This window comes from Balaenoptera ricei, chromosome 3, assembly GCF_028023285.1.
Source record: "Balaenoptera ricei isolate mBalRic1 chromosome 3, mBalRic1.hap2, whole genome shotgun sequence".
NCBI classification, from domain to species: Eukaryota; Metazoa; Chordata; class Mammalia; order Artiodactyla; family Balaenopteridae; genus Balaenoptera; species Balaenoptera ricei.
The window spans coordinates 45,904,672-45,976,760 of NC_082641.1; the positions used below are offsets into that span (position 1 = coordinate 45,904,672).

General features: G+C 38.3%; 1 protein-coding gene and 1 long non-coding RNA gene across 2 annotated transcripts in view; one reads left to right on the top strand and one right to left on the bottom strand.

Moving 5' to 3' along the window:
* Window positions 1-21,585: 21,585 nt before the first annotated feature.
* Window positions 21,586-27,582, bottom strand: PLK2 (polo like kinase 2). Its single transcript, XM_059916408.1, has 14 exons — window positions 27,197-27,582; window positions 26,497-26,604; window positions 26,240-26,356; window positions 25,909-26,038; window positions 25,593-25,680; window positions 25,022-25,117; window positions 24,714-24,912; window positions 24,466-24,613; window positions 24,010-24,107; window positions 23,580-23,709; window positions 23,107-23,347; window positions 22,856-22,985; window positions 22,486-22,596; window positions 21,586-22,350 (listed from the first exon to the last, which is right to left on the bottom strand). Exons 1-14 carry the CDS (start codon window positions 27,464-27,466, stop codon window positions 22,159-22,161), a joined length of 2,058 nt encoding a protein of 685 aa, XP_059772391.1. The 5' UTR covers window positions 27,467-27,582; the 3' UTR covers window positions 21,586-22,158.
* A 43,309-nt stretch (window positions 27,583-70,891) lies between these two features.
* The window catches only part of LOC132363622 (uncharacterized), a 3,220-nt gene continuing 2,022 nt past the window's right edge, over window positions 70,892-72,089 (top strand). The window contains exon 1 of the long non-coding RNA XR_009502623.1: window positions 70,892-71,012. This is a non-coding gene — a long non-coding RNA (uncharacterized LOC132363622). The remainder of the gene's footprint in view (window positions 71,013-72,089) is intronic.

Genomic DNA, 72,089 nt, shown 5'->3' on the forward strand with positions numbered 1-72,089 from the left:
TACATTTTGGGTAAGAGTCTGCCAGTGATAGGCACTTACATAAAAATGTGTAGGTAAAAGAGACACAAAGCCATATTATTGTTCCTTTGACAGTAACAAGTCAATGTGTGAACTACAGTATAGTTGAGGGATTTTTTTTAGTGATTTTTGGCATTTTCCTAAGAGTTACCTACTTTCATGCTCCAGGCAGCTGTTAACAGTAATGGTAATTTCCTGTGGTTTTTTGAACTTCCTGATTCTCTGAATGTTAGCGGCAAACCTAAGAACTAGCCATAGCCTTCCCTGACCTTTATTTCCTGTAGTTCTTCAAGCACTTACATCCTTATGTTAAATCCTTGCTTACATAAATTTCCTACATATGGCACTCTAGCTGAACCTATACCAGTCAGGAGGGTTTGGGTATGGTTGGCAGAGTGGCAGGTGGTCAGGAGCCAGGATTGTCTAGAGATCAGGACGAGGGCAAGTACATCATCTTATCACCATTAGCATCACCATCATCGTTACCAGCATTTACTGTGCTTACTATGTGCCAGGTACTGTTCTAGGCACATATTTACTCAATCCTCAAAATGACTAATATAGGTGCTATTATTGTAAAAATGAGAAAATAAGTGCCAAGAGGGGTTAATTAAACCTGTGTAAGGTCACAGAACTACCAAGTGGTGAAACCAGAATTCATCATGTTTGGAAAATGAAGGGTACACGTTAAACAAAATTGAAGATAGACCCAGAGAAATTGAGCCAAAACATCAATGAGTGGTCTTAATATTGTTGGTAAATTACTAGCTTTGTTAAAACGTTAAACGTATTGACAGACTTACAGAAAGTTGCAAAAAAGCAACAGTGAGATCCTGTATACCCGTCTCCCAGTTTCCTCCAAATGATTACATCTTTCATAATTATAGTACAATATCAAAAGCAGGAAATTGACATCGGTACAATGCCATTAACTAAGCTACAGATCTTATTCAGATTTCACCAGTTTATACATACACTTGTATATGTGTGGTCCATGTGTGTTATACATAATGTTATCGAATAAATTACTGTTTTTAAACTCAAAAACTTAACTCCACAATTTTAATATGTCTTAATATATTTTCAAGACAAACAATCTTTACTTGATATAAACTCAGTGTGAGTGCATAATACTCAGTCTCAGGCTGCCTTGATAGAAACACCGTGCCCAGCCTCTTGGTGGTAAGAGCTCTATTATAGTATACACTGATTAGACACACCCAGTTGTGTTCACCCACACCCGGAGAGACAAGACAAACTGGAGGACTTCCAGAGAAAGGAAAATGGATGTTGAAGGGTGATGATCAAGGGTCTGAAATCCCTGCCATACAAAGAAGGGTTGAGAGAATAGGCACTGTTTATCCATGAGAAGAGGTGATCTATGAGGATGTGATATCAAGCTGCTCATCCAACCCAGGGTCTCAATTTTACACATGACACTTAGTTAAGCCAAGCACCCACTCATGCATGAACATCCATACTTTTCTCACTTGGAAAGCCCTATTTTCAGAAAGACTTTCATGATTCTTATTAATTAATCCTTTCTTGAATGTATATATAAATGTAAGTGTATATATATACACACACATACAGCCTTTACCAAATGACCCACATATTTTAGCCTAGTGATTCTCAAAGTGTGATCCAGGATCAGTAGCCTCAGTAAACTTGGAGATTTGTTAGAAATGTAAATTATTGAGCCCCACCTCAGATTTACTGAATCAGAAACTCTGGGGTGAAATCTGTATTGTAACAGGCCATCAAGTAAGCTAATGGATGTTAAGGTTCCAAATCTATGATGTAGTCCTTAACTACCTGGGGTGTTGTTGTGTTGAATATGGATATCCTCTTTCCCCAGCTACTGCTCTGTGAGGGAAGGTTCTATGTCCTTTTCTGTGTCTCCCTAATTGTGCCCAGAACAGAGCTAAGCAGTTTACTGATTGATTTAGAAGACTTATTCTATTTTGTTTGGAAAATTGTGTCTGTTTCAACATATATCTGGAGTTGGTTTCTATCCTAGACTAACAGCTTTCTCTGACTTCCTAGCATTTGATATAGTTCACTATCAAAGCCAAGACGATTAAAACTATAATATTCATCAGCAACTGTCAGTGTTATTAATGCATTTTTGACACCAAACTGAGAACATAAACTTCTACTTTCCATTAAAGCTGTCCTATCATACAGATTTGGCATCTGTACACCCTTGGCTGACCAACAGGGCTAAAATCACAGCTAAAAGAAAGCTAATGTGCCCTTAGCATGCAGCTCTATTAGCTGGCTTCCATATCAAAGCTCAGGTCAGAGAGCCTGGAATGTGTCCTTTTATCCTAGTCTATCCTGTTCTCTGAGAACACTGGAGCTAAATGCTTCCATCATTTCCACAGAAGCATCACATAATCAAGAAGTAAATATTCTTAAGGGACAGAAGACATGGATCCTGCTCTTTTAAGAATCATTTATAGGGTCACCAGAGGGCTTCTGAGATTAGCTCAAGAGGCAATCCTTCTGCCTCCCATCTCTTCCCTGAGTCCACAGGCTATACGGAGTGAGGGCCAGGCACCCAGGATGGGAGACCCTTCGGGGTCTGGTCCCAGGTTTCCTAGAGGAGTTCCTGGACTCCTTCACTGGCTGAGGGGGCGAGGGCTGTGGTTCTCAAACTTCTGTGTATTTGAGAATCACCTGGGAACACATTTAAAATGTACCTGGGTCCCTCTGCAGAAATTCTGACTCATTAGTCTGAAGGGAAGCTGGATAATCTAAGTTTTTAGCAAGTGCTCATGGAGACTCTGATTTAGGAGGTCTGTAGTTTACACTTAAACAAATTACGAGGAGAACAGCCCTACTTAAGAGTATTTAGCATCGCCTCATACACCAGGGAGATGGCACAAAGCAGAGGTCTGTTCACCACCTCTTCGCAGTCAGTTGTTAGAACAGCATTAGTGAGAGAGCATGTGCTGCATTTTCATATATATGAATACATGTCACTCAAATATTATTTGTTCATTCAACAAACGTTATCCCATATACTATGTCCAGGTCCTGTGCTAGATACTGGGGGAATGAGAGTCAGTTTCTCCATTCAGAGGAAGACAAATATTAACCGTGTCAATATCAAGGAGTCAAGTACTACAAAGAGAGTACAGCGATCTGAAGAAACAGAATAGAACTAAACTAGTGGCCAGGGCTGAGGGGGTAGGAATGGCTGATGAGGACAAGAGTTTATTCCCTTAAATTAAAATCTCACCTTCAATGAGGCTCATTTTAAGGATATGCAGAAAATCATATCACTATTGGTCTCATCATTTGGAAATAGAGTCTGAAGCAATATAAAGTCTTCTCAATCAACTGGCTAACTAAAATATCTCAAATTTTATAAAACAACCATTTAAAAATGTGTGTGGACATATATATATATATATATATATATATATATATATATATATATATATATGAATGACTATGCATAGAAAAAAACCTGGAAATGCACACTGAAACTGTTTTGATCTCTGAATTCTGTGATTACTGGTTATTTCTGTTTTTTCTTTGCCCTTGTCTGTATTTTCCAAATTGTCTATAATAAACTGGTATTATTTTTGTAATCAGAAAAAATATTATTAGAAACAAAACTAAGGCAGATTCTACAATAAAAATGAAAAGCATTCCTATAAGGAAATTATGAAGAAATGTTTTGAGCCAACATACATTTATTAAGCATCTCTTATATAGATACTAAAATTCCTAGAACCACAGCTTGTAGATCTTCCACTTCCCAGTGGTGTAATGTTTGTTAGACAAATTACTCTCTCTGTCCCTCAGTTTGTTTATCTGGAAAAGCAGTTCAGTCATTGCGAGAATTAAATTAATTAATGCATGTTATGTGCTTAGAGCAGAATTTGACATTTGAGAGCCCTCAATAAATGTTAGTTATTACTGTTGCTCCTGCTACTCTAAAGCGCTACTGTCTCCCCCATTTGTGAGTCACCAGGCTCTGCTGGAATATGATCAGAGATCAGTATCTCGTTACTTCCTAAGATGGCCTTTTAGATTTCTGAATAGCTCTACTTATTGAAAAGGTCTGCTTTATGCTGAGCCAAAATATGCTTTCCTGGAATTTCCACCTACTGGACACTCTTCTTTCCATTACTGCACTGTGTAAAAAGATCACTTCTCCTCTACATGATATTCCTTCATATACGCAGGTTACTGCCATTTCTTCTCTGAGGCTTCTCTTTCTGCTTGGTAAACAGTTCCTCAAATGACATAACAAGAGCAGTAACACCTGCCTTAATATTTTATAAAACTCTATTACATATCTTATGTGAACATCTCAGCACATAGAATAAATATTACCACCATCACCTTTTTATAGGTCAATAAATTCAGGCTTGGAGAAGTAATTGACTCATGCAAGATCACAGCTAGTAGGTGGTGGTAGTGAGAATTAAACACAGGATGCCTCTTAAAAACAAGATGTCCAAGCCTCTCTTCTACATCACGTCTATTTTAAAATGCCATACTTTAAGTATAATGCTCCAATTGTACACAGAAGGATTCTCCTGTGTCTTCAAGTACATCTTTTATTACTGTAGCTTGAGTTTGTTATCAGCCAGAATTCAGCCAGGAAACAAGAAACCAGTCTACAACTTCCAAACACAGAGAACTCTAATAGAAGGAATTGGATTCACATATGGTAGAAGAGTTGTGAAGCCAAACAGAGGACATGAAGACATCCAAGAGATTCGCCAAAGGAGGAAGCCATTACCACCCCTAGAAGTGGTGTCCAGAGCCAGCTCTGCACAATAGAAGCTGGGAATCAAGATCTAGCATGATTTGAGGGAATGAGAGCCACAAGACACTGGGAATGGGGGAAAAGAAATACTCTGGCTCCTCTCTTTTCATCCTCTAGTTGTCAGTCAGGGCCCAGCATCAGCTGAACGTACCCAGAAGCTAGGGTCCAGGGGAGCTCAGGAAATATAGATCCTGAATTACAGAGCAGAGGTGGGGAAGGGTGAGGACCGGGTCTGAGAACAACCTGGCTATTAGAGGCACACATCGCACTTCGAGTTCATTCTGAGCTTACTGTCAAGGTAAAATCCAGTCATTTTTCACATGAAGCCTTAGTACACTAGTTCTTTTTTGTTTGTTTGTTTGCCTTTGGCAATTGACTTTTTTTTTTAACATATTTATTGGAGTATAATTGCTTTACAATGGTGTGTTAGTTTCTGCTTTATAACAAAGTGAATCAGCTATACCTATACATATATCCCCATATCTCCTCCCTCTTGGGTCTCCCTCCCACCCTCCCTATCCCACCCCTCTAGGTGGTCACAAAGCACCAAGCTGATCTCCCTGTGCTATGCGGTTGCTTCCCACTAGCTATTTTACATTTGGTAGTGTATACATGTCCATGCCACTCTCTCACTTCGTCCCAGCTTACCCTTCCCCCTCCCCGTGTCCTCAAGTCCATTCTCTACGTCTGCATCTTTATTCCTGGCAATTGACTTATTGAATTTAAGTAAGGTCTTTATTTTTATCTTGCTTAATTTCATCTTCTGACTTTTGGTCAGCCTTTTAGATGCTGTAAACCTCTCGTCCCCGCTAGCCTTCTGTAATCTGGAAATCAATAAATATGATTCAATACCTATATTCAAATTATTATTAAATATTTTGAATGCGGCAGGGCTAAGGCTCGAGATCAACAACTAAGAGCGACCACAGTGGAGCACGTGAGGTACCCACCTTGGGCACAAAATTGGGGCAGGGGGAGTGCCAAAAAACTCAGTAATCAAGATGAACAATATTTTAATGTGATATATTAAAAAATCAAAATTAATGCAAAGTTCCAGGGTAAACAAAATATCAAAACTATAAATAAAAACAGACCTCACAGTGATTAACATTGATCAATTTCTCAGCCACCTGTAAATTCTCCTTTTTATGCTCTAACCTCTCCCACCCTTTTCATCTATTACTGAAGGATAAAATAAAGTATGCTGTTAAGCATCTTTCAAATGCTTTGATACATTATGTTCTTGAATCTAGAACACTAATTTACTAACTGTGTAGAGAAAGAGAAAAAATTCAAGATCAGATCTGAAGCTGATATAAATTAATGGAACATCACTCTCTAAAGCCATTTTATACTAAATGTATTACCAATTTGATATCACTTCATACCAAATTCCAAAAATGTGGCCACTCCAACGTTACTTGACAAGAGGTAAAGTGTGGAAAGTGGACGTGGAAAGAGACTGCGTGGTCTTAACTGATCGTGGTTAGACTATTTTGCAAACTTTACAAAATGCATGTTCTTGTGAACACACTGTGCTGCTTCCCAGGCTGTAGAAGGGGCCTTTGCAAGCAAAGTTTTATTAATTTTGTAGTAAATCCAACTCTAAATTTAGACAAAACTCCTAGTAAAATTTCACGCCCGGACAATAAATCACAGTAGACCCTTCCATTGTGCACTGTTACACAGATCTGATTTCTCGCTAGATAGAATCATGTCTTCTGAACAAAATCTCTCCTCGATAGATGAGTAGATTGGAGCATATGGTTTTGAAGATGCTTTCTAATTTGAAAAACTTACTCCATTTCATAAAATAAAAACTGGCTATTTCAGAAATAGTCCAGAACAAAAGAGACAGTCAATTTCCCCAGCATAGGTTTTATAAAAGGAAGTCTGAATATAAAGTACCTTTCTTTTATAAAATGTCTCATTTACAAAAATGTGGTCTCAATTAGGAAGAAGAGCAGTCAGTTTTTTGTTTTTTTGTTTTTGTTTTCACTAAAAAAGACAAATATCCTGGTGTTGTTTAATCAAGAAACCAGAAAAGAGAAAAGTCGCTGTGCACTAAAACTCCAAAAGGTGGCCTAGATTTTGGTACTTGCTAAAGAGGAGCTTGTCTAAAAATAAGCCCAAGTGTCTGGATAAGCTTGAGGATTTTAGAGAAATGATTCCAAAATGCTAATATGAATGCTAAAAACTCAAATCCATAAATGGCTTTGTTAATAGTTTAAAATTAATTGCCTTCTGAAAATAGTATCATTGCTTTTCAAATAAGCAGAGAATGGCAAATCCCCACAATGAACATCATAGTCAATGTGTTCAGAGGTATGAGAGAGTGGTAGGAAAATCTGAACAAAATGATTGATGGGTAAGGAAGAGATATTTTGGGCCTTTAATCTTGGAGATGGTAAATACCCATTTTAGAACAAGGCACAGTCTGACTCAGCTAATCTAAGTACATTTTTTAATCACTCTGTTAAAACCACCCACAAACAAGAGACAGGTCTTCATCACTCACATCATAATAACTTCTCAAATCTCTTCAAATTTGTAAAACTGCCAGTTGACTCTAATAAAATACAATCAGCATAATACCCTATGGCTTGATACTTAAACGCTGAATTTGATTATTTAATTGATGTGGATTTTTTAACCTCAACGTTTAAAAGACAATTTGAAATATTAAGATTCGATAGTTTAGAAGCATGTATTTCACCTAAAACCCACAGAAAAAAAATAAAATAATGTAAAACCTACGTCATATTATCAAGAGTGTGGTGTTATTTTGACAATGATCTAATTTTTTGGGTAGCTTATAAACAATAGTTCTTTAGTTGTTGTTTATTCTAATGAATGTTATCTATTTTAGATACATTGCACAGTTTTTGATTTGCCAATATTATGTCCATTAGTCAATCTTAATTGTTTTCAGGAACATCTTTAAATCTTATCAGATTCAGTATAAATAAAATTGGATTTCATCCCTTCTCTATGGAATTGTACCTTTCAACCAGTAAATCAGTAATTGTTTTGTAGCTAATGACTTCCTATCTTTAAATCCTAGAACCACCACTGTAGCAAAAGATGGGAAAAATATAAAATATACTGAGTTCTGGCGTTAGAAAATACCATCTGATGGTTTGAGTTGACCCAAATGAAGGGAAAATAGATGTTGTACAAATTTATTTGTAGCAACTTGATTCCATGTGCTCTTGTTTATGCAAAAGAGGTCAAGAAAACCCCTAACAACCCACTCAGTTCAGCTTTCACATTGTGATCAGGAACCAGTTCTTGTCTGTAAGATATTCAATCATTTGTGGATAGAACAAAATTTATATTAGCATATTCATCTTTATACTTTGAAATAAGTTTTGGCACTCATTGCTCATGAATAGAAAAAAAATGTTATGCAGTGAAATCCTCTAAGGCAATTAGCATAACACAGGGTTTATTTCTTCAACCAAAACCTTCTACTACTAAGGGCTTTTTTGGAAATCGAACTTAATGCTTCAAAGTACCTATGTGAAAAGAAGATGAAATTTAATTTTTGAAGCTTGTTTTTTTTTTTATTTCACAGGTTGCCCCTAGAGACAATGTAGCAGATACAATTCAGAAAATATAAAATAATTCTCTGCTTTATTTATGCTGGTAGAAATGTCTAGATTCTCATTCTGACCACAATTCATCTTTTCTCCTGTGTTCATGATAAAGGATTAGGAATCTAACCTGACTTCAACATATGGTCATTTTCCATCTCCTGTGATGTTAATTAATTTAATGGAAATGCTTGATTTTAGAGATAAAATAGGGTCCTCAATGTTGTACCTACAATGTATCATTATTATTTATAGAGCACTTTGCTTTTCAGAGCATTTTCAGGAGTTTTACTAGTCAGTTTTCATTGTATCGCTTACAGTTGTATGATTATTCTCATTTGACACATAGAGAAAATCACAAATAGAGACATGAAAGCTATGGTTTACACTATGCCCAAACTATGCATTTCATTCCATCAGTGCAGCTAATCCAGTCATGAAGGAAAAAAGAGCAGCTCAGTCAAGATACTTAGCACTATCTGGACAAAAAAGAAAATCAAACAAAAATAAATACACACATCTGGAGCGATGTCCTAAATGACATGGTCAGCTAAGATATAAGTTTGTTACATAACTTTTGACCTAGCTCCTATCCACCCTATGAATTAACTCATGGTGATGAGATAAGAGGAGAAGGTGACATTTTTCCTCCTGAAGAGAGAAGTAGTTTCCATTCTAGGCATACAAAAAGCTCCTAAAAAGGAGTTTTTCCTATGTTTATTTGAAATTCGTTTATCTCATTTTTTTCACATTAAGAATTAGATTTCCCCAAACTGTGAATATTTTGAAAAAAAAGTGATATCTGATATTTATCGAGTCTTGACTCTGTGCCGGCCACTATTGTGGATTATTTTAACAATCCTTGGAGGGTTCATATTTCTATGACATGGATTTTATGCCTGATTTACAGTGGATGTGATAAAAGTCCAGACAGAGAAGTCAAGGAACTTACCCACAGTCACAGAACTAGTTTTGATAGACCTGGGACTTGGACTCAGGTCTGACCTTAGAACCTGTATGCTTTGCCACTCCATCAGTTGAGAGAAAGAAAATCCAGGGCTCAACATGACGTCCATCACTATGATTTGTCGTCACTCTTGATTCCATAGACCCCAGATAGAGGAGATACTGTGAATGTAACCTGAAATCGTTGTTTTCACTAAAACCTCCCAGAAAAGCAATACTTCGATACCCACAGGACAGAGTGCCATACAAAACAGGAGTGTGTGGGCTTTCTCCCCTCTTCTGCATACAACATGCCGTGTGCTCCATGTCTTCAGCCATTGAAGTTCCCGGAATCTGTACTCTCATTTTGGCATCTGGAAGGTTTCAGCATAAGAGCAGGATATTGCTTAAAATGATACCTAGGAGCACTGAGTGGATGGGCCTCCTATGCATTTCTTACAGGGGCTCCAAGAGCAAAAGGAACAAAATGGCCTGTGACTAAAGCAGCTAGAAGAACCCATAGGAGAATGCCAGTGACATAGCGCCAGCAGACACCATAAATAAGTGGTTAGAAAAGTGTTTTACTGGAAGTCGCAGGTTCTGCAATAACAAGGGGGAGTGAAAGCCCAGAAAACTTTCATAACTGTTCATCTCACTCCATTTTTCACCTCTCCACCCTCCACGTCCCTCAAGGCTGGGGCAGCCTAAGAAAATACAAACTGTGAATTTAATCCCTTGACAATGTTCTTTGTACACTAACTCTCTGATAAATAACGTTTTAAACATGTCTCACTCCACTTCGGATGTCTTCAAGTCTCATGTTTTCATTATACGTGGGATCACTGCCCATTATGAGTAGTATTGTGTACTGTGATTAGCAAGGCCTGAGTTTATCTCCTTAATACAGCATATAATTGTCTCTGGCTAAAAAAGAAAATTGACATTGTAATTATATTCAAAGTTAACACATAAGTTTAGGACATAATCCAAAGAAACAGGTCAACAAAATAGCAGCCATGTAGGTGCCAGAACAGGGCTAGACAGGGCTGTTACCCAAGCCTAATCATTGGTTTTTGTTTGTTTGTTTTGTTTCATGCTTCTGATATTTTTAAGGACCTACAGATGAGTAACATTTATTATTGCTTTTCATGGCTATGACCATTCTCAGAGATTCCTAATAGAAGAAAATACAGGTATGGTCTAAAAGATTTTATATTCAAAGACAAACTAGTAGGCATATTATGGCAGGACATTTTGAAGAGAATGATTATAGCATACATGCACACATGCATATGAGAGCGTGGTTACAGTCATCCTTGATAATCTTCAGGGCCTTTGTTCCAGGACCCCCAGGGATACCCAAATCTGCAGATGCTCAAGTTTCATATGAAGTGGCGATCCACCGTTGCTTGAATCCGTGGACGCAAAACCTGTGGATACAAAGGGCCCACTGTATACGTCTCTTGGAAGAGGGATGGGCAGCTCAGTGCTGCCGGTATCAGAGTGGCAGGCTGGCCTTGGTAGACAGCTGAAACAAAGACATCAAAAAAAATAAAAAAGAAGAGAGCCATCTGAGTTTCCAGGAAAGGTTAGGTTAAAATCCAAAGGTTAGGACTCCTCTAACAGGTGTGGCAGTCAGGATCTGGGATTCACTCTAGTTACACACTGGCTGCCCAAGCATTTCCCTTGAATTTGGCTTGGGAAATAAAGAGTGACCTAGCCTTGCTTTGCCGCTAATGGAAGCATGAACTTTGGGTCCTGCATAACTCCACATAGATGTCCTCACAGTATCCTCCCGAGGTCCCTTAATAGAAGAGCTTCTGCCTATCATGGCTTTGCTTATGATACCCATAACGGCAATTAGTAATAATGCCTCATTTTGGTAGAGCACTTTGCATCCTGCTTTTGTCCATTTTACACCTGTTATTCAGTGTGATCCTTGCAGTAGCTCTGGTGTAGAGTGAGGGTGGTATCAGCCTTGATTTGCAGATGAGGACAGACTCAGGGAAGGACTTGGTCTAGGTCCAACAGCTAGTGAGTGGCAAAGCCAGTACTCCTGACTTCAGGCCACTTCCTTTGTCAGAGCCCTGGGCTGCCTCACCAGCTGTGGCCAAGCTTCTGAAAGAGTGAGCCCCAAAGCTGCTGGGAAGATTCATCTTTCAGTTCTGCTTCTCCCAATGGATTCAGGGGCGGTATGGCCTCTTTACAATGTTGGATGAAGTGAACAACGGGATGAACTTTATTTTATTTGCACTCTCTGTCTTCAGGTTCTATTTACCACTGACTCTGCAACAATGAACAATTTAACTTCTCTGATGATTGATCTCTCTGTCTTTAAAATGGCAAAGGTAATATTTGTCACCCACTGACATTGCTAGAATTAAGGAACCAGAGCTTCTAAAATACAGTGGAAGAGATTATTTCAAAGAGATGCTCTAGAAATATGATATTTACATTCAATACATTTAAATGTGATTTTTTAAACAGAAATTAAGGTTTCACCAAAGAGTCTTGCCACATTGAACTCATCATAATTTGTGTTTTTATTATTCTTATTATTATAATTTCTTTCTTTTTCAGTTTCAGTGACTAGGCAGTAAATGGACTTTCCAGTTTTACAGATTCTGCCATTTTATGGCCCACTGCTAAAGACGGAAATTTCATCATCTTATACACTCCACTCAAGACTTCATTTTACTCAGTTTGTTCTAGCTAAGGTGATAAATAAACATTGCTTTTTTTTTTTTGCTATACCGGAGTAACAACATGTTCTTTAAGCGCTGCCTCAGAAAAAAGCATAAGATGATGAATCAGGTTTTACTTCAACACTAAAAGTGTCATTTTGCACCATAATCTAGCAATGTCACAACAGTGTTGCTGGCCCTGGTGACCTGATGGATCACAGTGACAGCCTTCATTAGTCAGGCTGGCATGTCTCCCACTCGGGGAAACTATAGGATGTGTAATCTCTCCAAGGAGAGCTGAGGTATAGCAACCAGACAGCTGAAGGCTTCTTAATGAACAGTCCAGAGTTACTAGGAATAAAACTGTTAAGCCAGAGAGACATCTATGGCTTGCAAATTTAATATGGTGTGTTTGTTCTTGAGAAGCCATTTTTAGATAAGAAGTGCAAACTTTCACGCTGAATTGGATTGTCTAAAGCACCTGAACCAACAAAATGCTTTCCATAAAGTTGCTATTGGTTGTTGAAGTTGACCTTGAAATGATACAGAAGCGTTTTTCTGAAAGAACCTGAAATTCACAAATCAGGATTTTCATGAACGATATTATACATTATCTACTATTTCATAGGAACTAATTTTTTTCTAAATTGAGTTAGTGTCATTTAGCTTTTCTATCTGTCTCCTGTTTTCAGGAAGACAATGAATTAATATACTGCTAAAAGTCTTCTAAGAAATAAATACCTGTCTTTTAAAGACCTGTGTTTTAAACATCTAAGTGCTTCATTTAGTCTTGATAACCAGGGTCTGCTACCAAGAAAGCAAAAGGAAAACCAACAAAAAACAAGCAAACAAAATGGTTTATTTCTCAAAAGTTTTTATTTTCTTAAATACAGCTAACCCTAGCTCAAAGTGCTCAAAAATGTTCATCTTCCTCATGACATCTGCCTTATATTTTGGATACTTTGGTTAGGCTTGTGGATTTTGTGTTGTTTTGCTTTAATTTCTAAAGTGAGCAATGCCCTTCCATTTGCTTGTCAGGAAACTGGCCTTTCATTCTTCTCACACCCACTTAAAACAAGCACACAATGTTTGGAAAACAATCCACAGTACCTTTCACAGTGTCCGAAGATTGGAATATGACCAAACGTTGAGAGATTGGAATATGACCAAACGTTGAGATTCTGTCTGCTTTATTGACCTAAAATTTCCTTCATGTTGCCAAGAAACTGGCTCCTGTAGACACTTGTTACATTTTAATATCAGACTGGTACGGTGGCAATGATGCTAGGTAAATAACATCGATATGTCTAATACGTTTTCTGAACACCTCATGGTGCTTCACTGAAAAAAAGTCATCCAAACACATAGAGAACTCAATACCATGTTTGTGTAACTAAAATAAATGATATTTTTTTAAAAAATAAGTTACTTTGGCCAATTTGGTGCTGAACTAATAGAGTGCAAGAACAAGAGCTCGAATCAACTTTCTTTACAAGAATTTGGAGTATTGTGATGTGACCTGCAATATCTGTATTTTTTAAAACACAAATTTTTAGGTTTTCAATAAAAATATTGATATAACCCAAAGACTTTTAAAAAATGTTTCTTCTGACTGTTAATTCTTGAAATCTTTACATACATGTAATAAAACTTTCATATTTATTGTTGTTATTATGACTCTCAATCTTAATTCCTGTTTTTGTTCTTCTGCCCATTAAAGTAAAAGGATAACTTCAAGAAACCATATAATGTCACTCTTATACCATGAATGCTAAGAGAAAAGCCAATTAGAATCTGGGAAACCCTAATGAAAAATTTAAATTTGCTATGCAGTCCATTCAGTGTAGTATCTACGTCACTAAAGCAAACCAGCTGTTATATGCCTGATATAAAGTACATTCTTACTTTTAATTCCTAGCTAAGCCCATAAAATGTACCAATACAATCGCAATTCTAAATGCGTCACTAAATTGACAATGTTACTAAGTTCAAGGTGAAATTCTTTTGATGTATCTAGGAACTCAGAATACTATTATTTTATAACCTCCTTTCTTAGATAAACAATTATGACATCTTGGTATGTTTAGTTAGTATTGGCATTTCAGCTAATATTGACCAAAGAAGCTGGGGTGTCTATATTTAAATTCTTATTTCCGTAAGAGCTTCACCACACTCCAGAGAATATTTTAAATATTTTTAAATCGATGAGATCTATTATTTTCAGAGTACATTTCAAATTCATTCATTTTTCCTGTCAAATTATTTTTCCAGTCTATCCACCTGAATTGAAGGAAATCAATTTTATTTGAAACAAGAACTCCATATTTCTATTTCTGTCCTTCCTCTTTAAAGCCAGGATGAAATCATGTCACTGTTTAATTCAACCATATACCTCTAAGTTGAAATGACAGGTAATTGATTATGAGTCAGAGTCTGTAAAAGACTAGTGATTAGAGAAACCATATCTTTTCCAAATATGTTTCCTTCATTCTCATTTACCAGGTGGTACCTGTGTCATTGACTGTCATTAATATTTTTTACCATCATTGGCATACTGGTCTTAACAAGCAGATAAAGTAAAAAGGCATGTAATGTGTACCAGCATCTAAATAAATTTGTGTAGCCTGGATTCAGTTTTTCTGCTTCTCTGTTGAATGAGGCATAAAAATAAGGTCATAGACACAAACAGTACTGAAAAATTCTAACCTAACTTTCATAGGAAAAGGAATGGAAATCAAAGGTGCAGTAACTTGGGAGCGGGTCACGCTAGATGCATCTTAGCTCATGTGGGATAGCAATGAATATTTCATAGGGTAACCATATAATTCATCTTCCAAATCCAGACTCATTTGACTGGGACAAAGTCTGGGTAAGATTTTCCCAGGTAAACAGAGGTGTGTGGTCACCCTCCATGGGTACATGCATCACATCTTTGCAGTACCTGGCTGTTCAGTATTAATGAGAAAAAACCAAATTGGACAATTAATCAATAGCTAAAACAACATGTTCCAAACCATGTAGTGGACATTGAAAGACCCTCTTCATTTGGAATGGAGCTATAAAATTATGCTCCTGGTGCAGTGTGAGATTTATTCAATTAGGGTTCCCTGACTTTTTTTTTTTTTAACTGAACTGAGTTTCTATATCCCTTCTGAATATATAACTCCTTTCCTTATCATGCCATTAAAATAAGTCAATTAAATCTTGCCCTTCTACAATGATTTCACAATGAAGTTTAATTAATAAATCTTGCTCTAATGTATTCAGTATGATAGGTCCACATGCTCTGTTCAGTAGGTTCTTCACAGGAGGTGGCATATGAAGGAAGATGCTTTACATCTTTTACAACTGTGCTCTTCAGTGTAAGGAACTATCAACATGCTCTCTTCCAAACCCAAAATATCTTTTGCAAATCATAGTGAACATGGACTAAAATTTATTTTAAAGCATTTCAATGCTATTATTGTAAAGAAACAGAAACGTGCATAAGTCAACTGTAGGCGTCTCCTTATTATCTAGGAATGGAATGTCTGCACTGCAAAGCTGACGTTGTTACCTGGCCATACGGTTGATTTCTGGGCCATAAGTTTCTCCCTCTAGAGGGAAAATTTTCTTACTAAGTAAGACTGTAGAAGATATCTAAGGGCTCTGGAACTGTGATATCAGAGGTGGTGCTAAATTCCCTATTCACCTAAATATTGTCCTACCACCATAAAGATCTGTGCTTTCATCCCAACCTATTTGACTGGTTCAAGATCTTTTAAAAGTAAATTTCGGTTACTAAATATGATTACTACATACATTGGCAAACTACATTCCAAGAAACATTGCTTGCGATCTTAAAAGGTTAATCCAAAACAAATAGTGTACTAGGGCAAATAAGTTTGGAGAAACCTTTACACTCTACTCCTCTCTGGAGATTCACAATGCAGGATATAGCATATTCAAGTTCCTGAGAAGTTTTGACTTAAAGAAATGTTTACATTTATTTAATTCAGTATTTCCCCAAATAATTTGCCAGTGAGTACATTTTTCAGGGAATCTTCATGATATTGAAAGAATTTGGTGTTCCTTGGAACACAGTAGAGGAATTATTTTTGAAGATAGTTGAGAAAAGACTATAACAAGAAAAAGCAACAAAGGAGGACTTACAATGTGGGAGATGTTTATGTGACTGGACTTAAATTTTGCCGGTTATCAGAAATTAAATTGCTCTCACTTTGGGGCATTCCTTACTTGATTCCTAGGAGCATGGTGAATGAAGCAATTAATAATTGAAAAGTTCTAACAATATTTAATTAGGTACAAAATATACTCTTTACTGAAGTGTATATCACATATTATATTGTGCATACTCTTATTTACTCTTCAGTAAATGATATCAATATAAAACAAAAGGAAATATTAATAAAGACAATATTAAAAGAGGGAAGAAAACTTCCAATCTGATTTCTTCTCTTATTTTTTTGAATGAAAAGAAATAGCTTTTGTTGTAGGTCAAAAATGGTCAAATATCATCAATATCATATTGTTCATCTTAATAGATTCCAATACAATTTTTATTATTATCCTTATTTTACAGAAGAGAAAAATAAGAATCAAACAGTGTCGTGTTCCTGATACTCAGCATGCCATTGGCCCAGTTCAGTCAAGCTTAATATAGCTGATTAAAATTCCAAACTTTTCCTACTACATCATATATTTTTATAATTTGTTCATTGTGGGTTTTGTTTTACCACGAATATTTCTTATTTGAGGAACTGACTTTTTGCCACAAGTTTCGTATTTTAAACAAGAAATATAACTTGCATATTGTGTTTGAGGTTAACTGTAATTTCTTACACATTAGGACTTTGAAAATATATTAGCTTTCATACTTATAGTCAGCTCAATTTGATTTTCACTGCCATTTATGAATACGTTTATAAAAGTCCATTTGCAAAGATATTTTTTCATTCAGTTTAAAAATTCTTATGGCATGTTCGACATGATCCCAGCTTTAAAGGTCATTCGGCTGCTGTTGATTCCAAACAGTACCAAAGAAAGGCATTGCTGATTTTATTTCATTTAGGCCTGTTGCCTGGTTTCTTGCAGTACTAATTTGCTACAGTCCTAAAAAAGAGAATTTGTTCTAACTTGTATGGTTGGATTAAAATATCTGATCATTCAGTATTTCATAGCTGAGATATCTCAGTACATTTATTATTTTCACCTTAACTTGGTAGTGAAGTTATTGTACCTCAATCATTAAAAACAATTTTGCTTTGTATATAATTGTATTATAAAGCTAATCCCTGGGGCAAAATCTATGTATTCTATTCAGTTGAATTCCAAACACTGATGAACCATTATATTAAATTCTAACACTGCATATGGGAGTTTAACATTTTAGTTTGAATTCACTAATATAATTAAATTGTGGCAATTCAAACAAAGGGATACTTTCCATTACTAAAGTTAACACGGCATAAAGAAGTACTAGAAGAAAGCATGAGTCTATTCATATACAGATTAGAATCTCTTGCAAGTCAAGGAAAAACAAAATGGAATCTACAGGTTTCTATTTATAGAAGAGGTTATTCCAAGCCTTGGAAATATACCAACTCTACCATGCACAGAATTGCTATAAAATACCAACATTGATTTCTCCATGTACCTTATGAAAATGTATCTTACTCATTTTTAAGTCATATCTATTTTCATTAGATGAACGTCTCTGTAGTGTAAAAATGTCTGATGATGTTTCCAATCACAGAGGCCTAAAGCAAGAGTGACTCATCTTAAGGTTCCTCACTCTATCTTGTTCCTCCTCTAACCTTCCCCTGCCTGTCATCCTGCTGCCTAGTGACCTAGAGCTCTTAGCACTCATGTCACTTTGGGATTTAAGAGGAAGAGAGGATAGAGGTGGTACAAAATTAATGGAAGAGAAAAGTTAAGAAAGAAGGAAGGTATTGGCCTGTTCAAGCTCAGACCTACCCCTGCCCTTCCCTGCTTCATTCTCCAATAGAAGAATGATTCCTGCAACTACATTCATCAGGGTTCTTTTCCACTAGTGTCCAGTTCACTTGGTCAATGGTAGACTGTAGGGCAAAAGGAAGAAATAATCCAGAATATTTTATCCCTTTTCTTTCCCAACCAGATGTGTACAGGGGTTATCTCAAACAGTGACTACATTCGCTCCATGATTTCAAACTCCTGGTAGGCAGTGACCACCATAATTCTACTTTCTGCCAGAGACCCCCAGTTCTGGAGTATTCCCACTTTCTCTCTGGGTCTCTCCAGCCAAGGGCGTGGTAGCGGCTTCCTGCTGCTGCTTATCTCTTGGTTGCCTCATCACCTCCCATCTGACTCCCGGGCTCTTCCATCATCTATACAACCAATAGCCTCCAATAAATTCCTTCTCTTTGAAAGTCCCAAAATGACGTGTGCATTCCTGGCTCGCCCACGACTGATACAGAAAGGAAGACTGGAAGGGGCAGAAATGAGTCAGTTATTTTCTTTTCTAGGTAGCCAGGGTTACTGTCATGATGGGTGTGGAAGAAGGCAGGGGAAACAGGACAAGAAAAGGAGCAAATATTTATTGAGCACCTTTGATGTACAAGTGCTTTATTATCATTTAATCTTTGCAGGTGAGGAAACTGAAGCTTAGAGAGGTTAGGTATTTCTTGAGATCTTATTGGTAATACATGGTTGAACAGGAATTTGAACTTAGGACTGATTCCAAAGCTTTTCCACTGCAGTACACTTCCTATCTAGCAAACATAAGGTTACATTCAAAAATAGTTCTTGAAGGGTGGGTTTTTTTTTTTTTTTTTTTTTTACTACTTTTATGAAGTAGTTAGTAAATGTCAAATAACTCAGGATCTGAGTCCTGCCATGGTCACACCACACTTAGCTGAAGTTAGCTATTACCATGCACCAAAACTGAAGTTTTACATCTTAAAAGACTGCCTTGTATCTCAGCCTGTAGACTGCCAGGATTGGGGATGGCTAAGTGAGAAACATTCTTGAGGACCAAAGGTGCTCATCATACACATCTGTTATTTGGGAGTTGTTTTTATGGAATCCAGGGTCCTTGATTTTGAAAAGTAGAATTTATTTGGGAATTTTTTATCTTCTTTCCTTCACTGCAAAGGTTTATCAACACTGTTAGGTTTTACATAGATGTCCTCAGTACCAAAAAATAAAAATGCTGCTGGGTAGAAGGGATGACAGGGATCCCTTTTTGTGTGCTCTCATCCAAAGCCTGTTTACTCCCAAATCTTGCTCGCTCTTGAGATGTAGACATGTATATCCAACTGTTTGCTGGACCTATTTGAGCATCCTCACACGAGTTTGATTCAAGCTGTCCTAAACTCACTGTATTTCCCTGAATATCAGGCTCTTCCTTCTACATTCCTAATTTATCTCAGTTAATGACCCCACAGTACACTGCCTACCAGCCATTGACTACCAATCATACTAAGGCCCACCTTCTTCCTCAGGCTCCACATTCAATAAAGTGCCAAATCCTATTAAAATCAATTTTCCAAGCCCCTTCCAAATCTACTGTCATTTATTCATTCAATATTTGATTGCCATATGCCACCGTACTGGGGATACTAAAATAAACTATTGGTAGATGGGCCAAAGGAGACACTACCTAACTCTTTATATGCTCCTTTTTATAAAGTCCTTTCTCACCTGGATCACAACATTAGTATCTTTACTGTTTGGGTCATCTTTCTCCATCTTCTTCCCCACCCATCTTGCTTATGTCCCCAGAATGAATTTAATAAAACTGAAATACTAGGTCACTTGCTTCCTTAAAATCTTTCAGTAACTACACATAGCCTTCAGTGCAGCCTAAATGCCTTGTGATGGAACTTGGGGGCATATCAGGTCTGTTTCTTCCAGCCTTTACCTATGATACTTCAGACTTACACATCCACTTCTCCTGTGAACTCTTTCACCCTCGGGCATGTATATATGTTATTCCCACTGCTTATAATACACTTCCCCATCTCATACCTTTATTTAACCCTCACTCATCTTTCAAAACCCAATAAAAAAGAAATTTCTTCTCTGGAATCTCTTCTCTGAGTCCACCCCACGCCTGTGGCTCCTTCCCCATGATTCCTGTTCTTGGTTCCCACAACACCCAGTGCATATCTTTATCATAATATCACAGCACTTATCAGACTACTAGACAAATGCACTAGACAAATGTCTCCTCCACTCCGCTGTGACTTCCTCAAGGGCAGGGGGAGGTTTGGGCTCACTCAACATCTCCAACGCCAGGCCCTGGATTTGGCACACAGTAGACCCTCAGTACATACAAGAATGGATAAGTACCTAATTTTGAAATGGTGAAGTAATATACAACCTAACACTGTAAAACTCAAAATGAAAACACATTTTTTACTATTTACAAACTCCTACTTCTACCGCTCTGCTCACAAAGATAAAAATAGATTCTACTTTTGCACACAGAGCTGTTAGTGTAATTATCCAGTTTTCTTCAGCTATTACTATCTTCTTCAGCTATTACCATAAACCATTTAACAGAGACTGAAGCTGTACACGCGGCCAGAGAACTCCAGTCAGCAGGAGTTACTCTAGGAACTGTGAAATATCCATAAACAGTTCTCCAGATTTGACTTTTATTAATAAAGCATATCAGGTGCAGTTTGTAGTAATTTTAGAAAACTGTAAAATTACAACCACCATCTCTACACTACTCTGTACAGGATCCTAGTGCAAACAGAGCCTAACACATGAGAGAGTGCTGCTTTTCGCAGGACAATCTTTTCCTTATAGTGGGATTACAATTGAACAAAAAAAGTATTTGCACTTTATACAGGTCACTGTAAGTTCAGAGTAACAGGGAGCAGCTTTGTACACCTGTCAAAGGAGAGATCCCACTGAAAGAGAAAACTGTCTCAGATTTACCCCTTGGATAATTTGATAGTTTAAAAGATGGGCTTAAAACCAAAGCTTGGTACCCTTACCATTCCTCATCATCCATGCACCAGAAGGAAAATGACTTATTTACAAAGTACTTCTCACTACTGGTGGCAATGGGAGTGTTTAGGTAGGTTTAAGCTGAGTTATACATTTAGGTGGTGCAAGTATTATAAAGTACAGAGTTCTGCCCACATTAAGATAAACTTCCGGTACCTATTGACACTTAATAACAGAGATCTGTTTACACAGGATTACTCTTTTAGCTCCAAGCTTAACGAGTTTTGGGGAAATACTCCAGAGAGAAATTGGTTTTGTAGTCAGTAGGAGGCCTATATTCTGGTTGTGAAAAGAGTGGTATTTTTGTTATACTCTTCTCTTCTCAAGCTAGATCTACCAGAGAGCAGATGACTTCACTTCAGGTATTAAAGACTGACTTCCTAGAAATTATTATTAGCAAGGTTAAAACTCTTAACTTTCTAGCCTGCTTCTACACTCAGTGTCCTGCCAAAGAGTGCCAAGAATCTATGATCGAAGAATGCTGTGATGCAGTGCTGGTGCCATACCAAAGACAGGAGATCACTGCTTCTGCTTTTTCATACTCTTTATTGCCAACAGTCAGTTTAAAATGGTCAACATAAAAAAAAAAACTGATAATAAATACTGCTCTTTGGGCTGTAATAAATAAAAAGTTTATTAACAAGGAATGCACTTTTCCAGCCACAAGTGTCTTCAAAAAAAAAAAAAAATTTATATATGGCCATAGTTCACAGTTAAGCAGCCAAAAGCTGCTCCAATTACAGCCTTTAAACAACATGGGAGCGTCCTCCCTTCTCCCTCCCCTTCAGGAAGTATATTCACAGTTCCAAGTCCTCTGTCTGAAGTGCTCTCCACAGAGAGAAGTTAAGTCAATGCACCTTTCTGCGAAATTGTCTGAAAAACCTTTTGAAACAGGTACGTCAAGGAAAACTGCATTCGGGTTCGCTCTCAGCTTGTCCAATGTCCAGAACTGTGTGCCTCGGCCTGGTCTGGTCCCACCAGGTCCAGCAGGCCATGGGGGAGTTGTTTTCGTACCACCACCTGTCCACCTTCTTCAACGTGCTGTAGATCATTCTACTGGCTTCCCTGTAGATCTCACAGTGGAAAAGAGGAGTCCCATAGGATCCATTCAAAAAGTCTCTTAGTTGCATCTCTGTAGGAGCATGTTCAGAGCATATTCCATTCGATTTTTTAATTCTAATGAACAGCCAGACATCAGCAGAGTTGTCAGTCTAAACGTGGTAGATATCCTGTCCTCATTGATGTAGGTGAGAAGGTATTCTTCATTTTGGCTACAGATGATTATTTTCGTATGATCATGGTAGAAATTCACCTTTAAAAAGTAGACATAGATATTAGATCTCTCTAAGTATTCGAGATGTGAAGAGTTTTGTCAGTGATTAAATTGGCTAGGTAAAAAGCATTTTTTTAGGACCTAAACATGTGCTTTCCTCAAGGGTTCATTTACCTGAAAGGTGCCATCATTGAAGAGCATCATTAAGGCCTTATCAGATTTTAGCCACTGAAGGAGGTAGAGCCGAGGTCTTCGAACATCAGTAACACTAGGCAGATCTCCACCCTGGGAGAGATTGGGAGACTTAGTGCCTACAGAAACTTTGCAGTGTGTGCACTCAGTTCTTCTAAGCAAATGCCTATCAAACTTAAGCAAGTGCCAGAATGGCCTGGAGATTCCTGGTCCCACCACCCAGAGATTCTGATGCAGTAGATTGAGGGTGGGACATGAGAGGCTGCATGCCTTAAAGCGTTGAGGCTACACAGATGCTACTGCCCTGTGGACCGCACTGCAAACATCACTGCTTGAAAGCCACGGCACTTACGTCCATGAGGTTTTCCTCCATGTAATGAGAGAAGTATTTCAGCACCGTCACTTGACTAATGAATTGTTCAGGGGCATCTGTTGCTGGGAAAACAGAGCATTGGCCAAGCTCTGCATAATAGTGAACTGTCCTAAAGAACAGGAACAATACGGAGAAAAGAAGGAAAAATGGAAGCAGTTAGTCACTATTTTCAGATTTCCTTAGGGCAAAACTAAAGAACTGACAGGGCTTCCTTAACTGAACACGCTTACTTTTTATCTGGAAGCAGGCTCATGTGAGCACCGTTGTTGAAGAGGACGCCTACAGTGTGGTCTGAGAGCTGGTACCCAAAGCCATATTTATTAGAGTAGTCGACCCATTTGGTGACCCACTGAAAGGAAGTGCTCAGCTGCTCTTTGGGGATGCAGTCAGCTTCTGGCATGTTTTCTAGACATCCTCGAAGGACTCTTGCCACTGTGTCTGCGACACTTCCCATGGTACTGTCCTCGAGGCCTGAAAAGTCAGAGAAATTTAGAAAATAATTAACAACAAAACCTCAGGCCATGGTAGGTGCTAAGTCTCCCTTCGCTAAATCTAAGGATGGAGGACTCAAAACTGTTCCAATCCTCTAATTTTGCTTCTTCTATGTTAAATCAGGCCAAAAACCAAACTGGCTTCAGTTACTTAGTATTGAGCACTGGCATTCAGAGCATCATTATTTAAAATGCAATTGACAACAACTTACATTCACTGCTACTGCTGCAGCTGCCAAGAGTTCCTCTGACTATCATCCGAATAGCATCTCCAATCTGCTGCTTGTTTTCCACTGCGGGTGTTCCAGATCTGGCAACTGTAGTGGTAGGTGGCTGGAGTTCCTAGAACAGAGAAGAGCCAGGCAATCGTCAAGCATTTAAAATTCATTTGGGGTTGAGAATTCTAGTTTAAGATGAGATTGTGGCAATTAGTAGGAAAGCTTAACAAAAAGCAATGGACACAAGCCAGGTAAAAGATATTTCGGTAACTCAATTGCATGCATTGTTAAACTAAGAGATAAAATCTTCCCTTTTAAAGGGTTGGAAAGAAAACTTTAAGTAAGTATGTGATCCAAGTGATAATTAACAAAGAATGGAAATGATATAAAGTGCTTATAACTATTTTACTCTTCTTTAGCATACCTCATCTGTCCTATGTTTGCTGGGTTGCTGAGTTATCGAAGTCTTTTTCAAATCATGCCTAAGCTTGTAAATTTCTTCATCTTCTTTAGCCACTTTGTCTGTAAATCAAGGAAAAGAATTATGAGCATTATTCTATCCAAACAAGGTAGAAACAGAGCTAGCCATATTTCCTCCTCTGGCATTAATAACCAACTTAAGAGCATCCAAGGCAAAATCATCAGCTTTTACTTTTATCTTTGCCATCAGCTGCAATTATGCAAGAAGCACACTTTAATGCATATGAAACAAAAAGCTATCAACCACAATTTGCAGTGTGGATTTATTACGCTACAAAAAGTCAAATAGTGTACAAACATACAGGCCAAATTATGTTAATATAAAAGCCTCTTTTAACTAACTTATCAACTTTATATATAATATTGGACACAGAAGAACAAAAGAAGTCTTATAACTTACTATGTGTGTCAATATATCTTGCTTTGTCTTTTTTGCCACCAAAAAGAGCAGCAGCTGCTTTCTTAAAGAAATTCTTAGCTGGGCTTGACAAGTGGAAATCTGGAACTGTATGACAACAGCTAGAAGAGAGTCTGTCTGGAGTGAAGCCCTATGAAGTAAAAGACAAGATCTTCAGTAACCTGCTGGGAAATTAGGATCAAGAGCATGTAATAAAAAGACGCAAAAAAAAAAAAAAAAAATGCACCAACCTGCAAAAAAAAATCATGTCGAATGATGTCATCCAAACTGGGACGATCTTCTGGATTTTTGGACAACATGCTGGCTATTAAGTGCTTAGCAGGAGCCAGCAATGAAGAGGGCATTGTATACCTTGCTTCTCTTATGCACCTGTAAGTTTCTTTCAGGTTTGTAGTTTCAAATGGGGGTCTTCCTAGTAACATTGTATACCTGTATGCAAGGAAACACTTCTTTAGGAACGGTCAAAAAGCAACTCTTTTCGAGTGTTAAAAATCTACATCCAAATTTGCTTTTTGATTATTTTGGTGCATTTACTTACATTACACAGCCTAAGGCCCAAATGTCTGATTCACAGCCGTGTCCTTGTTTGTTGAGGACTTCAGGAGAAAGATAATTTGGGGTACCACATATCGTTCTAGGAAAACAAAACATGAAGATCTCATTAGGAACTATTCTACTGTTTAAACTTAGCTCTCTGGATAAAACCTTGAAAGCACTATGTTGAATTTCTATTTGGAAACATTTGACTTTTGATTTCTGGCATGTGAACAACTGACATTTGACCAAGTGACTTGGTAATTTTTTTTTAATGTGTGTACAATTTTTTTCAGCCACATGACAAAGTGTTTTAAGCCAACTGAGACCAGGTACAGCAGGACATAATTATATATTTCAGGTAAATGTAAGACAGATTTGTTTCATTATCAACTTATAAGCATGAGGTACTCTGCCTGGTCCATAGTGGCACTGGATAAGTGTTTCCTTCAATTAACACTGTAGCGGTTTGTAGATTTTAGTATCAACTGGCCTTTGAAACATTAACTGGAAAATAAAAAGGGCATATTTGATCTCCACAAAACCCTAGCAGGATGTATCCTTCTGACTCTTACCTCCTTCTGTGTTCCAAGGGTTCCAGCCTGGCTGCCAAACCAAAGTCCCCAACTTTTAGTTCCATGGCTTCATTAATAAAAAAGTTTCCTAGATGATTAAAAAAAAAAGATCTGAATTCCCTTGAAAAGCTGTTCTAACCAAGTACACACACATCCACTCAAGAGGCAGGCAGCCAGTTGCTTAAAGTGAAAGCCATCATTCACAAGCAAGATAGCACTGGTTAGATCCCAACTAAGAACATTAATATGTAAAAAAAGGGAGAGAGAGAGCACACCTCTCCGACACAAAAGTCAGCATTTGGAGTGAAAGGCTTACCTAGTTTGAGATCTCTGTGCAAGATTTCTTGCTCATGAAGGTACTTCAGTCCAGACACAATCTGCCTGAGGTAGTATCGGACTTCTGGCTCTGTCAACACCTTCCTTGCTTTCAAGATATGAGCCATGGACTGGGAAGAGGAGAAAGGAAAAAAGAGAATCTGTCAAACAAAGTTACCAAAATCAGTGGCTTCCTTGTGCAGGATGAGTGATGAAAGTTAATGCTGCAGTGTACTGATTACCTCCACAACGAAATTCCCAGATAAAGTGCAGTGTGAATGCCGTGTCAGTTTGCGGGAAGTAAATGCATTCAAATAGGAGCGAACACTTACCCTTCTACTGCAATATTCCAAAAGAATGTAAATGTTTTCTTTGTCCTCAAAGTAGTGGTAAAACTGCACTACATGTTTGTGATGGAGAATTCTGTGAAGCTCTATTTCTTTGTCAATCTAAAAGAAAAAGCAAGATCAGTCTTATTAGCCTCCCTCACCTCTGAAAAGCCAGTCTTACACATGCAGAAGACATCTTCCTAACAGGGAAGGGCCATCTTGCACACAAAGAAAATACTTTACTCAACAGTCATACACACCTTTTCCCTTTGATGAGGTTTGGCTACTCTGCTGTGAGGAATAATTTTTGCAGCGTAGACTTTGTTGTTTGTCAAATCTGTCATCTCGTAACATTTTGCAAAGCCACCCTGAAAGGAAACAAAGCCGAGACGGAATTGAGTATGGCAGGGACATGGACGGCAGATTTTTTTTTTTATGTAAGTAAATGAGAAAGAAAAGCAAAAATATGGGAGAGGAAGGGCGGACAGAGGGATGCGGTCTACTTTTTTAAAGCTCTTTCACGAAGGGAAAAGCATTCCTGAAAACAGTAAGTTAAAACTGTGCCCCTTCTCCCTTTACAGAGAGGAGCTTTCCGGAGGAGGGGGCTTGGTGTTGGGGAGATGAGAAATAGGGTCTGAAAAGACTTGTCAAGAAAATCCTCTGGGGGGCAGCTCGAGAGAGCTAGGTCCGGTATAGAAAGCCCTCGCTTCTGGCCTCAAGATCAATGTCTTTGGGCGGCGGGACGCAGACTGAGCCGCGGCTAAGGATGTGAAGTCGATCCCGGCGCTGCCAGCGCACAAAAGCCAGAGGAGGGCAGGTGAGCAGCCCACGTCGCGCCGGGATCGGACTCCCGAGACGCCGAGAAGCGGTGGGCGCGGGGACTCGGCGGCCGGCCCGGCCCGGGAGATGCCCGGGCAGACCTCCCTCCCGCCTGGCAGCAGGGCGCCCGTCGCTCGTCACCTTTCCCAGCACTTTGCCTCGGCAGTAGCGCTTCCCCGTCGTGGGGTCGACGATAATCCTCGAGATCTCGGCCCCCGAGTGCGAGTGGTGGTGATGGTGGTGCGGGGCGGCCGGCTGCACCTGCACCTGGGGCTGCGGCGGCTGCGGCTCCTCGGGGGGCGGCTGCGGCCGCTTCTTCTTCGACTCCCCGCCGCAAGCCTTGCCCAGCGCCTGCTCGCACATCTTGGTGCCGGCGGCCGGCTGGTAGGTGATAGTCCGCAAGAGCTCCATGGTCCCCTCGCCGCCCTGCACTGCCCGCTGCCACCTCCGAGGCACGGACACGCGACCGAGCCCGGCCTCTACCCTTGAGCCCCCGCCACAGCCGCCGACCTCCCACGCCCGACGCCTTCGTTCACTTGTGCGGGTGCAAACGCCCGGAGAAGTCTTATATATGGGCGGAGAAGGGGGCGGAGAATCGAAACGGGATGAGACGTCACGGGCGACGCCCCGCCCACCGGCCTCCAGAGCGCCCGGGACCGAGCGGGAGGTTGCGATGGGCCGCTGGCTTCCAGCTTGCGAGCCGCGTGTCGGCCGCGGGGAGGGCTCACCCCGACGGGGAGGCGGACACAGGCGTCCGCCCGTTCCCGTGACCGCCATCCCATTCTTAGAATGTTCCGAGCTTCTGGGTTTGAAGTAGAAACCCGAGGGCCGACGCCTGGCTCCGCCCCCACCCGCCCCGCGGCCGGCGGTGCAGTGATCAGAGCCCCGCCGGGTGCTGCGGTCCTCTCAGGTTCCCTCCCCTGCACAGCCCTTCCTCACCGCCCTACAACCTGACGCCTCCAGTGTCAAGGTGTGAGTGTGGCCGGAGCCACTGCACAGGCACGTGAGGCTTCCCGGTGGCCACCTGGAGACCTTCTGGGCTGCCGCCGCCCCTGCAGTTTTACCCCTTTAGTTCCTGTCTAGAGGGGCCCTGCGGGGAGGCCGTGCCCCCGAAAGACAAGGGTCCGCGGAACAGGGTGTTCCGAGCTCCCCGCCGCTTCTGAATGAAGCGGACTTCGGCCGGGGCCGTCCGGCTGACCATGGCCAAGTCCCACTTAGGCCCGTGTGGCCTCTGCCCATCACCTTAGAGCAAGCCTTTGTCGGAGGTCAGGCCCTTAACCTTGGAGAGGGAGGCCAGCGCCTTGGGAAGGCCTCGCGTTCAGGATGTCCGAAGACTGGAAGCAAAGGCGCCATCTCGTGGAATGTTCTAGAAGCGCAGTTAGTCCGAGTGGGCAGCGGTTAATGACTATATGGGCTTTCTTTGACAGTAAGTGGTTTAAAAGTGCACCTGGTGCTAACTCTGGTTTTACAATCGAAATCATCTATCACTTCTTATTCCGAAGCGGTTATGCGGAATGCGTCGTTTAAATGGCTCATTAAGCCACGTGGCTGCTCTGGTGCTGGGAGAGTCAATCCTAGGCCTTCCAAGTGGAGGGGATTGGTAGCATGAGGGAGGAGCATAGCCAAGTGAGCTAAAACATGGCTTAGTTTCCCATTTCCAGATTTTACGATTCAGACTTGCTAACCTGGGACCACCATTGTTTCTTGTTCTAATGACAGTAGTGCATTTATGTGCAGGGTACCGTGCTTAGTATTTTGAAAAGCCTTATTTAATTCTACATCCATTCTAAGTAGGAAATATTGTTATTCCCATTTTACAGATGAGGAATCTGGGGTTTAACGAATTTAAGTTAACTATTCTCTCTATATATATTTAGTAGAACATCCAAGTTATGTTAATTAGCAATAGACAGATTTTTAAATCCAAGTTAAGATGTGTTAAACAGTTTTTTGACACTAATTTCCAGTGCTATATAGAATACCAGATTAATAACCCCCTGGAAGGTACCTAGAAAAGGGTTGGCTCCAGTCCAGATACCATCAGGGTATGTATGGTATCAGTTAATTAAATGTGCACGGTTTCGAAGATTCTGTCTCAAGTATTTCCCACATAATGTAGAAAGGAGTTTCGTTGGCATTACAGAGTAGAAAGGGAAAGTCTTCTGTGACTCTTCCTTTTGGATTCTGTAAGCAGTTCAGGGCAAGCCAAGGCATGTTTCTCATAAAGTGAAAGTAGAATTTACCCCATGAGTATCAGGGCTGGAATAAGGGGCGGGCCTGGTGGTGGATATGAAGAATTACGCAATCCTCCTCTTTAAAGGTAAACCTAGGGGTGACCTTTGCTCCCCAGATTTATGCAAACTTACTTACTAGCCTGTAGTAGGCTTGCTGGTTTAGAAAATACTACCTAAATTTCCAGAGCTAATTCTATACCTTGTCTTTATTTTCTCGGTTGATAATGAACTTTTTAATCTATATCTGTTTATGACTTTCTATGATAAAAGGACTATGAAGAATAGTCATGATATTTTTCATTATTATTTCCATTCTTTGATTATCATATACTATAGTATATCTCTTTACCAAATGTACTTAAGCATTTGATGGACTGTGGAACATGCCATGTGAAATTCAGGTCTATCCTCCAAAACATTTGAGCATTTAATAAAATATTAACATATATATGTGTTATGGGGCCTTCTGTCCAACTATGAAAATCTGATTTTTTGGTTTGTGGTGCCATCATGTGGACAGAACTAAAATTGTTGTTAGTAGAACAAAAAAGGAAATAAATGTACTTTCCAATAGAGATAAATCTTTAATTACAAAATATTTCTCTGTAGTTCTGTAGATTTAATGTAATTACAAGTGGAATCCCCATATGACTTTTAGTGAAACTTGACAAGCTGATTGCAAACGTTGAAAGTGTAAGTGATCAAAAATAGCAAACTAACTTAAAGAAGAATTAGAAGAGGGAAGGTCTTTCTTTACCAGTTATCACAACTTATAATTAAGCTAGAGCAATTAAGAAAATTTGGTCCTCTCACAGGGATAGACTGACCAATGGAATAAAGAGCCTAGAAATAGATCCACTTATATATGGAACTTTGGTATATGGCAGAGGAAACATGATGGATCATTGAGGAAAGGAAACTATTCAGTAAATGGAAGTAGAAAATTGATTTTTCCGTATTAAAAAAAAAAAATGAAATCCGTATCTTACACTGTATTAGTTTTCTAGGGCTACCCTAACAGAATACCACAGACTGGGTGGCTTAAACAACAGAAATTTACTTTCTTACAGTTCTGGAGGCTACAAGTCCAGGATCAAGGTATGGACAGGCTTGGTTCCTCCTGAGGCCTCTCTCTTTGACTTGCAGATGGCTGCCTTCTCATCGTGTCCTCACGTGATCATCCTCTGTGAGAGAGCCTCCCTGGTGTCCCCTTGTATGTCCAAATTGCCTGTTATAAGGACAGCAGTTAGATTGGATTAGGGCCCACCCAAATGACCTCATTTAACCTTAATCACCTTTTTAAGGCCCTATCTCTAAATACAGTCATATTCTGAGGTACTGGGGACTAGAGTTTCATTATGAATTTTGAAGGGGAACAATTTTTAGCCCATAACACACACCATGTACAAAAAATCTACTTCAGATGGAGTAAGGACTTAAAGAGTAAGAACAAAACAAAACATCAGTAGGAAATATAAGTAACCAACTTTCAGAGCATAGGGTAGAGGGTAGGGAAAGATTTTTTTTATTGAGATCTAGTTGATGTATAATACTGCATTAGTTTTAGGTGTACAGCATTATGATTTGATATATGTATGTGTATATATATGTGTGTGTGTGTGTATATATATATATATATATATATATATATATAGTGAAATGGCTAACACAGTTTACATCACCACATACAGTTACAATATTTTTTCCTCGTGTGATAATAAATTTTAAGATCTACTCTCTCAACAACATTCAAATATACAATACAGTATCATTAGCTAGAGTCACCATGCTTTACATTACATCCCAGGGACTGACTTATCTTATACTAGGAAGCCTGTACCTTTTGACCCCCTTTACCCATTTTTGCCTACCTTCCCTGACTTCTATTAACCGTGGATCTGTTCTCTGTATCTCTGAGTTCAATTTTTTTTAGATTTCACATAAAAATGAGAATATACATTGTCTTTCTCTCTTATTTCACTTAACATAAATACCTCAGGGTCCATCCATGTTATTGCAAATGGCAGGACTTCCTTCTGTTTTATGACTAAATCATATTCCATTATGTGTGTGTGTGTATCAGATGTTTTTTTTATCCATTCATCTGTTGATGGACACTTTGTTTCCATACCTTGGCTGTCATTAACAATGCTGCAGTGAACATGGGAATAGCGATATCTCTTCAAGATTATGATTTCCTTTCCTTTGATTATATACCCAGAAGTGGGATTGCTGGATCATATGGTAATTCTATTTTTAATTTTTTGAGGAATCTCCATTCTGTTTTCCATAGTGGTTGCACTAATTTATACTCCCACCAACAGTGCATAAGGGTTCTCTTTTCTCCACATCCTCATCAACACTTGTTATTTCTTGTCTCTTTAATAATAGCCATCCTAAAGAGGTGTGAGATCATATCTCATTGTAGTTTGGATTTGCCTTTCCTTGATGATTACTGATGTTGAGCATCTTTTCATTTACCTGTTGGCCAGTTGTATGTCTTCTTTGGAAAATATTCAAGTGTTCTGCCCATTTTTTTTTTTTATTGAAGCATAGTTGATTTACAATGTTGTGTTAGTTTCTGGTGTACAGCAAAGTGATTCAGTTATATATATACATATATATAATATATTCTTTTTCATATGATTTTCCATTATGGTTTATTAGAGGATATTGAATATATATAATTCCCTGTGCTATATGGTGGAACCTTGTTGTTTACCTATTTTATATGTCAATAGTAGTTTGTATCTGCTAATCCCAAACTCTTAATTTATTCCTCCCCCCCTTTCCCCTTTGGTAACCATAAATCTGTTTCCTATGTCTGTGAGTGTGTTTCTGTTTTGTACATAAGTTCATTTGCATCATATTTTAGATTCCACATATAAGTGATGTCATATGATATTTGTCTTTGTCTGACTTACTTCACTTAGTATAAAAATCTCTAGGTCCATCCATGTTACTGCAAATGGCATTATTTCATTCTTTTTTTTTTTTTTTTTTTTTTAATTGTTGAGACGTTTTATACCCTTTTTTCTTTCTTTGGCTGTGTTGGGTCTTCGTTTCTGTGCGAGGGCTTTCTCCGTCTTTAATTTGTTAATATGGTATATCACATTGATTGATTTGCATATATTGAAGAATCCTTGCATCCCTGTGATAAATTCCACTTGATCCTGGTGTATGATCCTTTTAACATGCTGTTGGATTCTGTTTGCTAGTATTTTGTTGAGGATTTTTGCATCTATATTCATCAGCGATATAGGTCTGTAATTTTCTTTTTTTGTAGTATCTTTGTCTGGTTTTGGTATCAGGGTGATGGTGGCCTCATAGAATGAGTTTGGGAGTGTTCCTTCCTCTGCAATTTTTTGGAAAAGTTTGAGAAAGATGGGTGTTAGCGCTTCTCTAAATGTTTGATAGAATTCACCTGTGAAGCCATCTCGTCCTGGACTTTTGTTTGTTGGAAGATTTTTAATCACAGTTTCAATTTCATTACTTGTGATTGGTCTGTTCATATTTTCTGTTTCTTCCTGGTTCATTCTTGGAAGGTTATACCTTTCTAAGAATTTGTCCATTTCTTCCAGGTTGTCCGTTTTATTGGCATAGAGTTGCTTGTAGTAGTCTCTTAGGATGCTTTGTATTTCTGCGGTGTCTGTTGTAACTTCTCCTTTTTCATTTCTAATTTTATGGATTTGAGTCCTCTCCCTCTTTTTCTTGATGAGTCTGGCTAATGGTTTATCAATTTTGTTTATCTTCTCAAAGAACCAGCTTTTAGTTTTATTGATCTTTGCTATTGTTTTCTTTGTTTCTATTTCATTTATTTTTGCTCTGATCTTTATGATTTCTTTCCTTCTGCTAACTTTGGGTTTTGTTTGTTCTTCTTTCTCTAGTTCCTTTAGGTGTAAATTTATTTTGTTTATTTGAGATTTTTCTTGTTTCTTGACGTTGGCTTGTGTTGCTAAAAACTTCCCTCTTAGAACTGCTTTTGCTGCATCCCGTAGGTTTTGGATCGTCGTGTTTTCATTTTAATTTGTCTCTAGGTATTTTTTGATTTCCTCTTTGATTTCTTCAGTGATTTCTTGGTTATTTAGTAACGTATTGTTTAGCCTCCATGTGTTTGTGTTTTTACGTTTTTTCCCCTATAATTGATTTCTAATCTCATAGTGTTGTGGTCAGAAAAGATGCTTGATATGATTTCAAGTTTCTTAAATTTACTGAGGCTTGATTTGTGACCCAAGATGTGATCTATCCTGGAGAATGTTCTTTGTGCAGTTGAGAAGAAAGTGTAATCTGCTGTTTTTGGATGGAATGTCCTATAAATATCAATTAAACCTATCTGGTCTATTGTGTCATTTAAAACTTGTGTTTCTTTATTAATTTTCTGCTTGGATGTCTGTCCATTGGTGTAAGTGAGGTGTTAAAGTCCCCCACCATTATTGTGTTACTGTTGATTTCCCCTTTTATAGCTGTTAGCAGTTGCCTTATGTATTGAGGTGCTTCTATGTTGGGTGCATATATATTTATAATTGTTATATCTTCTTCTTGGATTGATCCCTTGATCATTATGTAGTGTCCTTCCTTGTCTCTTGTAACATTCTTTATTTTAAAGTCTATTTTATCTGATATGAGTATTGCTACTCCAGCTTTCTTTTGATTTCCATTTGCATGGAATATCTTTTTCCATTCCCTCACTTTCAGTCTGTCTGTGTCCCAGGTCTGAAGTGGGTCTCTTGTAGGCAACATATATATGGGTCTTGTTTTTGTATCCATTCAGCAAGCCTGTGTCTTTTGGTTGAAGCATTTAATCCTTTTACATTTAAAGTAATCACTGATATGTATGTTCCTATTACAATTTTCTTAATTGTTATATGTTTGTTTTTGTAGGTCCTTTTCTTCTCTTGTGTTTCCCACTTAGAGAAGTTCCTTTAGCATTTGTTGAAGAGCTGGTTTGGTGGTGCTGAATTCTCTTAGCTTTTGCTTGTCTCTAAAGCTTTTGATTTCTCCTTCGATTATTGTCGGATAGAGTAATCTTGGTTGTAGGTTCTTCCCTTTCATCACTTTAAATATATCATGCCACTCCCTTCTGGCTTGTAGAGTTTCTGCTGAGAAATCAGCTGTTAACCTTATGGGAGTTCCCTTGTATGTTATTTGTCATTTTTCCCTTGTTGCTTTCAATAATTTTTCTTTGTCTTTAATTTTTGTCAATTTGATTACTGTGTGTCTCAGCGTGTTTCTCCTTGGGTTTATCCTGCTTGGGACTCTCTGCGCTTCCTGGACTTGCGTGGCTATTTCCTTTCTCATGTTTTGAAGAACATCTTTCTATGTGAATCCTTGCAGGTTGCTTATCCTCTACACCTGTACTTCTGAGTTTTTTGTTCATTTAAGACCTTTTCTTTTTTTTTTTCTTCTAGCTTTACTGAGATATAATTGACATACAGCACTGTGTATGTTAATGTGTACAGCATAGTGATTTGACTTACATATATCGTGAAATGATTATTGCAGTAAGTTTAGTGAGCATTCATCATCTCATACAGATACAAAATTAAAGTAATAGAAAAAAAAGTTTTCCTTGTGGTAAGAACTCAGGATTTATTCTTGTTAAAACTTTCATATATAACATATAGCAGTGGTACATTACATCCCTAGTACTTTTTATGTTATAACTGGAAGTTTGTACCTTTTGATTGCCTTCATCCAATTCCCCTTCCCCTCACCCCCTACCTCTGGTAACCATACATCTGATCACTTTTTCTGTGAGTTTTTTGTTTATTTTTGAAGTATAATTAACCTTCAACACTATGTTAATTCCTGTTATACAACATATTGATTCTATGTTTCCATATGTTTCAAAATGATCACCACGATAAGTCTATAGTCACAATCTTTCATCATACAAAGTTACTACATAGTTATTGGCTATATTCCTCACCCTGTACATTTCATACCTGTGATTCATTTACTTTGCAACTGGAAAGTTTGTACCTCTTAATCTCCCTTACCTATTTCTTTCCTCTGTCGCCCCCCCAAACTCTCCCCACCCCTGGGTCTGGCAACCATGTGTTTGTTCTGTGTATCTGTAACTCTGTTTCTGTTTGGTTACATTTGTTCATTTGTTTTGTTTTTTTAGATTCACGTATAAGTGAAAGCATACAGTATTTGTCTTTCTCTGTCTCACTTATTTCACTTAGCATAATACCCTCTACATCCATCAGTGTTGTCACAAATGGCAAGATTTCATTCCTTTTTATGTCTAAGTAATACTCCATGTGTATATTTATACCACATTTTCTTTATCCATTCATCCATTGATGGGCACTTAGGTTGCTTCTGTATCTTGGCTATGATATGGAATAATAATGCTGCAATGACATAGGGATGCATGTATCTTTTGTATTTAGTGTTTTTGGTTTTGTGTTTTTTTTTTTTTTTTTTTGGATAAATACCCAGGAGTGGAATTGCTGGATCATATGGTTGTTCTATTTTTAGATTTTTGAGAAACCACCATACTGTTTTCCATAGTGGTGGTGCCAATTTACATTCCCAACAGTGCATGAAAGTTCCCCTTCCTCCACATCCTTTTCAACACTTGTTACTTGTTGTCTTTTTGATAATAGCCATTCTGACAAATATGAGGTGATATCTCCTTGTGATATGCATTTCCCCAATGATTAGCAATGTTGAGCATCTTTTCATGTGCCTGTTAGCCATCTGTATATCTTCTTTGGAAAAATATCTATTCAGATCCTCTGCCCATTTTTTCAATTGGGTTTTTTTTTTTAAATGTTGAGCTGTATGAGTTATTTGTATATTTTGGATATTAACCCCTTATCAGATATATCATTTGCATATATTTTCTCCCATTAAGTAGGTGGCATTTTCATTTTGTTGATAGTTTCCTTTGCTTTACAAAAACTTTTTAGTTTGATGCAGTCTGATTTGTTTATTTTTGCCTTTGTTTCCCTTGCCTGGGGAGCATGGCCAAAAAAAGAGAAAAAAAAGTTACAAGGACCAATGTCAAAGAACATACTGCTTATGTTTTCTTCTAAAAGCTTAATGGTTTCAGGGCCTACATTTAAGTCTTTAATCCATTTTGAATTTATTTTTGTATATGGTGTAAGAGTGGTCCAGTTTCATTCTTTTGCGTGTAGCTGTCCAGCTTTCTCAACACCATTTATGGAAGTGGCTATCTTTTCCCTGCTGTACATTCTTCCCTCCTTTGTCATAGATTAATTGCACACGTACTTGTGGGTTCAGTTATGGGCTCTGCATTCTGTTCCATTTATCTATGAGCATGTTTTTGTGCCCATACCATACTGTTTTGATGACTTTAGCTTTGTAGTGTAGTTTGAAGTCAGGAGGCATAATACCTCCAGCTTTGTTCTTCTTTCTCAAAATTGGTTTGGCTATTTGGGTCTTTTGTTTCCATACAGATTTTAGAATTATTTATTTTAGTTCTGTGAAAAATGCCATTGGTATTTTGATAAGGATAACATCGAATCTGTAGATTGCCTTGGGTAGTATGGCCATTTTAACAATATTAATTGTTCCAGTTCATGAACACATTGTATCTTTCCATCTGTTTCTGTCATCTTCAGTGTTTTGTAATGTTGTGAGTACAGGTCTTTTATCTCCTTAGTTAAATTTTTTTCCTAGGTATTTTATAATTTTTGATGTGATTGTAAATGGTATTGTTTTCTTAATTTATCTTTCTGATAGTACATTGTTAGTGTATAGAAATGCAACATGCTTATATTTATTAATTTTGTATCCCGCAACTTTACCAAATTCAATGATGAGTTCTAGTAGCTTTTTGGTGGTGTCTTTAGGATTTTCTATGCATAATATCACATCATCTGTAGTGATCTGTCAATGGACAGATCGTCCATGCAGAAAATCAATGGCAAATGACACACTAGGTCGAATGGACTTAATAGATATATGTAGAACATTTCATCCAAAAGCAGCAGAATACACATTTTTTTCAAGTACATATGGAACATTCTCCAGGATAGGTCAAAACAAGCTTCAGTAAATTTAAGAAAATTGAAATAACACCTAACATCTTTTCTGACCACAATGCTATGAGGCTAGAAATGAACTACAAGAAGAAAACTGCAAAAAGCACAACTATGTAGAGTCTAAACAATGTACTACTAAACAACCAATGGATCATGAAGAAATCAAATAAGAAAAAAAAAAAAAAAACACCTGGAGAAAAATGAAAGCAAAAGCACAGTGATCCAAAATCTATGGGACACAGCAAAAGCAGTTCTAAGAGGGAAGTTTATAATGATACAGTCCTACCTCAGGAAACAAGGCAAATCTCAAATACATTAACTTTACACCTGAAGAAATTAGAAAAAGAAGAATAAATAAAACCCAAAATAGTAAAAGGAAAAAATCATAAATACCAGAGCAAAAATAAATAGAGACCAAAAAAAAAATAGAAAAGATCAATGAAACTAAGAGATGGTTCTTTGAAAAGATAAACAAAATTGATAAATCTTTAGCCAGACTAAAGAGGAAAAAAGAGAGGGCCCAAATCAGTAAAATCAGAAATGAAAAAGGAGAAGTTACAACTAACACCACAGAAATACAAAGGATCATAAGAGATTACTATGAACAATTATATGCCAATAAAAAGCAAAACATAGAAGAAATGGACAAATTCCTAGAAATGTACAGTCTCCTAAGACTAAACCAGGAAGAAGTAGATAATATGAACAGACCAATTATCAGTCATGCAATTGAATCTGTAATTAAAAAACAAAAAAACTCCCAACAAACAAAAGTCCAGGACCAGATGGCTTCACAGGTGAGTTCTACCAAACATTTAGAGAAGAGTTAACACCTACCCTTCTGAAACTATTTCAAAAAATTGCAGAGGAAGGAACACTTGCAAATTCATTCTGTGAGGCCACCATCACCCTGGTACCAAAACCAGACACAGATATCACAAAAAAGGAAAATTACAGGCCAGTATCACTGATGAACATTGACACAGAAATCCTCAACAAAATCTTAGTAAACTGAATTCAACAATTATGTTAAAAGGATCATACACCATGATCAAGTGGGATTTATCCCAGGGATGCAAGGATGGTTCAGCATCTGCAAATTAATAAACGTGGTACATCATATTAAAAAACTGAAGAATAAAATTTATATGTCATCCAAATGGATGCAGAAAAAGCTTTTGACAAATTTTAACATCTATTTATGATAAAAACTCTTAACAAAGTGGGTATAAAGGGAACCTACCTCAACATAATAAAGGCCATATATGACAAGCCAATATGTAAAATCATACTCAGCAGAGAAAAGCTGAGAACATTTCCTCTAAGATCAGGAACAAAACAAGGATGCCCACTCTCTCCACTTTATTCTACGTAGTATTGGAAATGCTAGCCATGGCAATCAAATAAGAAAAAGAAGTAAAAGTAACCCAAATTGGAAAGAAAGAAGTAACACTGGCACTGTTCACAGATGACATGATACTATACATAGAAAATCCTTAAAGATGCCACCAAAAACTACTAGAGCTTATCAGTGAATTTGGTGAAGTTGCAGGACACAAAATTAATATGAAGACCACTTCAAATGTCTGCTTGAAAAATAATAATGGAGAAATTTTTTCCTTATATTGTACAATCCATTTGAATCTAGACTCCTTCAGAGTGTTCATCACAAACTTCACAATGAAATCCCTTTCAACTGGAATTTTATGCATGGATCAACATCAACCTACATCCCCTTAAACATATTTTCTTGAAAGTAAAGAACCTTCTTTGGTCATTCTATGTTAATACTGACATTTTATGATATCACATTTTACTACTTTTAAGACTATTTGATAAAACCAGTCACTTTTGTGCATTAACCTTGAAAAATTATTTTGTTGGGAAATCTATGGGTAATGCAAGTGGGAAATCAAAAACCAGGGGAAAAAAATCTGGCTAGATTTAGTTTTAGTTTCCCATCAAAACCTTCCATACAACACAAAGGCACATGTGAAGATTACTTAGAGCTATTCCAAAATAGTGCTCTTAATGTAGAAGAAAGAGTTAAAGTTATTAAACTTATAAATGTTTATAAACTTATTAAACTTATAATTTATCAAACTCAGGCTTGATAAACAAAGCGTATTTAACACACAATGACAAAGTACACTCCATCTCTTTCAATGGATGGGTGTTAACTAGTTCCACCCCAGTGATTACCCACTTTGGTTGCTGTTGTAGCCCAGGGACTTCCCCCAGGAGGAGTTCCAGTGTCATCAGGAAGGAAGGCACACATATATAGATGTGAAGCTGTCCTTTGTTTCAAATATCCTTTCCTCAGTGCTTTTTTATCCCTCTCAATAAAGTCTTTTCCATAGGAGGCAGGAAGAGTTACAACTCAAGTTTGTTAAAATGCTTCAGACACAAACCATTCTGGAACAACCAATTAGCATGGGTCACACCTTGTGCTTGCCTTGTCCACCTGAGGCTGACCTTATATTATTCTTCTTCCTCCTTGGAACTGAGCTGTTTTCATTAACTGAAGATCTGTTTAAGAAATATTTATACTCCACTTATTAACTATGACACCTCTGGCAAGTTATTTTGAGTCTTTCCCCATCTCGAAACTGGAGATAACATTACCTGCCAAATAGGATTATTGTGAGAATTAAATGAAATATTCCATATAAAATGCTTTTGAAGGTGCTTGGAATATATCATGTTCAATAAATATTAACCATGAGGAATTTCCTATAGCAATGACTCTAGCAATTTAGCACTTTTCCTTTGTAATGCGGGAAACCATCTGAAAGGAGAATGGTTAATAAAACCACAAGCTCCATTTTTTTTAGTAAAGCTAGGGAGAAAGATTCCAAAATATTTATAATGTCTGTCAAAAACAACCATAGTTATTCAAAATTTATATTCAAAAATCTATCTTAAATAACAATTAGATCACATAAAAATGCAAACCTAAACTTTAGAATATGTAGGAAAAAATGAGTAAACACTAACTATCAGTACAGCTAAAGCAGTGATTCTTAACTGGGACAGTTTTGTCCCCAGTAAGGGGACCTTTGGCTATATCCAAAGACATTTTTGGTTGTCACAAATGGGGAGGGGGATACTGTTGGCAACTAGTAGGTACAGACTAGTGAAGCTGCTAAACATCCTGTAATGCACAAGAAAGCCTTTCACAGCAAAGAATTACCTGCCCCAAAATGTCAATAGCTCTGAGGTTGGGAAACTCTAAGCTAAAATAATGCTCAGAAGCAAATTTATAGCTTTAAATATTTATACCAAAAAATAAAGAATGAAAGTAAATCTATTTAAAAAGTAATCAAATAGATTAACTGTTGGCTAGCCCAAACTCTACCCTTTCCTTGAAAAAAGACAGAGGCAGAGAAACAGAAAATGTACTTAAACAAAATAACCACAGGGGAAATTTAAAGAATAATTGAAGACTATTCTATATAAATAATTTAAATCTAAGATGAGATGTATACTTTCCTAAGAAAATATTTATCAGATATGACCCCAGAAAAAATCAGAAGTTTAAACTGACCAATTTCCACAGAGGAGGTAGAAGAATTTTTTGAAGAACTGCTCCCTAAAAAGACATCAGGCCTGGATGGTTTCACAGGGTAATTCTAAGAAACTATTAAAGTTAATATAATTCTAATACTATTTAAGCTGTTCCAGATCATAGAATAAAATAAAAACTTAGAATTTATTTTTATGAAGCAACCATAACATTGACATCAAGACCTGACAAAGAGTATACAAAGAAGACTGCAGATAATCTCACTTATGAATATTTATAGAAGTTTTAAAATAAGACACTAGCAAACAAAAGCCAGCAATGTAGTAACAGAATATTACATCATGATATAGTAAAAGTTTATTCTAAGAATACAAGGATGCTTCAATATTGAGAATTTAATATCATTGATCTACAAATAATATGCAATATTAATGATTTATATTAATAGACATAAAGAGAAAATCAAATAGTCATTTTCATAAGTGATTAAAAGGCCTTTGACAAAGTAAGGATCTATTCTTAAAAAAAACACTCAAATTGAGAATCAGTAGATATTTACCTACAATGATAAAATGTACCTCTCAACTTGAAAGCTAGCATCACGTTTAGTGGGGAAACACTAGATGCACTAGAACTAAAATTAGGAAACTGCGGGGATGCTCATCTTTATCATATTACCTAATACTCTACCAGAAGTACTGGACCTTGTAATTAAAGAAGCAAGATTACAGATACTAAAATGGAAAGGAAATAAAACTATCACTGTATATAGATGATGTGACTGTATTCCTGGAAAACCCTGGAGAATAAATTCAAAAAGAATCACTATAAAAAGTAGAATTCAGTAGCAGGGTACAGAAATTGATACTCAGAAATCAGTTAGAAAATGTAGTGGAAGAAAAGATCTTACTTACAAAAGCAACAATAACAATGAAAGGCTAACATATCTAAGCATAAATAAGAAGTACTCAAGACCTATGTGAAGAAAACTCTTGGAAGGATATAGAAGAAGATGTTGACAAATGGAAAGCCATACCATGTTCTTGGAGAGGAAGACTCAGTATATCTTTAAACTGTCTGTTCTCCTTGTATGAAATTATAAATTAAATTCAATCCAAATAGAGTCACTTTTTAAAGAAATCTAGGCTAAAGGATTCTGAAGCTCATATAAAAAATTAGCAAGACTGTCAAGGAAAACACTGAAATAAGGAGCAGTGGGGGCAGGGCATTTGCCTTATCATGTACTAAAATATACCATAAAGTTTCAGTAATTAAAATAATGTGAAACTGGCACATGAATGGTCAGGTAAATCAGTGAAACATGATTGAAAATCCAGAAATAGGCCCAACATATGTAGTGTCTTAGTATTTTATAAAGGTACCAACTGAAATCAGTGAGGTTTACCTTACTGCTTAGGTGTTTACTAAATGCCAAAGAGTCAACGTGGTAACCACCAGGAACGAACGTAAAAAGGATTCATACTCTATACTTGGCTTAATTCCAAACAGATGAAAGTTTGAAATATAAAATAGGAAATCATAAGACATTATGGGAGAGTTCTTTTATAGGCTTAGAGTTTGGTAGATCTTTTAACTATTACCCACAATCCAGAATCTATAAAAGAAAAGATCCATTAATGTGACCATATAAAAACAAGAACTTTTTATCTTAAAAAAATAAGTAAAGTCAAAAGATAAATAACAAACTGGAAAAATTATTTTCAACATGTACTGAGAAAGGGCTTATCTTCCTGTTGTATAAAGAGCTCTTATAAGTTGATTAATAAAAGACCCATTAGCCAATAGAAAATACATGGTTCTTATATTGGCTTAACTTCACTCATAAGAATAGAAATTGAAATTTAAACTGTAATGAAATACCATTTTCTACCTATGAAATTGGCAAAATCCTCAAAATTTGTGTGAACATAGAGTATTAGTGAAGTTAAGGAAATAAGCAGTCTTGCGTATTCCTGGTGGGAATGCAAGTTGATACAATCTCAGTAAAAGGTAATTTGGCAAATTCTATCAAGATTAAAAATTCATGTACTCTCTTCTAGGAATTTATCCTATGGAGATAATCCCATATATAAAATGATGAATTACAGGCATCAGTAAATAAAGCAGCCTGCTGGCCAAATTTAGTCCAAAGTGTGCTTTTGTAAATAAGGTTTTACTGTAAAACAGCCATGCCTGTGTGCTTACATATTGTCTATGGCTGTCTTCATGGTACTCAGCAGAGTTGAGACCACATGGCCTACACAGCCTAAGATGTTTACTATCTGACCCTTTATAGAAGCAGTTTGCCAGCCCCTGAGGTATAAGTTTATTCATTGGAGCATTGTTTGAAACAACGAAAAGACTAGAAAAAAACTAAGTACATATCAATAGAGAAATGGTTAAATGTTGATATCTTCATATAATGAAAATGTAGGCAATTGTAAAAACAAAATGAAAAGGCTTTTTAAGTATTGATGCGGTGACATTTCCAAAATAAATATTATGAAAAGCAAATAGGATAGTGTATGGTATAGTAAAGCATGTTTCCTTAGGGTGAAACAGGAAAGGAAAATAATATACTTTTATAGTCTCAAATGTGAATAGGGCACAAAATTTCTGGAAGGATTAATAGGAAACTAATAACAATAAAGGTTTTCTCCATTTACTTGTTTATATACATTTATTTTTGCAGGTGGGTTATTTACTTTTCTGATCACTTTTTTATAGGTTTTAGTGTTTGGACCAGGAGAGTAGATTACCTATTTTAAAATATGTAAAAATATTTTTATGACAGGATTCAGCTCCTCAAAGAGGGCTTGTTGGTCTACGCTCCCTCTGTTACTGTCAATCATCTGATCAAGATTTCTGATGTGTACCTTGCTTTGTATTATTTAGTTGTTTGGTGGTTATTTTTTCCCCACAGGTGTGAAAGCTCCATGAGGACAAGTTCATTACTATCTTCAGTGCTGTGTTCCCTGTGTCTACAACAGTACATGGTACAGAGTAGGAAATCAATTATTTTTTGGATAAATAAATTTATAATTATAAAACAGTTGAGGAGACTAGACACATGCTAGATTTGGTCTTGCATAAATTACTGAACCTCTCTGTGCCACAGTTAACATGGGGATTACAATATTGTATAAGGTGGTTGTGATTAAATAATCCAATGCCCAGAATGTGTTTAGAGCAGTGCTTGACATATAGGAAGAGATCAATGATGTTAGTTACTATTTAATATTCAGGAGAAAGGAAGGGGCAAGACAAAGAACTAGCAAGGGCAACAGGGATGGATAAAGAGAAGTTTAACCCAAGACCTAGTGGAAAGATCTTCTCTCCAGCATCTGGTTTACTGAAAGGAGTTGAACAAAAATAAATGGAACTAACAAGGAGAAAGAGTGAGCAAATAAGCACTGTTTTTTGTTTGCCTTTTTGGTTTGTTTTTGGCTTGGGTAAGTGGAAAGAGAGAGGAGAAGCATCTAGGAGGTTGTTACCACCAGCCAAGGGAGAAGATGTCCCAGCTCTGGACCCAGAACGTGGGGGAAGCTGCAGCTTAGCTGTTCTGAGGGTGGGGAGAGGCTGGTGTGCTTCTCTCAGTGGCTGCCTAGGCAGTCCAAGTGGGACGGGCTTCTTCAGCTCTGCTGCAGGAGGCCAGCCCTGGCAAACAGTCTGGTGCCCGGAGTGGCCATGTGGGTAGGAAGCGACCCGCTCCTCTTGAGAAGTCCCAAACCCACTTTGTCCAAACACCTCTCTGCAACCGCCTCCCACCATGGCTGCCACATCCACACCTAACTCAGCTTTTGTGAATTCAGGGGTGCAAAGAGCAAGGCTGACTCTGGGGACTCAGTGTGGTGCCTGCAACACGGGACCTCCAACCACTGGGGTAGGGGCAAAGCCCTGGCAGAGAAGGAGGGATCTGGGCCGCTGGCATCTCACTGTGGAGCTGCAGTGACAGGTTGGCAGCACAGAGCATATTTTTGTTTAACATAATTGTGAAAAACAATCAAACATATAGAATTGTAGAAAAAAGGGCACAGTGAATGCCCATACATCCAGCACCAAATTCAGCAGTTGTTTACACATACTCCCCCCACTCTCTTGCATGCCATTTAAAAGTATGTTGTAGATATCATAAAATGAGGAAATTCTCACATATAGCTGTAACACTTTTATTGCACCTTGCAAAATAAACAGTAATCCTTCATATCTAATACCTAGCTCATATTCACATTTTCCCACTTGTTCCGCAGATGCATTTTATAGCTGATTTGGTTCAAACTAAGAGCCAATCAAGGACCACAGACTGCATTCTGTTATGACTCCTAACTCGATAAAGCTGCAAGTCAGTCCTTCTTTTGGCTTTTTGAAGAGACCAGGCTAGATGTCTTGGAAAATATCTGTTTTCTGGATTTGTTTTATTTTTTTCCTAAAGGTTTCATTTAACATATTCCTTTGTCTGTATTTCCTTTAAACTTGAAGTTAGAAATGCAGACTGATTTAGGCTGGGGCTGAGCATGTTGTAGTAAGAATACGTCCTGGAGACCACTGTATAATGGCCATGTGTCCCATCAGGAGGCACGTGGTGTTGTCCCGCCATTCCTCATAGTCACTCTGCTCTCCGAGTTAAGATGCTGGCAGCCAGATCTCACCGTTATTAAGCTGCAGGGAATCTGGGGGCAATGTAGGAAAATTTTTCCATCAGCCATTCACCTAATGATTTGATCCCACTTTGATGATTCTTAATAGAACCAGTTACATCATTCATGGTTGCAGAATGGTGATTTTCTGATAGTGTCCGTTCTTTCTACATTTATTAGTTGCTATTCTATAAAAAATATTTTCTCATCACCAGAGGCTCGGAGGATGGGGGCAAGGGGAATTGGATGAAGGTAGTCAAAAGGTATGAACTTCCTGTTATAAGATAATTAGTAGGGATGTAATATACAACATGATGACTGTAGTTAACACTGCAGTATGATATATAGGAAAGTTAAGAGAGTAGATCCTAAGAGTTCTCATCACAAGGACAATTTTTTTTCTTTTACTTTTGTATCTATATGAGATGATAGATGTTAATTTAACTTACTGTGGTCATTATTTCACAATATGTGTAAGTCAAATCATTATGTTGTACAGCTTAAACTTATACAGTGCTGTATGTCAATTATATCCCAGCAAAACTGGAAAAAAGTTTCCTTATCAACTAGGGTTATATTGTTATCCTCAACTGTAAGAAGAGTAAATTAATGCGTTCCCTTTAATTACCAATTTTCAGAATAAGGATTCCAGTGTGGGCAAGGAAGTTTTTGTTTGCATGCTTACTTTTTATTTTTTATTTTTATTTATTTTTATTTTTATTTTTTAAACATCTTTATTGAAGTATAATTGCCTTACAATGGTGTGTTAGCTTCTGCTTTATAACAAAGTTAATCAGTTATACATATACAATATGTTCCCATATCTCTTCCCTCTTGCATCTCCCTCCCTCCCACCCTCCCTATCCCACCCCTCTAGGTGATCACAAAACACCGAGCTGATCTCCCTGTGCTATGCGGCTGCTTGCCACTAGCTATCTATTTTACATTTGGTAGTGTATATATGTCCATGACACTCTCTCACCCTGTCACATCTCACCCCACCCCCTCCCCATATCCTCAAGTCCATTCTCTAGTAGGTCTGTGTCTTTATTCCCATCTTGCCACTAGGTTCTTCATGGCTTTTTTTCCCCTTAGATTCCGTATATATGTGTTAGCATACTGTATTTGTTTTTCTCTTTCTGACTTACTTCACTCTGTATGACAGACTCTAACTCCATCCACCTCATTACAAATACCTCCATTTCATTTCTTTTTATGGCTGAGTAATATTCCATTGTATATATGTGCCACATCTTCTTTATCCATTCATCTGTTGATGGACATTTAGGTTGCTTCCATGTCCTGGCTATTGTAAATAGAGCTGCAATGAACATTTTGGTACATGACTCTTTTTGAACTATGGTTTTCTCAGGGTATATGCCCAGTAGTGGGATTGCTGGATCATATGGTAGTTCTATTTGTAGTTTTTTAAGGAACCTCCATACTGTTCTCCATAGTGGCTGTATCAATTTACATTCCCACCAACAGTGCAAGAGAGTTCCCTTTCCTCCACACCCTCTCCAGCATTTATTGTTTCTAGATTTTTTGATGATGGCCATTCTGACCGGTGTGAGATGATATCTCATTGTAGTTTTGATTTGCATTTCTCTAATGATTAATGATGTTGAGCATTCTTTCATGTGTCTGTAGGCCATCTGTATATCTTCTTTGGAGAAATGTCTATTTAGTTCTTCTGCCCATTTTTGGATTGGGTTGTTCGTTTTTTTGTTATTGAGCTGCATGAGCTGCTTGTAAATCTTGGAGATTAATCCTTTGTCAGTTGCTTCATTTGCAAATATTTTCTCCCATTCTGATGGTTGTCTTTTGGTCTTATTTATGGTTTCCTTTGCTGTGCAAAAGCTTTTAAGTTTCATTAGGTCCCATTTGTTTATTTGTGTTCTTATTTCCATTTCTCTGGGAGCTGGGTCAAAAAGAATCTTGCTGTGATGTATGTCATAGAGTGTTCTGCCTATGTTTTCCTCTAAGAGTTTGATAGTGTCTGGTCTTACACTTAGGTCTTTAATCCATTTTGAGTTTATTTTTGTGCATGGTGTCAGGGAGTGTTCTAATTTCATACTTTTACATGTATCTGTCCAATTTTCCCAGCACCACTTATTGAAGAGGCTGTCTTTTCTCCACTGTATATGCTTGCCTCCTTTATCAAAGATAAGGTGACCATATGTGCGTGGGTTTATCTCTGGGCTTTCTATCCTGTTCCATTGATCTATATTTCTGTTTTTGTGCCAGTACCAAACTGTCTTGATTACTGAAGCTTTGTAATATAGTCTGAAGTCAGGGACCCTGATTCCCCCAGCTCCATTTTTCGTTCTCAAGATTGCTTTGGCTATTCGGGGTCTTTTGTGTTTCCATACAAATTGTGAAATTTTTTGTTCTAGTTCTGTGAAAAATGCCAGTGGTAGTTTGATAGGGATTGCATTGAATCTGTAGATTGCTTTGGGTAGTAGAGTCATTTTCACAATGTTGATTCTTCCAATCCAGGAACATGGTATATCTTTCCATCTATTTGTATCATCTTTAATTTCTTTCATCAGTGTCTTATAATTTTCTGCATACAGGTCTTTTGTCTCCTTAGGTAGGTTTATTCCTAGATATTTTATTCTTTTTGTTGCAATGGTAAACGGGAGTGTTTTCTTAATTTCACTTTCAGATTTTTCGTCATTAGTGTATAGAAATGCAAGAGATTTCTGTGCATTAATTTTGTATCCTGCTACTTTACCAAATTCATTGATTAGCTCTAGGAGTTTTCTGGTAGCATCTTTAGGATTCTCTATGTATAGTATCATGTCATCTGCAAACAGTGACAGCTTTACTTCTTCTTTTCCAATTTGGATTCCTTTTATTTCTTTGTCTTCTCTGATTGCTGTGGCTAAAACTTCCAAAACTATGTTGAATAATAGTGGTGAGAGTGGGCAACCTTGTCTTGTTCCTGATCTTAGTGGAAATGGTTTCAGTTTTTCACCATTGAGGACAATGTTGGCTGTGGGTTTGTCATATATGGCCTTTAATATGTTGAGGAAAGTTCCCTCTATGCCTACTTTCTGCAGGGCTTTTATCATAAATGGGTGTTGAATTTTGTCGAAAGCTTTCTCTGCATCTATTGAGATGATCATATGGTTTTTCTCCTTCAATTTGTTAATATGGTGTGTCACATTGATTGATTTACATATATTGAAGAATCCTTGCATTCCTGGGATAAACCCCACTTGATCATGGTATATGATCCTTTTAATGTGCTGCTGGATTCTGTTTGCTAGTATTTTGTTGAGGATTTTTGCATCTATGTTCATCAGTGATATTGGCCTGTAGTTTTCTTTCTTTGTGACATCTTTGTCTGGTTTTGGTATCAGGGTGATGGTGGCCTCGTAGAATGAGTTTGGGATTGTTCCTCCCTCTGCAATATTTTGGAAGAGTTTGAGAAGGATAGGTGTTAGCTCTTCTCTAAATGTTTGATAGAATTCACCTGTGAAGCCATCGGGTCCTGGGCTTTTGTTTGTTGGAAGGTTTTTAATCACAGTTTCAATTTCAGTGCTTGTGATTGGTCTGTTCATATTTTCTATTTCTTCCTGGTTCAGTCTCGGCAGTTTGTGCATTTCTAAGAATCTGTCCATTTCTTCCAGGTTGTCCATTTTATTGGCGTAGAGTTGCTTGTAGTAATCTCTCATGATCTTTTGTATTTCTGCAGTGTCAGTGGTTACTTCTCCTTTTTCATTTCTAATTCTATTGATTTGAGTCTTCTCCCTTTTTCTCTTGATGAGTCTGGCTAATGGTTTATCAATTTTGTTTATCTTCTCAAAGAACCAGCTTTTAGTTTTATTGATTTTTGCTATTGTTTCCTTCATTTCTTTTTCATTTATTTCTGACCTGATCTTTATAATTTCTTTCCTTCTGCTAGCTTTGGGGTTTTTTTGTTCTTCTTTCTCTAATTGCTTTAGGTGCAAGGTTAGGTTGTTTATTCGAGATGTTTCCTGTTTCTTGAGGTAGGCTTGTATTGCTATAAACTTCCCTCTTAGCACTGTTTTTGCTGCGCCCCATAGGTTTTGGGTCGTCGTATCTCCATTGTCATTTGTTTCTAGGTATTTTTTGATTTCCCCTTTGATTTCTTCAGTGATCACTTCGTTATTAAGTAGTGTATTGTGTAGCCTCCATGTGTTTGTATTTTTTACAGATCTTTTCCTGTAATTGATATCTAGTCTCATAGCGTTGTGGTCGGAAAAGATACTTGATACGATTTCAATTTTCTTAAATTTACCAAGGCTTGATTTGTGACCCAAGATATGATCTATCCTGGAGAATGTTCCATGCGCACTTGAGAAAAATGTGTATTCTGTTGTTTTTGGGTGGAATGTCCTATAAATATCAATTAAGTCCATCTTGTTTAATGTATCATTTAAAGCTTGTGTTTCCTTATTTATTTTCATTTTGGATGATCTGTCCATTGGTGAAAGTGGGGTGTTAAAAGTCCCCTACTATGATTGTGTTGCTGTCAATTTCCCCTTTTATGGCTGTTAGTATTTGCCTTATGTATTGAGGTGCTCCTATGTTGGGTGCATAAATATTTACAATTGTTATACCTTCCTCTTGGATCGATCCCTTGATCATTATATAGTGTCCTTCTTTGTCTCGTATAATATTCTTTATTTTAAAGTCTATTTTGTCTGATATGAGAATTGCTACTCCAGCTTTCTTTTGATTTCCATTTGCATGGAATATCTTTTTCCATCCCCTCACTTTCAGTCTGTATGTGTCTCTAGGTCTGAAGTGGGTCTCTTGTAGACAGCATATATATGGGTCTTGTTTTTGTATCCATTCAGCCAGCCTGTGTCTTTTGGTTGGAGCATTTAATCCATTTACATTCAAGGTAATTATTGATATGTATGTTCCTATTCCCATTTTCTTAAATGTTTTGGGTTTGTTATTGTAGGTGTTTTCCTTCTCTTGTGTTTCTTGCCTAGAGAAGTTCCTTTAGCATTTGTTGTAAAGCTGGTTTGGTGGTGCTGAACTCTCTCAGCTTTTGCTTGTCTGTAAAGGTTTTAATTTCTCCATCACATCTGAATGAGATCCTTGCTGGGTAGAGTAATCTTGGTTGTAGGTTTTTCTCCTTCATCACTTTAAGTATATCCTGCCACTCCCTTCTGGCTTGCAGAGTTTCTGCTGAAAGATCAGATGTTAACCTTATGGGGATTCCCTTGTGTGTTGTTTTTCCCTTGCTGCTTTTAATATGTTTTCTTTATATTTAATTTTTGACAGTTTGATTAATATGTGTCTTGGCGTGTTTCTCCTTGGGTTTATCCTGTATGGGACTCTCTGTGCTTCCTGGACTTGATTAACTATTTCCTTTCCCATATTAGGGAAGTTTTCAACTATAATCTCTTCAAATATTTTCTCAGTCCCTTTCTTTTTCTCTTCTTCTTCTGGGACCCCTATAATTCGAATGTTGGTGCGTTTAATGTTGTCCCAGAGGTCTCTGAGACTGTCCTCAGTTCTTTTCATTCTTTTTTCTTTATCCTGCTCTGCAGTAGTTATTTCCACCATTTTATCTTCCAGGTCACTTATCCTTTCTTCTGCCTCAGTTATTCTGCTATTGATCCCATCTAGAGTATTTTTAATTTCATTTATTGTGTTTTTCATCGTTGCTTGGTTCCTCTTTAGTTCTTCTACGTCCTTGTTAAATGTTTCTTGCATTTTGTCTATTCTATTTCCAAGATTTTGGATCATCCTTACTATCATTATTCTGAATTCTTTTTCAGGTAGACTACCTATTTCCTCTTCATTTGTTAGGTCTGGTGTGTTTTGACCCTGCTCCTTCATCTGCTGTGTGTTTTTCTGTCTTCTCATTTTGCTTATCTTACTGTGTTTGGGGTCTCCTTTTCACAGGCTGCAGGTTCGTAGTTCCCGTTGTTTTTGGTATCTGTCCCCAGTGGGTAAGGTTGGTTCAGTGGGTTGTGTAGGCTTCCTGGTGGAGGGGACTATTGCCTGTGTTCTGGTGGATGAGGTTGAATCTTGTCTTTCTGGTGGGCACGTCCACGTCTGGTGGTGTGTTTTGGGGTGTCTGTGGCCTTATGATTTTAGGCAGCCTCCCTGCTAATGGATGGGGCTGTGTTCCTGTCTTGCTAGTTGTTTGGCATAGGGTGTCCAGCCTTTTAGCTTGCTGGTCGTTGAGTGAAGCTGGGTCTTGATGTTGAGATGGAGATCTCTGAGGGATTTTTGCCGTTTGGTATTACGTGGAGCTGGTAGGTCTCTTGTGGACCAGTGTCCTGAAGTTGGCTCTCCCACCTCAGAGGCACAGCCCTGATGCCTGGCTGGAGCACCAAGAGCCTTTCATCCACACAGCTCAGAATATAAGGTAGAAAGAAATAGAAAGAAAAAAAGAGGATAAAATAAAATAAAATAAAGCTATTATAATAAAAAATAAAAAAATTATTAAGAGTAAATGTATTCAGAAAAAATTTTTTTTTAATTTTTAAAAATAGATTTATTAATTTTTTATAGTAAAAATAAGAAAAAAATTTTTAAGAAAAAAATTTATTAAGAAAAAAATTTTTTAATTTTTTAAAATAAAAAATATGAAAAAACTTATTAAAAATTTTTTAATTTCTAAAAATAGAAAATACGGAAAAAATTATTAAGAAAACATATATTAGGAAAAAAAATTTTTTTAAGTAAAATTAAAAAAAAAAAATGGACGGACCTAACCCTAGGACTGATGGTGAAAGCAAAGCTATACAGACAAAATCTCACCCAGAAGCAAACACATATACACTCACAAAAAAAGGAAAAGGGGAAATTAATATATCCTGCTCCTAACGTCTACCTTTTGAATTTGGGATGATTCGTTGTCTATTCAGGTATTCAACAGATGCAGACACATCAAGTTGTTTGTGGAGCTTTAATCCACTGCTTCTGAGGCTGCTGGGAGAGATTTCCCTTTCTCTTCTTTGTTCGTACAGCTCCCAGCGTTCAGCTTTGGATTTGGACCCGCCTCTGCATGTACATCGCCTGAGGGCGTCCGTTCCCCGCCCAGACAGAACGGGGTTAAAGGAGCAGCTGCTTTGGGGGCTCTGGCTCACTCAGGCCGGGGGAGGGAGCGGTACGGAGGAGGCGGGGCGAGCCTGCGGGGTCAGAGGCGTCGTGACGTTGCAGCAGCCTGAGGCGCGCCGTGTGTTCTCCGGGGGAAGTTGTCCCCGGATCACGGGAGCCTGGCAGTGGCGAGCTGTACCGGCTCCCGGGAGGGGCAGTGTGGAGAGTAACCTGTGCTCGCACACAGGCTTCTTGGTGGCGGCAGCAGCAGCCTTAGCATTTCCTACCAGTCTCTGGGGTCCGCGCTGATGGCCGCGGCTCGCGCCCGTCTCTGGGGTCCGCGCTGTTAGCCGTGGCTCGCGCCCGCCTCTGGAGTTCGTCTAGGCGGCACTCTGAATCCCCTCTCCTTGCGCGCCACGAAACAAAGAGGCAAGAAAAAGTCTCTTGCCTCTTCGGCGGCTGCAGACCTCCTCTCCGGCTCCCTCCCGGCTCGCCGCGGCACGCCAACCCCTTCAGGCTGTGTTCACGCCGCCAACCCCAGTCCTCTCCCTGCGATCCGACCGAAGCCAGCGCCTCAGCTCCCAGCCCCGCCCGCCCCAGCGGGTGAGCAGACAAGCCTCTCGGGCTGGTGAGCGCTGCTCAGCGCTGAGCCTCTGTGTGGGAATCTCTCCGTTTTTCCCTCTGCGCCCCTGTTGCTGTGGGATCCGCACTGATAGCCGCGGCTCGCACCCGTCTCTGGATTTCGTTTAGGCAGTGCTCCGAATCCCCTCTCCTTGCGCGCCGCGAAACAAAGAGGCAAGAAAAAGTCTCTTGCCTCTTCGGCAGCTGCAGACTTTTTCCCGGACTCCCTCCCGGCTAGCACCAAAGCCCGAGCCTCAGCTCCCAGCCCCCGCCCGCCCCGGCGGGTGAGCAGACAAGCCTCTCGGGCTGGTGAGTGCTGGTTGGTGCCAAGTCTCTGTGCGGGAGTCTCTCCGCTTTGCCCTCCGCACCCCTGTGGCTGCGCTCTCCTCCGCGGCTCCGAAGCTTCCCCCCTCTGCCACCCGCAGTCTCTGCCCGCAAAGGGGCTTCCTAGTGCCTGGAAACCTTTCCTCCTTCACGGCTCCCTCCCACTGGCACAGGTCCCGTCCCTATTCTTTTGTCTCTGTTATTTCTTTTTTCTTTTACCCTACCCAAGTACGTGGGGATTTTCTTGCCTTTTGGGAGGTCTGACGTCTTCTGCCAGTGTTCAGTGGGTGTTCTGTAGGAGCAGTTCCACGTGTAGATGTATTTCTACTGTATCTGTGGGAAGGAAGGTGATCTCCGCGTCTTACTCTTCCACCATCTTGCCCCCGGTCTACTTTTTATTTTTAATACAACTGTGGTCTCATGAATTTTTTATATGTCTCAAGTGTATTAATCAATTATATTTACTTTTTAAAAAAATGCTGGCCCATTCAGACAGTAGAGGTAGGAAATACATTTTTTTAAATCAGGAGTTTAAATTGACATTTGTCAATTCAAATTTGACTTATAGGGTTTTATCTAATTCTTTAGATTTTATACTTCCTCTCTTAAAATGAAAATTTTATTTTATAGTGGCATAATCATTTATTTGCTTTAGCTCTATAATATACATAAAATGACTTCCAAATAACAATACCAATATTACTATTAACAATAAAACCACTGAATTTGAAGCTCTTTTTGACCTTAGAATATATCTTTCCAAAGGTTTGCAGCAAGAATACAATATTCTAGAGTGATCTAAAGTAATTGTTTCCTCTGTCTGGTTATGTTAAATTCTGATATACAGTTAGTATCTTTCCTTTTAAAATATTTTCAATTTTAGGGATTACTTTTTTTTTTAAATGTGTAAAATATTTACATGATTCAAAAGTCAAAATTTCATAAAAGTATACTCCAAGAGGTCTTGCTTCCATTTCTGTTCATTTAATACTGTTTATGTCCCAACCCCCATCCCTAACCAGTAGATATTTTCATTAGTGTTGGGTTTACCTTACAGAGTTTCCTTCTGAAAGTATGAGCAGATATGTCTGCCTATCTATATCTACCTATCTACTTATCTATATATATGCATATATATATTGTATTCATATTCAAATACTTTTATTTCTCTTTCTTTCTCACACAAAATGTAGCATACCCAGTCCTCACTCTGAATCTGCATGAGACTCACTGAATCACCCAGCAGCTGGGCAGACAGAAGAGCCTGCTGGAAGATTGTGATTTTGCCTTTGTCCAGTGCAAGTTCAAGCCAGAGACAATTAGGTTGTTGGTGATACACTTGAATTTTATCTCAGGCTCGGGGTAGTTGAAGAAACATCTTCACACACAAATTTTAAATTTTAAATAGATTTTATTGTCATGCTGATGTGAAAATCTCTAGTTAAATGTGAGATCTTCAAGTAGAAACATCTGGTTGGTGTTTCTGAATGTAAAAAGAGATCAATAGATTTCTGAGTCATCCACCTAGGGGTGATAATTGGATTTGTGAGAATGAGTCAATTCTCCAAGAGAAAAAATACAGAGAAAGTAACAAGTAACTAATTTTGTAGAAAAGTCAATTCAGAAGAGGATATGCATATATTGGAATGTTTCAAGGAGTGCTGGGGCACACAGATAGTTTCAAAGAAATCAATTTACGAATTCCCAGCTGTTACATGAACTCTTTCCTGAAACTCATCTGCCTGTGAAGTACCCCGTCTGCTTGTTCTCCTTTCCCAATTTCTCTTTCACAACTGCCCTTCTCCCATTTTACAGTAGGAGAGCATGCCTCTCATCTGTGCATCCATCCTTCCATCCATCCATCCATCTATCCAGAATTTTACTCTTGTGCACTTCCTCCAGGTGTAAACGTTACTGAACCAGGTTCGTTTGCTCAACACATGGCAAGCCAAATGCTGAGACATGGAGGTTGGCAGCAGATAAAGGGTTTATTCACGAGGCAGCCGAGTGAGAAGATAGGAGAACAAGTCTCAGATTTGCCTCCCAAAGGTGAGGGGCTCAGGCTATATATAGAATAGAGAAGCAGAGTGGTCTTAGGTGTGGGGAAAGGAGATTGGAAGTAGGAAAAAGGTGAGGTAATCAGTGTTCTGTGCAGGCATATCTGAGTTACATGCTTCTTCGTGGGATGCATGATCAGAAAATGGCGGTGTTAGCAAGATCTGAGGGTGGAGTTTTTGGCCCTCTGACATCAAAAGGTCATCTGTGGGACACTCATGCAGGCCCAGTTGGAGGGTCAGTGGTCCCAAACAGCCTTAACTTGAACTTAGCTTGAACTTGAACTTAGCTTGAACTTGAACTAAACAAATACTCCAAGTTCCTAAAAAAAAACTTAAGCAACCATTACCATAGAGACCCATACGTTAGAAGTATCATCTATAGAGGACAGTTAAAGGAGGCTTGCGACATATTGTCTAGGCTACCTGAAGTTTGGAGGGTAGGCAATTTGCAGGAACAATTAAAGGGAGCTTAGTCAATGAAGACAGGTTACAGGGTATCATTTATTAAGCAAGTTATAGTTTAAGGGATCATAATTAATGACTGTCCTCAGTTTCATGAATACCTCTGGAGTATTTGTTCCCCAGAACAAAGGGAAAGTTTGAGACTGCAGAGCTTCTGCAAGAAGCTTCCTCCAAGTGGCAAACCTGTGGCAAGACCTCATGCCTCATCATTTCTTTTCTTTTTCCTTTTTTACTTCTTTCTTTTCTGTGCCGAAGACTTAGAATTTAGAAGCAAGATGGTTGACACAGAGACAGGTTTTAAGACATTTATTTGAGTTGGAACACAGTCAATTTTTTGATTGATTTGTTCGGCAGTGAAGACTGTGTTTGCCAATTAAATTATATAGTGGAAGTTTTCAGTAAACTGAAGGTGCAACTCCATAGTTTTGTCAAAAATGTATTAGAGGCACATACACAATATTCACTGTGTCACATATTATATTCCTTGTGACCCTTAATCTTATGAAAAAATTTACATATCAACTTAAAAATGTGTGAGATGTTACATAATTTTCAAAGTTATTTTATTATGGGGTACAGGGACCAAAACATTTGAAGTCCTGTGAGTTAGAGGACCTGAAGAGACAGAAAAGGACCAGAAAAAGTCAGGGGCAAGGAAGAGAACCAGAAGAGAAGGCAGAAGAGACTCCAGTCCAGGAGGTAAGTATGATGGCAAAAAAGAGGGGTAATGAGAAGTGCTAAACATTGCAGAAAGGTTAAGGAGAATAATAACTAGATACAAATCTTTGTGAATGCAGTTTCTGCAGGTGGGATAGAGTTAATAGTCTGTTTAGATCAATCAAAAAGTTGGGCAGTGATGACAAGGAAAATAGAATACTGTTTATAATACTATGTGCCAGATCACTGGGGTTAAAATAGATTTTGTAACTGAAAGAGCAATTCAGGATGTTGGACAGTGAAGACTGTTTGAAGGAATACAGTGGCAGGGGGGGCAGGGGACATAGAGAGAGGAACTTGCCTTCGGGAGAAGGAAGAGAGCTCTTCCTCTGAAACTGGCGGGAGTGAGCAGAGAGCTGCTGAGACAGCTGGGGAGGAGGGAAGCAGCCAGAGCCTCCAGCTCAAGACGACGGCCTCAGTGAAGGAGAAAGGGAGGTCCTGTGCTGAGAGTAGCCGTCTAGGTGGAGAGCAAAGGAGTCCAACGACTGCTGAGACGTTATGCCAAGAAATTTCTAAGAGAGGTTTAGGAGAGAGGACCACTTTAGGATTGTTGCTCATTGTAATTTTCTTATGAGTTTTTAAAGTGTAATTTTGTCAATACTGTCCCCTTTAAGGTTTCTATATTTTTCAAATTTCCTACAGTGAACAAGGAATAAAGAAATTTTTTTTCAAAATAAGGGGTTAAAAAATAAAAGATCAAAGAAGGTGCAGGTAAACAATGTCATCAGCCTACATCAAACTAAAAAGCTTCTGCACAGCGAAGGAAATCATCAACAAAATGAAAAGGCAACATACAGAATGAGAGATAATATTCGCTAACCATTTATCTGATAATTCATTAATATTCAGGATATTAATATCCACACATAATAATAATAACGCAATTAAAAATGGGCAAAAAACTTGAATAGACATTTTTCCAAAGAAGATATACAAATAGCCCACAGGTACATGAAAAGGTGCTCAACATCACTAATCATCAGGGAAATGCAAATCAAAACCACAATGAGATGTCACCATACACCTGTTAGGATGCTTATTATAATAAAGACAAGAGATACCAAAAGCTGTCAAGGATGTGGAAAAATGGAAATCCTTGTATACTCTTGGTGGAGATGTAAACTGGTACAGTCACTATGGAAAACAATATGGAGATTCCTCAAGAAATTAAAAATAGAACTACCATATGATCTAGCAATTCCACTTCTGGGTATATATCCAAAGGAAACAGAATCATAGTCTTGAAGAGATATCTGTGTCCCATGTCCACTACAGCATTAGTCATGATAGCCAAAGTATGGAAACAAGCTAAGTGTCCATCAATGATGAAGGAAGCAAATATGGTATACGTAGACAGTGGAATATTATTCAAATGCCTTAAAATAAAGGAAATCCTGTTATTTTCAACAACATGGATGAACCTGGAGGGCATTATGCTAATTGAAATAGACAAAGACAAATATTGCCTGGTATCACTTATATATGAAATCTAACAAAAACATCAAACTCATAGAAACAGTAAAATGGTGATTGCCAGGGGATGAGGGGTGGTGGGGGAAATGAGAGGTTGGTAGAAGGGTTTAAACTTTCAGATATAAGATGAATACAGTCTGAGGATCTAGTGTATAGTATGGTGTCTATAGTTGACAATACTGTGCTGTATAATTGAAATTTTCTAAGAGAGTAAATCCTGTGTTCTCACCAAGAAAAAAAAGTAAATATGTGAGTGATGAATGTGATAATTCAATTGGGGAATCCTTATATGTATATCAAATCATCACATTGTATGCTTTAAATGTATCATAAGGTGTCAATTATACCTCAATAAAGCTAAAACATTTTTAAAACAATGTCCTCAGCAAACCCCCTTGGTACTGTAACATAAAGGAGGAGTCATTGCATTTATGTGGAATATCTCAATGTTTCTGAATTTGTTTTGCCAGTTTGAGGAGGCTTATAATGATGTCTTCTGAAACGTTAGATGAGTACTTTCAAGCAGCCTACCCACAGCTGAGCCGACTAGCTGGAACAGTCAGCCGTACTACCCGCTCAGATTTTGCTGGCCCTGAGTATGATGGTTTCTAATGATCAGTGTGCATAGAAGTCATGTTTATAACAAAGATAGTGATGACTTGGCATGTATACAGGAATTGGGTGTGGAAAAAAAAAAGGTTCATTGCCAAACCCAGATTTTTAGCCAGTAGAGGGCAGTCTTCTCTAGGTTTTGGGTTCTACAGCATTTGCTCCTAGTTTTTCCTAGTGGTGATGCAAGTATTAAAGATAGATAAAGCCAGACACTAGGTAAAGTGATAAGGACACATTATAATCAGTAATCTACTACTGCAGTAGGGAAAGGAGTTCAGCGTGAACTGAACTCAACTTTGATTTATACAGCGGTGACTGGGTGTTTAAAGGGAGAATGAGAAGGCGGGTGTTGGTGAGCAGAGGCTCAGCAGAGTCAGGGAGGTGAAAGCTTACAAAAAGCAGGACGAAGTGGGGGTAGGTCCATATGAAACCCATCTGGGTTTGCTAACCGGCACTTATCAAAATTAGGCTCCTACCATCCCACAGACACTGGGAGATGGGCTCTATCTTTAATTATTGGCTGGGACAAACAGTAAAGTCTTTTGGCAGCAATGAGTTTTCTCAGGCAGGTACTTTAAGGGGGTGTGGGGGTCATCCTAGGGGTTCAGTCTTGAGCTACTAGAAGCTATGTTGCTATTTGTTCAAGTCTTTATAGGCCAAGGTTGAGGCCTGCTTGAGAAAGGGCTTGAGAGGAACCTGGCTAGAGTTTGGTCAAGGAGACAATTTTTGTCACAGGGAACGGTATTAATACTAGTTTTATTGACAAAAATATAATTCCACTACCTTCTCTACCAGTGGGACAATGCTGGTACTTCTCGACTTATTGACAATAATTCTGCTTTAGAACTGCCTTAAGATCTCCACAGAATTTGGGAGACAACTTGAGAAATGGTTCTCTCTGTCCTGAGAGAACTGTTGTCTTGTCCCTGTCCTTTTTCCTTTAAAGAATCTTCAAGAAGAGAAAGGATCACTTGTGTTTCTTAACAAAACTCCATAATGTCCTTCTGTAAACCATGCATCAGCCGGCAAAGAGAAGTAGTTAACCTCATTTGTCACCTCCGCTCCGGGGGAGGACAGGCAAGCTTGGCCTAACCCATCAGAGCATCATACACCCTGAGTCAAACAGTTCTTCCAAGAACTGACTTGAAACCTGACTCAGGCCAGTGGTCAATTCTGGGACTTCTGGAACTGTTGAGAAGTCAGGCACTCTTGCCACTAAACTGCCAGCTGTAGATATAGCAAGCTTGGGGCTGCAGGAGATTCCAGCTGGAGAGGGCCTCCAGAGGAACGGGGGGTGCAACCAAGAGGAGGAGGTGCCATTGCTGATGCCATTTCTTGAGCTGTTGGATCCAGCCACTTCATGTTGTTTTATCTTGGTTTGTTCTAATTTATTTTGAAGTATTTCAAATATTCAAGAAGGTATGAAAATTATTGTAATCAACATCCATGTACCCATCAGGCAGTTTGGGAAATAAGAGATTACCAGTGAAATTGAACTCATGGACTTTTCAGTTATAAAGGTCAATAAATCTATTTTATGTAAGCCAGTTTGAGTTGAGGCTGTGTCCCTTACAACAGGAGAGTTCCAACACATATCCAGTAAAGTATGTCCTAAGATGATCTGAAAGCATAGTACATAAACAAATGTAAAAATATAAATAAATGCACAGTGCATCAGTCACAGTTTTAGTTGCAAGTAATGGATCCTATTGAAGCTGAATTTTTACCTTTTTTGAAAAATTAAGACTTTTGTTTTTAGAACAGTTTAAGGTCCATAGCCAACTTGAGGGGAAGGTATAAAGATTTCCCATATACTCCCTGCCCTCACACATGTGGGGCCTCCCCAGTTATCAACACCCCCTACCAGGGCAGTACATTTGTTACAACTGACCTACACTGACACATCATAGTCACCCAAAGCCCATAGTTTACATTACCGATTCAGTCTTGGTGTTGTGCAATTTACGAGTTGGATAAATGTATAATGTCATTTATCCATCATTAGGGTATCATAAATAGTGTTTTCACTGCCCTGAAAATCCTCTGTACTCTGCCTATTCATATCTCCCCCCTTCCCCAATCACAAGCAACCATCGGTGTTTTTACCGTCTCCATAGTTTTGCCTTTTCCAGAATGTCATATAGTTGGAATCATACAGTGTGTAGCCTTTTCAGATTGTCCTCTTTCACTAAGTAATATGCATTAATTTTCCTTCATGCCTTTTCACGGCTTGATAGCTCATTTCTTTTTAGTGCTTTAGTATTCCACTGTCTAGATATTTATTTATCTATTCAGTTACTAAAGGACATCTTGCTTGCTTCCAAGTTGTTTTTTTTTTTTTTTTTAGGGATGTTTGCATATTTTATTCTTTAAAAAATTTATTGACTAAAACATTCTTTAAATTCTATAGTGCTTTACAATTTTCAAAAGTTTCACACACGTTATTTCATATAATCCCATAATAACCCTTTATCCCCCTACCCTTATATTGCCCCTCCCCCTTCCCTCTTCCCACTGGTAACCACTAGTTTGTCCTTTATATCTGTGAGTCTGCATTTTTTTTGTTTTATTCACTAGTTTGTTGTATTTTTTAGATTCCAGATATGTGATATCATACAGTATTTGTCTTTCTCTGTCTGACTTATTTAGCATAATGCCCTCCAAGGCCATCCATGTTGCAGCAAATGGCAAAATTTCATTATTTTTTATGGCTGAGTAGTATTCCATTGTGTATCTGTATCTATCTATCTGCTTGTCTGTCTGTCTGTCTATCTGTCTACCTGCCTACCACATCTTCTTTATCCATCTGTCAATGGACACTTAGGTTGTTTCCATGTCTTGGTAATTGTAAATAATGCTGCTATGACATTGGGGTGCGTGTATCTTTCTGAATTAGTGTTTTTGTTTCTTTGGATATATACCTAGGAGTAGAATTTCTGGGTCATATGGTAGTTCTATTTTTAGTTTTTTGATCTCCATACTGTTTTCCATAGTGGCTGCACCAATTTACATTATTATAGCAGAATAAAGCTGCTATAAACATCCTTGTGCAGGTTTTTGTGTGGACATAAGTTTTTAACTCCTTTGGGTAAATACTAAGGGGCATGATTGTATGGTATTGTGTGGTAATTGTACGGTAAGAGTATGTTTAGTTTAGTAAGAAACCACCAAGATTTTGCAACCTTTTAAGCCTAAGGACAGAAGGTCTCAGTGAGCCTGGCCCTGATACTTTCCTATACTTGGCTTGTCTTGACAATATGCTGCCAGGATACTTGAAGCCCCTTTTTACCCCACAGAAATGCTCTTCTTTGACCTACCCCTTAAGGCCATACTCAGAAGCAGAAAATACAGAGCACCCTTTGTCCCTGACCTTGTCTCCACTAGACATCCATGTCTAGTACATGCTAGAGGCCTACCAGCTGCTTGACAATAAGCTGTACATTTTCATGCCACTTCCTAGACCTGTCCAGAGACATGCCAGCCCACCAGAAGGGACTTTGTATGAACTCAAGGAGGCTGAGGCAACCGGTGGTCTCGTGGCTCAACACAACTTCTCTTCTCCAGAGAGACTCATTTAACAGTGGAGATCTTGCCATGTCTACATGAACTGAGTCTGTGCTTGCTCTGCAGTTTTCCAGACTATTTAGTGATATATACGTAGGTGGTGAAACAGTAACGAAAAGCAAGGAATGATTAACAGAAAAAACCTGGATTGCCGTTACTCTGGAGATGAGGGAAGACAGTGTCATAGGGTGGCGCAAGTTTGGGGCTTCCAAAGTAGTGGTGATTTTCAGTTTCTTTACCTGAGTGTTGACACATACACTGATGTAACATTGTGCTAACGGGAGCAGCTAATGCAGGGCCTAAAGGCAAGAACGAACTGAACGCAGTGGAGGGTTCGCAGACAGCAAATGTGTCTGGGGTTCAGTGAGGGAGGGAGGAAGCAGGGGCCAGATTATGAAAATCCTTATCAGTAAAAGTAGGGTAATTCCAAGACTACAGGAAGCCACTCAAGGGTCTTAGTAAGCAGGGGGCTGATGTGGTCTAATTTATGTTTGAGAGATATCACTCTGTCAGCTTTACGGCAGTATTGGAGGGTGAGCAGGGTAGGATAAAGAAGCAGTAAGAGGCTGTTTCATTTGTTCAGGCAGAGATGGTGTGGTCTGGAATAAGGACATGTCCGTGTACATACAGAGAAGAGGGCAGACTCTGTGTGTAACAGCTTACTAAGTCCAGTCAGAGCTAAATGTGAGGTCATTTCCATCACTCTCCCTGGTAGTCACAAGGGTTACCAGCCTCAGGCCATTTTAAGCATGTCACTCCCCTTCTGTGAATTGTTTAATCTGGTACATCACAGGCATTTGGTTACACAAAGAGAAGGAGGGCAGTTCATAAATGCCGTAGAGGTTAAAAGCACTTGCTCTAGATTCAGGTCACATGCTGTGAGTTTGAATTCAGGCTCTGGAAAGAGATATGGCCTTGGGTAGGCCTCAGCTTCTTCATCTCCAAACTAGTAAATAACACCCATCCCTATTCTTGCAGAAATTAACAAAAGAAAATCCACATAAAGAGATGAGAGAATGGTCTGACATATGCTCAAGTGTGAAATCAACGTGTATGTACTATTAGTGCCATTTTAGCCATCATGCGAATTCTTGGCAGTTTTTAGTAACATATATTTTTGTGGTGAACTTTGAGCACTTTGCAGATTTTTTTTTACAACACTACGTTTCAAGTTCTCTTTATTTATTTATTTTTGGTTGCATTGGGTCTTCATTGCTGCGTGTGGGCTTTCTCTAGTTGCAGCGAGCGGGGGCTACTCTTCATTGTGGTGCACAGGCTTCTCATTGCAGTGGCTTCTCGTTGCAGAGAATGGGCTCTAGGCACATGGGCTTAAGTAGTTGCAACATGCAGTGTCAGTAGTTGTGGCACACAGGCTCAGTAGTTGTGGTGCAAGGGCTCAGTAGTTGTGGCTCGCAGACTCTAGAGCACAGGCTCAGTAGTTGTGGTGCACAGGCTTAGTTGCTCCATGGCATGTGGGATCTTCCCGGACCAGGGATCGAACCCATGTCCCCTGCATTGGCAAGCGGATTCTTAACCAATGCGCCACCAGGGAAGTCCCTCAAGTTCTCTTTTTATAGTGAAGAAAACTGAAGTAAAGAGTTAAGCGGTTCTCAAGGTCATACAGCACAGAGCCATAGAATATTAGTTCAAAAGAGGCCTGACTGTTCAATACTGGCTTGCTGGGGACTTTAAATACCTGAAGACCTTTTAAAAACTAGTAATGCTCAAGTTACACCCTCAGAGATTTTGCTCTAATTTTTGTGGCCTGGAACCCAAGCATCAAGATTCTTAAAGCTCCTTAATGAGATTCCAATGAACAGCTAGAGTTAAGAACCATTAACTCATTAAGATCCATTTTACAGATAAAAAATAGAGGTTCTCTGTGTTTAAATGACTGGCTCAAGCTAGTTAATGTTAGAGATACGATAGACTCTGAGGACAAGAAGGAGACGGGTCTTCAAATTCTGATAAACTAGCTAATAAAAGGAACATATTACGGTGAGATATGTCTCTTAAGAATGAACAACATGATGTTAGCCTGGTCTACTAACGAGAAGCCAGTGGTCTACAACGAAGCATAGAAAATGGGTTTCAGAGACATCGGCTTGGCTGGGGCATAACACTGGCTTATCTGAGACTATTAACAATTTATGCCTCACCACTAAATGCCCTCGTGCTCTGGGTGAATGTTCACCAATATTTACCTGAAGATGAATTGGCTTCCAGAGTGTGTTTCCCACAGGGAGAGAAAAAGATGCCCTCTTTATTGGGACCCTTTCAGACAGGTCCTCTGCCCTACCCACTCCATTAGTGTTTGTTGTTTTCTTCACCCTCTACTCCTCCTCCTGGGAATAAAGTTATATAGGGCGCCATCTCAGTTTGGGGAGAAAGAAGTGACTCTAAACAGCTACTATTCTCTCTCCCCCCCCTAATTTCCTGCTCAGAAACAGTGTATAACTCAGATCACTCAGGGTCTTCAGGCAAAGGCCTGAGAATATGCTTTCCTCTGATGAGTGAGCCTCCCCTAGTACCCGCTTCCCGTGCCAGGTTTGAAATGGTAGTAGTGGTTGACACTGTTCTTGGGAGAAAGGTGTCTGCTATCCAGTAGTTCTTACATCCAGTCTGACTACAGTGTAAAGTTTCAAAATATGTGCAGTTATTTTTTTTTTTAATTTTTTTTTTTTTTTTGTTTTCTGTGAGAGTGATTCTTTTTACTTTTTTTTTTTAATTTAATTAATTTATTTATTTATTTTTGGCTGTGTTGGGTCTTCGTTTCTGTGCGAGGGCTTTCTCTAGTTGCGGCAAGCGGGGGCCACTCTTCATCGCGGTGCGCGGGCCTCTCACTGTCGTGGCCCCTCCCGTTTCGGGGCACAGGCTCCAGACGCGCAGGCTCAGTAGTTGTGGCTCACGGGCCCAGTAGCTCCGCGGCATGTGGGATCCTCCCAGACCAGGGCTCGAACCCGTGTCTCCTGCATTGGCAGGCAGACTCTCAACCACTGCACCACCAGGGAAGCCCTGTGCAGTTATTTTTAAAGTAATGATATGTTATAATGTGCCTTGCAGAATTTTCTGAAGAAGTTGGCAGAATCAACCAGTGACTGATTTGGTGCCTATTATTAATCCTAGTTTATAATACTCTCCTCCTCAAATGAACAAAAACCAAAAATCTGTTGAAATAGTTTATCCATTATTTGACTTGTGAAATTATATACACAGTCTAAGATGAACGGTGTATCTTCTGTTGGACTGCTAAATTATGCAGCTTTCAATTTTTTTCATGAAGAAGTAAAATGTTTTCAATTTTTTTCAGCTTTCCCAATGTCCATTTATTTTAATCTGAAGGAATAAAAGGGGAAACAGCGAGGGAAGGAGAAGGAGTGTTGTTCAACTGAAATTGAAACAAGCTTCAAGTCATGTTATCTGATACGCGCTAGCAGTTAGGAAAGACTTATGATGAAAAAGGAGTTGGAGTGAAAGGAAATATATGCTAAACATGAAAACTGCTTTGAAATATCATCTTCTGAATGTGATGGCCATTTTTATACTATTCATTTGTACTTAGTAGAATTTGAAGGAATCTTAGGGATTACTGAATCCATTGCTGTTTTGTGGATGAAGAAAGCAAGATGGAGAAGTCATATTATTTGCCCAAGATCACAGAATTATTTCTTTTAGGTTAAATTGCTTTATACCTGTGTTTTTAGATTGAATATTATTTTTCAGCAACACATCCCTTAAGTAAGTCAAGGTGTGCCAATGAAAGACCATATTCATAATCTCAGAAAGTAGAAATTCCCTGCTTTGACTGGGTGGCAGCTCAAGTTTCATTAATAACTCCCATCCTTCTTACCACCAGCCTTTACCAACCTTCAGGCTCAGGAAGCTCCAGATAAAGTTATAACTCATCCAGCTCAAAGTCTACCTGCAATTTAGCAAAATTTCCCCTCCCAAATTAGTAGACCAGTTTACCAAAGAAGATGGTAATCTGAATGAATAAAAACATATATCTAGCTACCTCAATTTTTCATGACTTTTAAAGGTATTGTCTTACTCTTCATCTCCAGTTTCTTTTTTTTAATTAAGGTACTTAATGTAGTGCATAAATCTGAAATGGACAGCTTGATGAATGGTTATATATAGATACGTCTTTGTAGCCACCACAAAGATCAAGATATAGAACATTTCCTAGCATCTGAGACGGCTCCCTTATATACCTCCCAGTCTATAATAATCACCTTTCTTCCGACTTCTACCATTATATGGTTGTAGAAAGCTTTACGTGATTTCAGGAGTGGAATCATACAACATGTACTCTTTTGTGCATAGCTTCTTTAATTATATATTAAGTTTGTAAGATTCATCCATGTTTTTGTGCATATCAGTAACTTGGCTGTTTTCATTGTTGTGTAGTACTCCATTGTGTGGATTTACCATGCTCCATTTACCCACTGTATTGCTGATGGACATTTGGAATGTTTCTAGAGCTTTGGGACATTATGAAGAAAGCAGTCATAATCAGAAACGACCTTCATTTCTGTTGAGTATATACATAGGAGTGCAATTCCTAGGTCTTTTTACTTTGTTTTTCTTTCAGTGTCTTCTTTTTTAGCCCTTGACCATAATCTAACCTTTCTAAGTTGTTAAATGAACCATAACAATATACGTCTCTTTAGTCCTGACAAGTGTTTCAGGTGGCAGATTTCATAGCTTAAAATGGTCCACCAATAGAGTAACATCTTTCATGGTTCACTGCCTATGGCATCCCTGATGGATTTTGCTCTCTCATTTTCTTATCTCTAACTTCCTGTCATATATATTCTGACTTAATGTAAGGAGAGAAAAACAGACTCTTGAAGGGGACATCTAAGGACTTTCTTTTTATCTATTCCTCACGGAGGTGGTATAGTATAGAGGAAAATTACTAGATCAGAATCAGGAGACTGTTTTGATATCTGGTCTAGATTTCTACTTTCTATGGAGTAAATCACATCACTTCTCTGAGCCTCAGAGGGTTCAATTATATCAATAGTTCCCAAACCTGGCCACAATTCAAAATCATCTGAGGAGATGTCAATGTCCCTTTTTCTTATGAAAGTGGGACATGTTTATGAAAAAAGATCAAATAGTATAAAAGACTGTAAAATCAAAAGTAAAAATTCCTCCCCCCCCCCCACCCCCGCCACAGTCTGTGCAATCCCTTATTGCTCTAACTCAGAAATTCCTTGGTATTGTTCTTAACTTTTAAACTGAAGATCCCTGGGCCCGACTCCAGACATAATGAAGCAGAATCCCCAGGGTCCTATGAATTTGTATTTTTTTTTAAAGTTTCATAAGTGATCTTGATAGACTTTCAGGTTTGGGAATGAATTCCTTGACTAAATAATATCTCAGATCTCGTCCAGTAAAATCCATTCCCATCCCCTCAACATTATATGATTTAAGTTTGCCAGCTGCTAACAGGATTGACACTAAGCATAACTGAAGCAACAGTGGTTCTATTTTGACCTCTTCTTATTCATGCCTTCTCTCCTCACCTTCAACTGCTCAATTTCCTCACTTTAAAATTTTCTTAACTCCTTGGCCCACACAGTGAAACTTTACTAGTTGAAAGGCAGTGACTCATTCCATTAAAGCTCTAGTTGCTTTTTGGCTAATCCCATAAACCCATCAGTATTAATGAATTTTCTAGCTAATAATAGGCTACCTTTCCCAGGCAACATAATGCCTTATGCTAAAATGTATGCTTCCATAATGCCTTTAACCAGTAGCATGGAGTTTGGGGGCTCCCTACAGAATATCCAGGAAGATGTTTTTAGTTAGTCATGCTTTCAAATAAAATCCACATTCACAAACATTTTTCCACGTCTGTCATCACCAATATTACTCAGTTCAAGTATCTGAAAAAGTACATGGTTAAAATAAATAGATATTAACTGACACAAAAGAAATTGCTAGGAATTTTAATCACAGTTAAGTAAATTGGTTGTTAATCATCAAATAATAGGAGAAGAAAGATTATCTGGATAAACTATTCAGTCCAAATTACACTAGAGAACAATTTACCTCCCACACCCTCTGCTACCCAAAGGACATGGTGGAAGGAAAAGCAGGAAAAGAAAGCCTAACTATAATTGCTATGATTAAAAAGGGAACTGTAAGAAGACAATAAAAATGTGTCTTGCTAGGCCAAAGATAGGAAGGTAGGAAAACAGAACTCAAGACATAATAACTGATCCATACAAATGATGATTATACAATAATTCTATTTTGAAAAAAAAAATATATATAGCATCTCTTCTGTAAATTCAAAGAATGGTTATATCTATTACTTAAAAATAAATCATATCTAGAGAAAAAGGCCAGGGAACATCCCTTCATTTTATTTATCTTTAGAAAAACTAAAGTGATAAAGGGTTAAAACTTTCCTAAGTTCAAACAGCAAAATCCAGATGAACTTCCAGCTGTCCTGAATTCTAGAGTAGACTGTATAATCTTACATAAATATTGTATTTATTACATTACTTGCAGATTGTGTGCATGTGTGTGTGTATTATTACTTGGAAGGGTGGTTAATGTTGCTGTTAAAATATTGGTAGACTGAAGACTGAATTCACATTTCAAGCTTCACAACTTCATAACCTCCTTCACTCTGAGATCTTTGCCTAGAACACTCCTATTCTGCCTTGATTATCTCCTTCGTGTTCTGTGAGGCTTTGCTCACGTCTTCCCTTCCCTGACAACTGTGAGTTGGGTGCCTCTTTTCCTTGCTCCCACTGTTCCCTGTGCATAACGGTGTCTTCCTTAGCTCCTACTGTCTTGATCTGAAAAGATCTGTGGGTACAGCCTCTTCACTAGGCTTTAGGTGCTGCAAGGGAGTTTGTTCACTATTGCATCCCCATTGCTTAGCATAATGCCTGGCACAATGACAGTGTCCAGTCAGTATTGACAATATTGTTCTTCGAATGTCCAATTGGTATTTCAGTAACTAAATCTTCTTTTAAACTGCCTCATGCAAAGTTCATCCTCTGTGCTTGAAAAAGTTCCAGTACAACATAAAAGGCAAAATTTCCGTTACTTTGTCATCTTGTCTGTCTAATTCAGCATTTCCCATTTTGGTATTCCACCGAGTTGTCCTCTGAGAGATGCTGTTAAATAAGGGTTCCGTGATGGAGACTTGTCATTCAGCCTAGCGAGACAGCTAGTGTGGTGACTTTAGCACACAGGTGATGGAGGCAAAATGCCAGCCACACAGGGGGAGTGAGTACCTCACCACTCTGCCTTCCTCCCCTCCTCTGTAAGAAAGGACGAATAGAGTCCTCTCCTATCAAGTTGTCAGGATTTACTGAGTAGCGCACAACAGATTTAAATACATAGTATAGTGCTCAGGAAATGCTGGCTACTATTATTAAATGAAGTTAAACAGTTTTTCTTTCATATTTGGTTTTGTTTTGTTTTCTTGCTGTAGGACTGCTCATAGCTTTTAGTATGCTGAGTGCCTATGAGTCTCCAGGTAAGCAGTACTTTCCAAATTTACTTGATGAAACTTCTACTAGAAAATTCCAGAAGTAGTACACTTTGGAATATACTTTAGGAAATCCTGTCTTATCAATTTAAAAGAATATTAGCATATTCTGAACCAAAATTGGGACACTGGTTTGACATGTATAGATGTAACCTGGGGCACTGGTACATAGTACTTGGAACAAGGACTGTTCTAACATACAAGCAAATAAATAAAGACCTATGCATTACTACATTTTAAAATATTTCTTTTTAAAAATTTTAAAGTGCAAATAAAATGACTTATTTATTCTAAAGTGAGGACTGCCTGAAGATTACACACAGCATTAAACTTTTAAAAAGTTATAAAAATTAAAAGGTAAAATGCACACTCTTTTAGGTATTGTAGTGGGTTGAATGGTGACCTCCCCCCCCAGCCCCCAAAAGAACCATCCAAATCCTAATTCCTGGAAGCTGTGAACAGAACCTTATTTGGAAGTAGGGTCTTTACAGGTGTAATTAAATGAGGGGTCTGAGAAAAGATCATCCTGGATTATCTGGGTGGTCCTACATCCAATGACAGTGACCCTATAAGAGATACATAGAGGAAAAGACAAGAGGAGAAGCCATGAGACAATGGAGCAGAGATAGGGGTGATGTGTCTACAAGATGAGGAACACCGGGGATCACCAGGAAGCACCAGAAGCTGGGAGAGAGGCCTGGATGGATTCTCCCCTGGGGTGTCCAGAAGAACCGCCCCTGCCCCACCCCACCCCCCTTGATTTTGGACTTCTGGCCTCCATAATGTGAGAGAATAAATTTCTGATGTTTAAAAAAAAACAAAAATAAAGTGGAGATTGCAAATATTGCTCCAATAAAAAAACCACCTAGGCTTTATGCATCATTTTCTGATATAGTTGGAGAATTATTACTGGGTAAAAATGAAGGGCTGGACTTCCTTACTCAAAAACTCGTGCAATTTATCTTAATTCTTGTGCATCTGATAAGAACTTCCTCTAGAGCCAGGAAACTTTGCAAGTATGAAATGATGTGAAAGGAGGAAGTAAAGAAGGAAGTAACTGACCTACGTGAAAAAGAGGAACAAGTTCTAAACAAAAGCAGGTTTAACACATAACCAAAAGAAGAAAAGAAAGCTCGGCATACCAATCTCAAGGTAAGTAAGAACCTGCTTTAAGGTGTTTGTGTGAAATGAAAACTATAACAAACTAGTTCATTTTAAATAATCAATGGCTTTTTATCTTATCAAACACAGTCTGTAGAATTAGGTGGCCATAGTTGAAAAACCACTTTACAAATTGAGAGTGAAGTTAATGTTTCTTTACTGGTATAGAGGCTCACAAGGATAAGAGTGTGCTTTGTTGTTGCCTTGGTTTCAAACAGAAGGGCAGTATCTGACTGAAAACTTCAGAAGTTTGTCAACAATTTGTGATTTTAAGACAAATAATTGTTAGGTAACCTGTTGGAATTGTCTTCCAAAACAGAAGCAGTCTTCTTTCAAATTGGGCAAAGTGAAACCTATAAGTTATATTTGAAGGACTCTTGTTTAACATATGTATCCCATTCTAGTAGGTCTTTATTCATGTCTTGCAGGGCTTTTCCTATTAAGTTATTTTGAAGAAAGAGGACGGATGCATTTATTTTCCTGTAAAATGTCTCCTTGTCTTTATCTCAGAGAACACTACTTTGACAAACAGCTTTAATATTGGGAATGTACTGGAATGTCTACATAGAAGAACACAGATGGTTAAAAATAAATTCTCCTCTCGAAAATCCAGAGAGCCATTTATTACCTTATCCTCAGAGGACAATAGTTAGCCTTCCTCACTGCTGTTGCAATCCTGGCAGCTTTTAAAAAGCTGATTAATTTCAATCAATATGTGAAATTTAGTTCAAATATGCTGGCAAATATTTACTTAAATGAGTTATCATTTATACCATGAAATATCTTACATATGGTCAGTTCTCAGCTGTTGCAAAAAAGGAAGTGGGCTCCTAATGGTTAAAGTCACTTGCCAAACCTTTGCCTTTGAACACAAGCACTGTGTCTGGCCTTTTAAAGGAGGGAACCTACAAAAGTTCCAAAGAGAGTAAAAGATGTTGCAGACTGGGGTGTCTGTCCCTATAGTTTTATCAAATAAATGTTATGAGTTAACTGCATCTCCTATTTAATTTCGTATTTTATGTGAAATGCCAATTGAAAATTTGCATACTGATGTATTCTAACCTTGAA

What these genes read in the sequence shown, in the direction of transcription:
- PLK2 (XM_059916408.1), bottom strand. Translation starts at nt 27,466, where the DNA reads ATGGAGCTCTTGCGGACTATCACCTACCAGCCGGCCGCCGGCACCAAG. An exon ending in TGGGCCTTAGGCTGTGTAAT is followed by an intron (nt 24,913 to 25,021) that starts GTAAGTAAATGC and finishes CCTTGCATACAG; the next exon opens with GTATACAATGTTACTAGGAA. An exon ending in GCAAACATAGGACAGATGAG is followed by an intron (nt 23,710 to 24,009) that starts GTATGCTAAAGA and finishes TCTCTGTTCTAG; the next exon opens with GAACTCCAGCCACCTACCAC.